The 72,089-nt window shown below is 41.4% G+C and overlaps 1 protein-coding gene across 1 annotated transcript; it reads right to left on the bottom strand.

Moving 5' to 3' along the window:
* Window positions 1–13,712: 13,712 nt before the first annotated feature.
* TMEM47 (transmembrane protein 47) lies at window positions 13,713–65,235 on the bottom strand. The gene is made up of 3 exons (XM_048493554.1): window positions 64,443–65,235; window positions 28,215–28,355; window positions 13,713–18,514 (listed from the first exon to the last, which is right to left on the bottom strand). The coding sequence occupies exons 1-3, from the start codon at window positions 64,666–64,668 to the stop codon at window positions 18,336–18,338; spliced, it is 546 nt and encodes a 181-aa protein (XP_048349511.1). The 5' UTR covers window positions 64,669–65,235; the 3' UTR covers window positions 13,713–18,335.
* Between the last annotated feature and the right edge of the window lie 6,854 nt (window positions 65,236–72,089).

Here is a 72,089-nt window from a genome sequence, read left to right as displayed (position 1 = left end):
TCTAATCTCTGTAAACAACCTCTGCAAGTTTGGAAAGAAAATTGAGAACCTAGACAAAGTGAAAATAAACACAAAGTAGAATGAGAGAAATAATGCAAAATCTAGACTGGAGAATTGGGTAGTCTGTGAAACACTGTGTACATTAGGAGTATTTATTTAATATGGATAAAGGTTACTTATACATTTGTGGTCTCCTTTGCAATGAGTGCAAATTCCTTTCAGATAGGATTCTCTGAACGCACATTTTTCCTGTCTTTGGAACTCAGCATGCTTTCAGATCAGATTATCTCCACAGTTGCTGAAAACTCTCAAAGTGCAACTTTTTCTCTGCCATTGCAGGGAAAGTGTAGGGAATCAACTTGCATTTCACTTTCTTCAGGTTTTCTTGTTCCTCTCCACTTTCACCAATCCACAAAACAAAAAGCGGGGTCGGAGGACAGCGAGGGAGGGTCTTAGGAGGCCAGCAGGGTGACGATGGCGACGAGGTGAGTGGGAGAGGGACAGGGAAAACAGCGCATTCCCGGTGGTGCCGTTCGCACCGCACCACCAGGAATGCGCTGTTTTTCAAATAACCTCCCTCCTGGAGAGTGGTTTTTGGAGGTGGCCTGATGCCGCCCTGCGGGAGGGGGAGGGGAGCCAGATTAAAGGCCCGCTGCCTCGCGTTTTCGCAGCGCCGCCTGTCGCTTGAAATGGCTCCCTGGGGACTGCGTTTTTGCCATTTCCAGGGCACCGTTTATGGCCCGTGCAGAAAGGGCCTTAGTGTTGCTAGCTGCATGGGTCCAGCAGCTCTCCATGGCTGCCCCTGCCAACCAAGCACTGCTATTGCTGCCCTGTCAGACCACCTGACAGCCCACAGCCACTGCTGCTTCACTCATTCTCTGCTCCTCATATGCTCTGACCGACCCCCCCCCCCCCACGATCCAGTTCTTCTGCTACAGGGTCAGGCTGCTGCTGCTATCATCAAGAAAGAATGGTGAACTAGCCACCCTGCTCTGTGACCCTGGCCCATAAAATCAGCTTTTGTGTACTCAGGTGATGTTGCTTCTAACAAATCAATTTCAATAGGGTTTTTTTGGGTAGTGTTATTTGCTTACTTGACTGGATTTTTCCTGTGAAATATTATTAGTTTTAAAGTTATGTGTTCCTTAATAGACTAACATTATATATTATATACATATTCTGTGCATAAATGGTACAGAAAAATGCTGTTTATAGAAAAAGGTATAAACTTCATATTTAAATCATAAAATATCAAAAGAGTTACAAAATCCATCAAAAAGAATGAATAGTTATAGAAAAGAGTTACAGTGGCTCTATTCTGAAACAATTGCCCTACATTTGCCATTATTGAATAATCATGCCTTGCAAGTGTTAGACTTTACAATGTATCTCAAGAACTAGGGCTGCCATCTCCAGGTGGTAACTGGAGATCTCCTGAGGTTATAACTGATCTCTCGGTGACAGAGATCAGTTCACGTGGAAAAAATAGCTGCTTTGGAAGGTGGACTCTTTGGCATTATACCACTGCACCCTGCCACGCCCACGCCCATCCTGGAACACCCCACCACGCCCAGGAGCAACCCCACCACGCCCCCAAACCACACCACCCCCTTGGTTCTCCACCACTGGCTCCAGCTACTTCCCAAAAGTTCTGGCCATATAGTTCCTGGCAACAGTCCCACCACCACCAAACCCAGAAGTCCAGGCTGTGGTTGGGTTGCCCTGGCATCTTGATTGTATGCCAGTGGGGAGGGCAGGGAATTCTGTCCTGGAGTTTAGGACTGTTGCACAGCCTTCAGACTTACCATCCTTTGAGTAGCATATGTCCTTTAAATCCTTTGGGGCTTATTAAAGTTTCAGGACCTTTCCAAACTCCCTGTGCCACCAAAAAGCCCTATTGGAGGTGGCAGGGCAGTGAGGCCTCTGGGTTTGGATGGGGCTGTTGATCTTAGATAGTGGATTTCAGTATACAAAGTTTGATCCTTCATGTTACTGATTATGCAGGGAAGGAGATGAGACAAAAGAAGAGGGAAAAGAGGGATGGCACTGGCATGGGGACTATTGGGTCATAACTCTATTGATTACAGTTTCTTCCACTTTCAGCATGATATGGGCAAGGAACAACAGGTAATTCTGGTAGTCTGACTGCTGATAGTGAATCTTACAATTTGCCTACTCAGAGATAAGGAACAGCAGAGGGTGCGGTTCGCCCCACAACCCCATGCTGATTTTTGATACTTAAAAGAAATGCCCCCTTTCGATCATGGAGGAAATTCATCCATCCATAATTCAGTACTGTGCTCCCTTCCCAGTCCTTAATGTTTACCCAACATGTTTTGACACCACTTGTGAACATTTTAATAGTACAATCAAATATTTTGCTATCAGGACAGCAAAAATCCTAGTCCTTTAGAAAATCAGTTCTTTCTTGGCCTCATTAACAAGCAGTCACCTTCTGGGCCATACTTGAGGAGATTATAGACACCAGAAGCTGCATATGGGAATATGGGGAGAAAGGATAGATTAGAAGAAATCTTCCTTCAGTGCACTAGACTGATCCCATCTCCTGATGCAGATAGATTACTAAAGTGTGAAATAATAAGCAGTTCTGTTGCGTACACCTTGCCCTGGGCACAACTGAGCCTCACTGTTCTGTTTTTTGCTGCCAGGTTAGAGCATAGTATGCACCCCTGTTGATATGAACACTGAAATCCTCCAGTAGAAGAAAGCCTCCAACATCACCTACAAGAGTGCCTTGGTCAGCACAAACAGCACTGATCCTGTTGGGCAGTGGGGTAAATAATAAACCAACAGTACTCCACATTATGTCTCTGTGGCCCAAGACAAGGAATACATTCTCAACACCTGGAACAGCAACAGAGGGGTGTCTGGTGAAAGCAGTTGTCTGTCTATGGACTATGTCCACCTCCACCCCCCACCCCCTTTAAGTCTTTGCTGGTGCTATATGAGATACCCTGAGGAAAACAGCTAGGTGAGCACTGATCCACTCAGCTCACTTACCCAGGTCTCTGTGATGCATGCCAAATAGTTGACATCTTGCTCTGTTTATGGTTTACACTACAGCAAGCTGAGTTTGTAGAGTGGAAAGCCAGTGTATGTAGTGTCAGAGTAAGACTGGAAAGATCTAGGTTCAAATCCCCACTTTTCTATGAAGCTCACAGTGTACATTTGGACCTATGGCAGCCCAATCCAGATGGGGGACAGAATGGACCATAGGAATGGCATGTGTCCATGCTGATGTATTTGCCCACCCCACTCGCATGAGGGGCACCTACACAGATGAGGAGAACAAATGCGCTGGCAGGCAGGTATCACAAAGCTGTGCAACCCCCAAACCCAGATGGGCCCACTGCTTAGAGGCTGTGCTGACTGCCAGAGCATGCTAGGGCAATGGGGGTGGGGGGTGGGCTGGGGACATTCCCAGGGATGGAGCCTACATTAGTCAGCCTCTACTGGGCTTTCAATGCAGGAACACCCCAGCACAGCCCTCTGACTTATGCCACAGAAACATGTGGTGTTAAGTAATTTGTTCCAATGGAGCTTTTCCAAACAGTAGTGGGAGGTTTTCTCCCTGATGCGTGCTGCACCAGTCAGAGCTCCGTTGGAGGTAGCATGGTGCTGTCTCCCCCACTCCATTCCCAGCTGCAGCAGATTTCCCCCCTACCAATCTGGATTGGGCTATAAAACTCTCAGTCTACATTACCTCACAATATAGTTGTAGAAATAAAACAGAAGAGAGGAAAATCATGTATACTATGCTGAGCTTCTCAAAGAGAAGGTAAAAGGAAAATGTAATAGGTACAGACAGATGGATGAGCTATGAGGCAGGATTTCCAACATCACAATTTAACTGTAGGGCTATACTTGTTTGTGGGTTTTTTTTCCGTATGATGAAACCACTTTTATCATCCTGTACCTCATTTTTTTTCACAAATTTCATTATGATAAAAGCACAGAATGTGAGGCTAATCCTATACTAGACTTGCTCTCTTTCTTTCTCTGTCATGAAGACAAAAAAGGAGCAAGCAGCAACAGATTGCTTAGTCACCCAAAGATAAAGTACACTATACTCTTATGCATATTGACTTGAATGAAAATCCAATTTCTGTCATTGGCACTTCCAAATATATGTGTAGGCTCACAGCTTTTATCTCCTTAGGCAAATATAGGTCAACCCAATGGGACTTTAAAAAAGTAATAATTTATTATAATTGATTTAAAACAATGCTTTTGGTGGAGGGGATTAAACATCCTCAACTCACTGAGGGTCATCTTTACATAATTAAGTGCAAATTCACAAGAAAATATGGTAGTAAATTTTAAACAGCAAGTCGCGAGACTTGTTAAAAACTGGTCAAGGTTGACTGAGAGGCAACCATTTACAGAAACAAAGGCGCTTGTGACCTCTTTAATTAAAAAGAAATTGGTGGGGATAACTTTCTGTCATGTAGTGAAAGAAATCCTGTTCATTGACTATTAATACATGTTTGAACAGCTTCACTTAGGATTAAACGTCTTCACTGCCAAAGCTTTGTATATATGAGGCTCAAATGTATGGGTTTGGTAGAGATAAAAATCAATGGAGTGTGGCAGCATATTTGTGAAAACGTGTGCTAGTATTTCTCATCTGAACATTTAATGGACTAGGTAAAATTAGATAATATGTTCAAGTATTTAGGAGAAGAAGACTGGAAATCTCCTGCAACCATTCTTCAAGAGGCTCAGTTCTCTAGCTGATCTGTTAATAAAGGTAGCCCTTCAACCATGGAGGTAACAGCTGAGGCATAGCAAAGGCACTGGACAGTTTCAAGTATTGGTACTGATGGGAAACTTCTTCCCATTTTTCATACCTTGGTGGGAGCTGTGTGAATGAAAGATCAATAAAACAAAAGAGGACTTGACAGAGATTGGTCTTTCTCCCCAACCTTACCACTTTTCAATCATAAAAATTCTATTAGGATTCTATTTAAAAAAAAATGTAAAAAAAAGAATGGGAGATGTTTTGAATTTGAATTGTGTGTTTATATGCCAGGTTTAGTTAAGAATAGGATATTGGACTACATCAAAAGGGAACTGAATATATCCAAATAGAAGAATGCCATTTACACACACACTCACACATATATATGTATACTATCAAATTAAACACTCTGAAAATTTAGAACACAGATATGCCCACCTCTAACTCTGAAACTTTTCCACTTTGGCCTTCAGGCCAGAGCTATGATCCAGTCCTGGGATTTTTGGTTGGTGACTTCCATCTAAACATAGAAAAATGCTGTGCATCTTTGTTGCTCTAGTGGACTTATCTGCAGCCTATATTATAAAGTGAAATATTCCATCGTGCTAAGGACAGAAGTAGATATCAATGTATGTGCTCTGGGATGGTTCAAATTATTTCTCACAGACCAAACTCAAAGGGTTGTCATTGAAGACCAGTTGCCATCTGTATAGAACATGTACTGTGGGGTTCCACAGAGTACAGTCTTATCACCCATTCTATTTAACCTCTATGTACAGACTTTAGGACAAGTCATTCATAGTTTTGGATCCGTAAGTTGATGACATCCAGTATATTCTTATCCAAATTTCCTGTTGATGTTGTAGCAGTCCTGAATCACTTCCTGTCTGCTGTGGTTAAACAATCAAAATGAATAAATTGAAACTAAATCCTGAAAAGACAGAAGTAATCCTTGTTGGGAAGGCAGAGATCTTGAAGAACATTGTGATTCCCACCTTTGATCAGGGTTGGCTAACTGACTCTGTCAAGAGCTTAGGGATTATACTGGATATAGCATTACTGCTATAAAAAGCAAGCTAATTTAGCAGCTGCAAAACAAAAACTACTAGGCTAATATAGCCACGAAGATGGCCCCCTGCCTTGATATGGTTGATCTGGCCACCTGGATCCATGCCATAGTAATACTGAGACTAGGCTATTGTAATACACTCTACACTGCAACCCCCAGTCTATTCAGCAACACCAATAATGCAGAATGCTGCTGCTTAGTTATTATTAGAAGATATTACTGCACTATACTGCAGTAATGATTCTTCTCCATTGTAGTTCCATAAAGAACATGATCTCTATATTTTCTAGCACTAAAAACCTACAAGAATGTGGTTTTAAATAGATTGAGATAGTAAAGAATTACATTCATGTATTATATGTAAGTCAGCAAAGATGTTAGAGCTCTAAAAACCAAAGGCACATAAGAGTAAAAACAGCAGAACTATGTATTAATACACATTCACAAAACAATTACTGTGAAGAACATTGGGGTATTTGAATGAAGGATGTGTACGCTGTCAAATGGCTTCACATGCTTTGGTTGATTGCAAAACATAGACAGTTTTTTCCCCACTTGTAGCATTTATAAGTGAGTCCTAAGAGATCATCACTTCAGTAAAGGTTTGTATCATAGCAACTAAATAACATCTTATGAGGATGCAACTTTGGGAAAACTGTAATTCTAGGCAGAGTAACACACTTCTAACTTAAATGGAGTTTGAAGGTGTAATTTTGCTTAGGATGGCAGACACTTGCTGAAACACTTGCCCAAGACCCAAAATGCTGGCAAACACTCATTGCCCGATATGCTACTTGGCATGATGGATTTGATGATAATGATGAAATGTGTGACAAAGTGTTGCAATGCTAAGGCTTGATGTGAAGAAGAGTTTGGATTTATACACCACTTTTTTCAAGCACAAGGTGTCTCAAAGTGGCTTACAATCACCTTCCCTTCCCCTTCTCATTAAAGATACCTTGTGAAATAGGTGGGACTGAGAGAATTTTGTGAGAACTTAAACTAGCCCAAGATCACCCAGCAGGCTTCATGTATGGGAGTGGGGAACCAAATCCAGTTCTCCAAATCAGAATCCACCTACTTTTATCGGCTACACTATATTGCATCTATGTGTTTTTGATTATATGTATGCAACACATATATTTGTCTGTTTGACTGATTGGTTCTGTAGTTCATTGGGGATAGCTAATTCCTATTGTGTCACCCTAAGGTGATTTAATCAGGCCTCTGAGCAGACCGTTACTTATCCTATCTGCACCCACCAGCTATCAATTGGTATTTAAGAAAATAACCAAGGCATTCTCTTGAGTCCTGACAATGCATTAAGCCTATCCAGCTTTTTGTTGGATCCCCGATACAGCTAATCAATTCTTTGTCTCTGGCATTGCTGCCGACTTATCTCATACCACCTCAGAATGCATTTTAGGGTATAAATATCGGTCCTTTGGCCATTCATAGTGTTTGTGTATGTGTGTATCCTGGATCCATGTGCACACTCCCACTAGCTTGTGGCTTTTTTCTTTACTCCTGGAAATGCTGATAGTTTTCCTCTTTAGCACTGCTTTCCCTAAACGACCCTTTGAGACTGGTAAATATCACCCATTTCTGAAATGCTATCCAACCTCCTCCCTTTTCTCTTAGTTAGCACTTATATGCTTTGTGTATGTATGTTCATTGCTTAAAACATCTTCTTTTTACTTGTTTTACTTGTTTTATTCTTTAATAAAATCATATTTTAATTATACAACTGCCTACTCATTTGAGAGTTTTCACCAAGACTACCCTGGTATATTGACCCCCTTTTGCTCTCTTTTGCCAGCTAATTCCCCCAACTCAAGTGTAGACTTTCTATTTCGGGTAACAGTGGCCCGAGGTAGCACATGACCTTTAGCAGATCTGTTGTATGTCACTAGTAAACAATTGTCTTGGAAAGGTTTTTAGTTGAGCTTTTCTGTTATTGTACTAAAAGCACCTGGAGACAGTGCAGTAGCAATTAGAGTGCATGACAGAAAAGGAAAATAGATTTTATACTTTTGGGTTAAGAGCAGCATGGGGTTTCCAACCTCAATACTTTCTGCAGTCGCATAGCTGCAATAGGGCAGGGTGGGGGTGCCACGCCCTGAGCATGCACTATAGGGGTGAAAAATTGCCCCCACACCCCTCCCCCTTCACCCCTTCCCCCTGCCATCCCCTGCAGCCCCCCCTTACCATAATTCAGAGCAAAGAACAGCCAGCTGAAAACGTAGCCTGGTTGGAACTACATTTCCCAGGAGACCTCTGCAGGAGTTGGGATTCGCTAGGTCTCCTGAGAAGTGTAGTTCCCACCAAGCTGCTTTTTCAGCTGGCTGCTCTTTGCATGACATGAGCTTATCCCTTCCTACGGACATGAGCTTATCCCTTCCTTATTCTTGTTGTCAGGATACATGTGCTTGCTAGCTCTGGTTGATGACTTACTGCCTCCATTTCTTCTTTTTCTTACATATTTCAGTTCTATCCTAGGGGCATGTTCCTTGGAGAAAGTTCACTGAATACATCTGACTATGATTATGAGTAGAACTGCTTTGGATTTCTATCAAAGAGAATTATTTCTTTCTTGACTTCAGCTTTTTAGACCACTGAGCTAACATTTGACTGAATAGTGTTGGTAGTTTTTCCTTTGTTATCGTATTTCCTCTAGTTCTATGTTTCAGTTCGTATCTAAGAAGATGGACAGGTATTTGAAGAAGAGACATACTCTGCTTAACCTACCTTGACTCCTGTACTTCCATAATTATTTCAAAGATGACAGGAGATGTTTTGTTCCAAATGGTGGATCAGTGATAAAAATATGATAGCTCTTTTCTGATCTTTAATTTTCTTTCTAAATCTACCCCCTTAGATCTACAGTAAATCAGTCAGGTGTGAGTCTTGGTCTAAAGGACTGGGATGGATGTGTTTATTACATATTATGAACCATGAGAGATAACATTATAGTAAAGTGGGGTAACAACATCTGATCAAGAAATATGCATATAATTAACATTTGTAAAGGATTATAACCAGCAATGGGATTCAAATAATTTAACAACTGCTTCCGGTGGTGGGATTCAAAAAAACTTAATAACTGGTTGTTTACAAGCACCATTTTAACAACTGGTTCTGCCGAAGTGGTGTGAACCTGCTGAGTCCCACCACTGATTACAACATGATAATTACATGGTAAGATGAACCAACTGGTATGTCTAAACAGGCAACCTTGAGAGGAGCAACAGCACTGTAAGGCACGGTCATTCAGCAGTGGAGGATTCCTCTGCAGCTTTGATCTTGGCTTATTCTTGCTATGGTACACGTCTAGGTGCTTGGCTTGTACCTGCAATCAACAACTCATCCATAGTCCTTGCCATGACACCAGTCTCATATACTTATAATGCCATCTGTTTGCAGTGAAGTGGATCCCATTCTGCTTAGGGATTAAAGCTGAGTCATATGTCTGTAAAAGGTTGAATTTCACGGTTCTATAGTGTGTCTCCTCTGAGATCCTAGGACCATTTCAGCAATCAGTGTAACAGTTTATTTTTACAAATTATAGAGTCACAGCTAGCAAAAATATCTCTGGCTCTTTTACTTTAAAAAAGTGTTCTGTGTTTAGTGAAATTGGCAAACAGCCGTGAGCTTGCTATGTTTGTTGAACTTTAAGGTCAGCTGCAGTCCTACTTTGACAAAGAGCACCATTTTTCTCTGTATTGGTGTTAGTCTTGGCTTGAAGAAACCACACATTAGCTTTCAGCTGAACAGTTTAGCTTTTGTTTCCTAGCTTGGGCCATACAATTAATATGCTAGGCTGAGTGAAAAAATGTGTGAACCTTAAGAATTCCAGAAGAATGACTGTCACAGAAACTATGCTTTGAGAATTGTAGATAGGATTGGTTATGGATACAGCTTTGGTTAAGTGTTGTACTTCTGTTCTACTACCAAGAGCAATGCAGTCAGTAGAAGCAACAGTTTTATTCTCACTGATGTCAGTTGTCAGAATCCAAATGTAACCCAGTTAGCGTAATGAAAATCTTAGTGCTGGCTTGGCTGTATTATAATTAATTAGCTAAACATCATTAGCTTTCTAGGTGTGAAATTTTTTTTAAGTTTGCTAAAAAGATTCATTTAATTATCTTCAGGTACCTAATGTTCCAGAAAAAAACCCTCTAGTGTGTGTGTTTGTTTGCTGATTATTAATTGCAGAATATATGTATACTATACCTCAAATGCTTCATTTAAGGACACTAATGTATCTTAGTACTTTATGATGTTTAAACTCACTAAAGAATGTTGTTTACTTGGGGTACATAATCACCCTAAGGATCTCATCTCCTACTAAGATGGTTTCAGCCTGATCCTCAATATTTGGAACTGGCATTAGGTTCTAATGATACAGATGTCAGTGATTTTAAATTTAAGCAGAGCATTCAATTGATATCATTTCAATGCAGCAAAGAACCAGAAACGTGTGACAATAAAGGTTAAATTGAGGAGGTGAGGCTAGTGTACAAAATAGATGGAGGCAGGACTACCAAGTGCCACCACAGACTCCCAGAAAAATATGTCTCCTGGATTATGCTTGATTTATGCAAACCTCAGCATTCTATAAAAAACAGATAAATAACCTGGCCCAATTCTATGGCTCCCCAGGGTTTTTAGTATGCTGTCGTCCTAGTTCATGTCCCCACCCTTGGCAGCCCTGGATAGAAGAATGTGTTATTTCATGATTGCTTATCTGTTTCCTTTTGGACTTTTTTAACAGAATACCCAGAATATCTGTCTATTGGTCACAAATCACAGAAGTGTACAACTAGGTTTAATTGTCTAGACCATGTTGAATAGCTGTTGAAAACTGAGAGTTAATGCAGATGTTTGAATGAAAATTGTAAAACATCACACTGAACAAAGACAAATCTTTGCATAATGTGTTGATTGAGAAGGCACATGATTTCCTGTCTATAGTCTGATATTATTTTGGAGCAGTTGGGTTGAAAACCTAATGCTGTCCAGTGCATATATTGGGGGGAAAAAGCATGAGCTCTCCAGTCTGTAAAACCAGAGATAATTCCCAAAATAATAAGAAACCAAACAGCATGTAAGCCCAGGTGTTACAAATTAAATATTTCAGTTCTTTCTGTGAGAACTAAGCCCTATGCCAATTTTCAAACTTCAACTACTTGTGAAAGCTATTAAAATCTACATTATTTTTTCACTAAAATTGAAAGCATGGTTACTGATGTTTTATATAAGCATTTTACAAAATTGAAATACAGGAATCTGAATAAAACCAAGTCTGGAAACTATTACAATAACCAAAGAGAACAATTTTAAAACTGAACCATGAAAAAGATTACCTATCCTCTTTTACAGTCTAGAGTCTATTAGTAAAGTTTTCTCTATTTCATTATTGTTGTTGTTATTGTTAGTATTATTGTTGTCATCATCTACCTGGGCTCTTCTCCTTTTAGTTTAAAAGTTTTCTTTGGGTCACGATTCCATTAAAGCAGTGATAAACATTTATGTACCTTTTTCGAGCAGAGCCTCTCATCCCTGCCTAAATACATGGAATTTCTAAGTTCAGAGAAAATAATAAAGCATTCTCTGCTTGCCTGGAGCCCCTTTTGCACTGAAGAAGTTGCATGCATACACTTGAGCTACTGAATCAATGCAGTTGATGTTCTACCTTTAAGATAAAGACCTATTCTCTCTAAAATCAACGGGTTGCTTAAGTCATGGTCAGTAGCATTCTCAGGAATTACCTCAAGCTGATTAAAAGAAACATAGTGAAAAATTCTAGAAGGAATAATAATGCAGTTCAAACTATTTGTTATGATAAATCATTATGAACCCCATACTACAGTCTTTCTGGAGCTATGAACTTTAAGAATTTCTTATCCAATAAATCAATTCTTTTTCTAAAAATAATTCCACCTTCAGATCTTAATGCTTCTCTTCCTCCTCAGCTCTGTGAGGGTAGTTTGGTTTTCCTTCGTCCCTCACCTTGGCTTGTGGTCTCCTAGGATCTTCGGAAGGAACAAACAAAAGCTTTATTCACCAGAAGTATTGTCAAATTCATGGAGAATATTTCATGCCAGGTTTTGAACTTTTAACTGTAAATATTCAGAAGAGGTATGGCTTTTTCTTTAAAGTTTCCTTGTTGGTGTTTCGGCCAGTAAGCAGGTTTCTTTATGCACTAGCCCTTAGTCTATCAAAAACTAGTAAATTTATGCCTGTAACAAGGGGGATTATGGGGAGGGGGATTATAGATATATCAGCGGGCAGCTGGAAATTTGAACAGAGCAACCAGATCACCAAACACAGGCAATATCGTGTGTGTCTTCTTTTGCATATCAGAGAGGCTATATATGTGAATTGAAGTTACTGAATTAACAGTATTATAGTATAGTATTAATTAAATTGTAAGTATTAACAGAAATTTATGAGAAATAAATACCTTCAACTTTATGATTTTCTGACCAGAATGCTGTAAGTCAGAGTATAAATTTACTTCTTATGGAATGGTGTACTACACAATTGCTTGCTTTTCTTTTATCTGCCATCTAATTTTATACTGTTCTTGTATTTTGTTTGTTAATTTATTGATTTTAACTGGTTTTATAATGTATTGGGTTTTATCTGGATGTATGTATATGCTGTAAACCACCCAGAGTCCTTCGGGGGTGGGCAATATAACAAGTTTAAATAACAAATTAAATAAATAAATAAGGAAGGAAGTACATAAGTAAAAGTACACACTTAAAAAAATTAAAGGAGAACATTCAATCAAGGGGGTCAGAATAACCTTGAGAAGTCCAGACTCTTACAGGCTATCCCAGTGGCTCTGGCACTGGCTAAATTTGAAATTCGTTAGATAAATTTAAAATTTCTTTTGACATTTCCATATTGAAATATTCCATATTTCTTATGTTCTTAAACAGTCAGTCCAGTGGCTCCAATGAAATATGCACATCTTTTTGAGACCTATTTTTTAAATCTGTGGATTTTTTTCCCTTTTGTGGAGGCACCATATCAATATTTATTATCTGCAAAATAAGAAATAATATTGGTATTAGGCTTAAGATTTTGAGGCTGTAACATATTACTGTTTAAATCTATAATTTACTGAACTGTAAGCATATCCACAGTAGAAATCTCACCCGATAACGATTGCAATTATTAGCAGAAAATTCAAATCTCAAATTCATTATTATTAAGCCTTGTTAAATCTCAGATTGCTTGATGATGCTCCTAGAAATTACTAAACACCAGTAGATTTCCTTCGACCTGTATTGTATATGCTTTTTAATCTGTTTTTTATTACTGTTGTCTATGCCAATAAAGGCTTGCTTCTTCAAAGGCTTGCTACTTCAAAAGATTGCTTGATGTCCAGTGATTACTTTGTGAGCCACCTCTTTTTTCAGCAAACATAGGAACATATAAAATGCAAGACTATGTTATGTATGCCAAATGCCAGAATAATTCACATATCATAGTCTAGGAGTCTGGGCAGTCACTAATTTAATGATCAGTAAGTCAGATAAATAAGATGTGGCAGGAACTGCAGTTATAAAAGAATGGAAACTAATCATAGCTAGCTTCTGTTACTCTGTGCATGAATTAGCACTTTCTGCTGTTTGGCGGGCAGACTCCATTGGTGCCAGAATGGCAGCCTCTAAAAGCAGTTTATGCATGTTCAGCCTCAGTGGTGCAATAAATAGGAACACTGCCAAGAATGTCTACAGAATCAGATTCCAGCCTTATAGTGTTTAGCTTGATACCACTTTCCCTTTCGCACTCTTGTTTTTATTACAGGTGACTTATAAGACTGCTAGTCATATTGAGAATATATACATACATCAAAAAAGTGGATTACATTCATATAACAGCATTTTTTATTATTTGGATTACATTTTCCACATACAGCTTTATGTAAGCTACAAAAATTGTGAAATGGTAATAAAACTACAAACTGAAGGGGGAAAATCTGCTTGGTTTTGATTTTCTTTTCTTTTTAAAAAAGTACATTTATGCCTTTTTCCATGACTAAACTGAGCCACATTTTGATGGACAGTTTCATAAAACATGGCATACACTTAGAAAAAAAAATAAATTATAAAAACATTAAAGAAACTAATAGCATCTACAGCATGAAGAATCAGTTCTTCATGGTTCATTATCAAGAGACAAAAATGAAATCTCTAGGCACAGTTTTAGGCTTTATAGAGGACACAGAGGCAATAGGTTAGTGTGTGCACTGTTCTGTACAAAAATACAGTCTGAATAAATTACATTGCTAGCCATAAGATTAAACTTCACTTACCAGTCAGCTCATTGCATGTTTAATAATATACAGTTTACATGCTAGTCCATATATATATATATCACTTATATTTCAAACACATAGATCTCTCTATATTTATGTCTTTAAAATGTACATGTTGAGCTTACAAAAACTAAATGCAATTGTGCAAGAAATCCAAGAAGTGCTTGGTCAGACCAGGACAGGATACTTTCAAGCTTTAAAAATACAAACCACTAGCCCTGGTGTCAGATGGCTATCTATCTATCTATAAATATATATAACATTTGTGCATGGGCATGTGTGTTTATGTGTATTTGTGAGATAAACAATAGATATGTGATGTGAATTCATCCTGCTTGTGATATAAAGTCAAATACAACAGAAGTGATAATTATACAATACAGTTATAACATATTAAAAGGCATCCTTTACAGATGCAACCCAACACTGAAGTGTTTAATACTCTTAAATATTTCTGCTTTGATTTATATCTGATTTGTAATTCAGTGCTAAAATCCTATGCTTGCTGGAAAGATTTATACTTTTAGAAATATGGGAAAGGTAAGTAGAATAAATAATTGAGGAGCTGGAGAAGAATATTGTGGCAATATGGTTTTTGTCACGAAAAAACGTACCAGATTAATCTTTCATGGGACACCTTAAGGTTAATCACCAACTAAGTGAATGTTGGGATACTACAGGAGTTTCTTGAATTAGGGAATATAAAACTACTATAAGGCTGGTCCTATGAATACCAGTTTTGGCTGAATTTGGAACTATACTTTTTTTTCCAATGGAAGTGTCATTACTGGCAGTTCAGACATTGTTGTATGAAATGCCTCATAATTGTATAGCTAACGTCTCCTGATGAAAGAGAAGATAACTATTTGTAAAAATTGAAAAGTCCCAGGCAGGTCAATGAGCTTAGAACGGTGTACATTTGGGATAGCACTGTGCTGCTTCAATCTAATGGAGTTATACCTAAAAATAAGTCCTGTATGGGATTTATTTCCAGGAAAATGCCCCAAAGATTGTAACTTGTGTCACCTAGAAATGATAATGCGAAGAAAGTAACTAGTCATAATTGCTTTGGCCAAACTGATTGGTGATAGGTCCACATAGAGAAACACAAAGGCTACAATCCTAATCCTCTATCAGATCCTCTGAAGATCCCAGCCACAGATGCAGGCGAAACATCAGGAGAGAATGCTGCTAGAACACGGCCATACAGCCGGGAAACCACACAGCACCCCAATCCTAATCCTATTTACCAGGGAAAAGGATCAGGCTGAAAGCCTTCTTTCCTGAAAATTATGACTTGTGTCTCTAGTGGGCAGTTTCCACAGAAGTCAAGACTATGACCCAAAGAATTTGCCCCAAACTTGCAGAATAATTAAATTCTCTCTGAACTCAGCAGTTGTAGTTTGAATTTCCTTCAAACTGAAGTTGCAGTATTATAATTAACCAAAGAAAATCAGGTTTTTTTCCCACATACCTAAACCATGGGTGCCCATGGCATGGATGCAACAAATGAGAAAGGTTGCTGGAATTTGTGGTCTGCTAGGATAGAGGAATCAGGTCTATACTTCTGCTGGATTTCATTGCTTTTAGCTTCCTAGCTCAGTTAATGAGTGATAAAGCCACACTAAAGGAGTGGCATGGGGTGAAAGGTTATTATGTCTGCATAAAGCTGCTATGTATGAAGTCAAACCCATCCAACCCATCCAAGCACTGCTTTCTGGTATTTATTTATTGAGGTTTTGTAAGATGGAACATGGAACCTTCACTGCATGACACATAAGCTCAACCACTGCAATATGGGCCACTAAGCACTGGGCAAACAGTAGAATGATGCTATGTCACAAGTTCGGGTTGAAGTTGTGGCATAACCCAGTCCTAATTTATATGATCACATTTAAAAATATCTTTCTGTAAATATGAATACTGGCCTATCACTACTACTATGAGGGGGTGTCATTGTCTTTTTAATAAATTCCAGACTCCTTTTGACATCTAGATTCACTATGGCAAAATCACCATAGGCAGACACTCCTTATCCTGAATGTATGGGGTTGTTACATCCCTAGCACCTTTCTGTGTATGTGGGGTGGGGGGGAGGAAATGATCCTTGCCATATATATGGTTTTGCGCACGAATCAGATTTACTGTATCATTAAAAAAACCTATATTTCTTTGACAGCAATGACATGTTATAAATGTATTTATGGGTTTATGGTTTAGAGAATACCGTTTACTTTTCTCTGAATGTGATTTGTGGTAGTTAAACATCTATTATTTTGATGAGGTCATAAAATTAAGAAAGTCTGTAAAAGTATTACAGATAACAGTGCAGAGCAGCACATATAAGTTTTAAGGACTGTGCTGTCAAGGTAAGTCCATTCTAGGGTACATTTTAATTCCATATAACAAAAATAATTTCTAAATTTCGTCTATTAGAACTGCATATACTATATAAAAATATTTTAAGTAATTAAAAATACCCAAATAAGCTGATTGTAAACAAAAATAAATTATATACTGTAAATTGAATTTAAAATTTCTGCCCCAAATTAACTTTGGCCTTGAAGACTTTACACTGTCTCTTCAAGACCCAAATATGAAAAAAAACCCAAGCCTTGATATATGTAAATAACTGCCAGCCATTACATTTAATGGAGGAAAAGAATAGTATAAAATAATCCAAATATTGTAATGAGAACACTTCATAATTTTAAAAGGTAGCCTCTTGATAGTCCCCTATAGAAAAGGAGACATTCACTGAATTTTTTAAAATGTTTTACAAATACAGCTTCCAAGCTATGGCAAGCATACTTTATTTTTGTGGTTGTCATTACCAGTGAGAAACTCTAATGGCATTTTTCTTTGAAACTCACCTAGAATGAATGTGGGTTTGACCTCCTGTAGAACTTGTTGACAGAAACTGATTAATCACAAACCATCCTGTGACTCAAAAGTGCTATTTTGGAATTAGACCTATTCTTCTTCCATTCCATCTTGACATTGTATGATTACAGATGGCTCCATTAAAAAAAATAACAACGAAGATATTAACCATGCTGGTTTTTATGACTATCTGTATCACTGCCATAACACCTGTGTCCAACTGACATTATATCATGATTTCTAATTTTGCAATGGCGCAGCACTATTGGGTCACCTCATTCTGAAAATGTATTTGCTGACAGCAGGTTTTAAATCAAGCAACATGTAAAGAAACAAATTAAAATATTTCAATCCCACCCAGAACCTAGAGACTGTTCTTGAAAATCTAGATTCACTTAGACCTTCTGCTTCTTTGCCTCCCATTATCAGCATTAGTTTATCCTCTGTGCAGCAATTTAATACTATTAAATATTTTGTATAAAAATAGTTGGGTTTCTTGTGGATGGAAATTTTACTGCAGTATTCTGTAACCAAAAGATGCTCAGGACAAACATTGCTCATGCATGTATTCTTTTCTTCCTTAATTTTCTCAAAGGAGACAGCATATTCAGTATCTCTCTCCATGTTGTTTCCAGTTCTTGGTTACAGCTGAGATGTCATGTCCAAACACATAATTAGAAGAATGCATTAGATGTTTTGCTTCCTGATAGACCACAGCTGGGTGGAAAATGTAGACTGCCAGTGCATAAACTTATAGGGTCAGGAAACTGTTTAATATACATCTTAGGGGAGTCATTAATAATTTATAGTTACTGTTCTTCGTATCTGTCATGTGAAGGATTATTTTTATTTCAGCAACAATCTTGGAATTAAAATGGTATGAGCTGATTGCCCAGAAGAACTGTTGAAACTGTTGAAAGATACTTCTACATTGTTCTCATGCCAGCAATTCTCTTGTAGACTATAACAAATTCAGGCACTGAATTTTCACTCCAGCTTGTTTCTTCATGATGCTGTAGCCTACTGCCTTGTGCTGAAAAAAAGTAACAGTAACATAGCAGTAGCATACAGCTTTGCCTATGGATTAATCAGCAGGTGTAATCTTTGCAGTTCTTTTTAGGGGTTGTTAAAAAGCTACTTGCAGTAACTGTAGCCAAAAGGTAAGACGTTGATAATCAACAGAGTGAACTGCTTGATACTCTACAAAAGTACTAAAAACACTGAGTTACAAAAGACAGGACAATCCGTGTTTTATTCATCTTCTTATTTGTTTTAAGCAGCTGCTTTCAGTAGTAGTCTTCATAGTTCTTAGGGTTTAGGCAATAAAGTATGGCACCCCCAAATGAAAATATAGTTGCACCCCAAGCTAAGCCATAGCCCCAGTTGAACTCATGGTATATTCTTAAATTGACTGTTTCGATGAACTTGATTGGATAAAGGACAAGACTGCATACCTGAAGAACCACTGAAAGAAAAATGGGAGGAAAAACCATATGTCAAATTGGGTGTTTCATTCATATGCTTACAAGAAAACAAATACTAATTCAAATACTAATTGACAAAATAGAAAATAGGCACATTCCTATGGGAATTTCTCTGGAATATATCTTTGTACAATGGAAACAAATACCACATCAACATAGTTCCTTTAATTTCAGTTCAGGTTTCATTAATTTTAGTAAAGCTTGAACACAATTACTTGTGGAATGTGTGGTTTCTGTAAAGAAAATTTAATCTAAACATTATGTCATCCATGGAAAATATGAAATTCCAAATACATTGCATTTTGTATAAACACATATTACAGGAATGGGGTGATGACATGATAATATGTAAAGATTTTTAAAGTAATACTTTCCCCCTCTCTCCTATTTTTCTTTGTCTTTTTATACAATTCAGATTTTTTGACAAGACAATTTGGGTGACCAAGATAATGGCTTCTATAAACAGAACATAACAAGAAAAGAATAAGGAAGAAATAGAATCCATAGAAAGTTAATTTATCTTTTATGATTCATGATAATAAAGGATACTAATTAGCAGCTAATTACAAAAGTATTCAACTAGAATTGTGTATTCCATACCTATGACCTACAGCTAATCATGATTAATATTGTACATTCCAGCAAAATCCATATCCTAATCTCCCATGGTAAAGTATAGCAATCCTTGAATACAAATTAGTGAAATATTTGTTTTCTGTAATAAGTAATCCTTTAAAAAAATTCTCTAATTTGGATGATCTGTAAAGAAAACCTGAATTAATTTAGGAGATCAATAGTGGACTGGATTGGAAAAAAAACAAGACAGAATTAATAACAGTAGAAGACATAGGGAGAGCTCTGGGTAGCATCCTATGGTTTGTGGAGTGTCGCAGGGGGAGATCCTCTCCCCAATGCTGTTTAATATCTATATGCATCCCCTGGCTGAATTGGTTCAGAGTTTTGGACTGTGGTGCCTCCAATATGCGGATTACACCCAACTCATACTTACGATGGTGGGCAGGCTGGCCTAGGCCCCTGAGGCTCTCCAGCATTGTTTGGAGGCTGTAGCTGGTTGATTGAGAGTGAGCAGGTTGAAACTGAATCCAGTGAAGACGGAAGATCTGTTGGTGGATTAGGGGGAGAGGCCGGCATACTTCAGTCTGCCTGCACTGGATGGTGAGGCCCTCTACCTAGCCTCATCTGGCCATAAACTGGTGGAATAAGCTCAGGAATAATCCGCAGTGCTGCAAGACGGAGCTACTCTACCAGGCATTGCCATCAAACCAGCTGGGTTAGATTCCACCATAGTTGGCTGCCTGATGGCAAGAGTAAGAGTATTTGGTACCATCTTACTGGGTTGTTCTTTTAGTATATTGTATTTTATTGTGTTTATTGAATTTACTGTGACTTAAATGTATTTTTATATTTTTAGTGGTTGTTCGCCACCCTGAGCCCCATGGGAATGGGTAGAAATAGGAGAATAACTTTCTTGTCTTTGATCACTGTGAGGTTCAGTGTATTTTGTCCATTTGCACTTGAAAAACCCACAAAATCTTGACCTTCTCATTTTCGGTGACTTTTTCTGAACAATGTTCCCACCAGTTTTTAGCTGTCCTAATGTTGTAATTCTTGCATAAATTCCAGTGGATCATCTTGGCCACCCAGTTGTGCCTTTGTTTGTACTCAGTCTGGGCAATCTTTTTTATTATTATTATTATTATTATTATTAAAAGAATGGACTGTGTACTCATGCAATTGATAGCTACTTTACAGTGCACTCTTATACATGTTTACCCAGTCAGTAGGTCTTACTGTATCAAAAAGGGCTTACTCCCAGGAAAGTATGCATATAATTGTAGCAATACTTTCCCATGTATATGGCCAACTACAAGAACAGCTTTATGTAGTCAAACTGGCTAAGTCATCCTGTGTGTCCAATCCATTTAAGTAGACTTAGCTCATTTTTTCTGAAATACTATTAAGTCTCTAAGGCCCTTTCCGCACGGGCGGATTATGGCGCCCTGGGGATGGCAAAAACAGCGCGAAGCACGGCAGCGGCTTCCAGGCGCCTTCCCTCCCCCCACGACCGGGCGACTTACCTGTCCTGCGGCCCTCTGGAACGTCGCTGAGGCCTGGGGACACGCCCCCTTTGCCTTGCGACTCTTGAGCGGTCGTGCAGGGCAGGGGGGCATGTCCCCTGGCCTCGGCAACGTGCCGGAGGGTTGCAGGACCAGTAAGTCGATCTGACGACGGCGCAGAGTCTCGGCCGATTCTGGGACCGGTCATGCAAACGGTCCCAGAGGGGTCGGGTCGGCGTGGACTACGCCGACCCGACCCCTTCCGCCTCCGTGCGGAAACGGCCTCTGACATTTAATAAATACAACTGAAGCCAGCAACTGCTACTTTTACAAAAACAAAACAAAATAAGAGTGTAATAATGTTTTTACATAATTTAGAAGAAACAATCAACCCTTTTACTCTTCTTCAAAGATTCTTATGGTAGTATTCTTGTGCTGAGATAAAGACCAACAGAGTTATCACAGCATACACATTTGTGGGCTTAAGGCTACTTTATGAGATAAATGAATTGGACTCAATTCCATGATAACTTATACTTTACTATTGTTATAATTCCAGATGCCACAAGACCCCTTTTCTTTTTGGTGCAATAAATTATCATAGCTTTTTCTTTGGGGAAATCATACAAAAATGATGTGGCAAAATAGATCTTACTTCCTTTCTACTGCAGTTTCCACATACGAGGATATTTGTACACAGGTAACACATAGCTATGATTCCATACTTTGTTTACTTATTTGCTTTTCCATCCTATATATTTTTCTTGAAATAATTCTCACTGCTTTCAGTGGTGCTAGATTCCAACTAAGTGTGAATAGAGGTGTACATATAATAAATCTGAGATTTATAAAAATCTGAAAAATAACAAACTTTTTGGGGGGAGGGAGGGTAACCAAAGAGAATTTGACAGCTAGCAGCTATCCCAATACTGAAGAAAAAAAGGGGAAAAAAGCTTTATCTGGGAACTATTTGATAATGCTGAATAATTCTTCTATTTGCCTAATAGCTGCAGTTCTTTGCATAGTTACTGGGCTTCAAATATTGAGTCCAACAACATTGTTTCCCTCCCCAGTAGTTTTTCAGAGAACACACGGAGGGAAGAGGTGACAGTGATAAACTGTAGTGGCAACCTGTGGGAGTACAGGTTACAGAAAGCAGAGCTCTTTGGCTAATCACATTTGTTTCATAGCTGGTTTTCTTTCAAATTCTTATGGGCATAGGCAAAGAGTATAAAAGGAGGTCTTGGCTTCAGCTACATTCCATTTCAGAGAGAGCTTGAGAGTGTGCAGTGCAAAGCTAAGATTCTCTGGAGGTCTGCCACTGCTGCCTGTAAGTCTGCTGCCTATGATTGGAGCTGTATTGGATAATTCCTGCCAACCTTCCTGCTTGCAAAAGACCAGTTTGAAAAGACTACTTTGAAAAGCCTAGCTTGAAAAAAAGTTTATTTTTCAAAATAAAATTATTTTAAATGTTTTAAAAGTTTTTGTGGGTTGGGAAGGGAAGGCCAAAGGGCCTTGCAAGGCCTTCAGGGCCTTTAGTTTGCTTTCGCCTGGTTATTTGATTTTGCTGGTGTGTTGTTTGCATTGTGGTTAAAGTTGGGGTTTTGAACTTTTTTGGCCATGTGTGTGTATGGGGGGGGGGAAGGGCTCTATTTGTTTTGCTTTGCTTTTCTGATATTTTACTCTTTTTTAAAAAAAAGTATTTCCTTCACCATTCCTGTCCTTTGTTGGGTGTTCCTTTTCCTTTTTTGGTCTGGTGGTGGTGAGGTTGAGATTTATTTAGGACGTTGTGGGTTTTCCAGGTTGTATGGCCATGTTCCAGGAGCATTTTCTCTTGACCTTTTGCCTGCATCTGTGGCTGGCATCTTCAGAGGATCTTTATTTGAGCTTTATTTGGTTTTTTCCTTGTCTTTTTGGGGTCTGGGGAGAAGCTTTGCGCTTCTCTAGTTGATTCTTTTTTTCTCCCTTTGCCTTTGTTTTCTGGTTGTTGTTTTTTAAAAAAGACTTATGTTGTGCATTTCAGTTTGCATAGGAAACTTGAGGGGTCTTTTTTAGTTTTGCTTTCCCCCTGCCTGTAATTTTTAGAGGATTGGTGGGGGGGTTGTCCTTTGTTTGAAAGTTTAGTGTGGCTGCTTTGCAGTTGGTGGATTTATATTGTTTTGTGCTAATGCTGGTTTTAATTGAACCATTTTGATTGTTCCTTTATTTAAAGACTACTTTTAATAACAGTTGTTAGGAATTGGTTAAAAAAACTGTAATTAAATGTCAACATAGGACATACGTTTCTGCAGCTTTCTCCCCAGCTGCTGGAATGCCACATGCACCTGCCTTCAGTTCCTGGTATTGGGCAGAGAGTTCTGCTGCTCAGACTGTGTTGGCTCAGGTAAGGAATAGGACAGCCCAGTGAGGACCCCAGAGCTTTAAGAAGTTTTACTGGTTGAGTGAGAAAGAGTCCAGGAGTTGTAGTCCCAGCAGCCCCTTTGTACTTGAAAAATGGCATCCTCTGGACTACATCTTCCATATTCCTTTACCTTTTCTGGTTTATTATCAGGTATACGCTGCTCAATTATCTAGTAAGATGGGCTCACAGAGATAACTTGGAAGAAAAGATAATTTGGGAGATAATTTGGAAGAAAATGAATCATATATAATGTTGTACAAGAAGGAAGAAGTTGGGATTTAAAAACATACTTCTCAGTAGCATAGCTATGATAATTTATTGCACCAAAAAGAAAAAAAAGGGTCTTGTTGCATCTGGAATAATAACCATAGTAAAGTATAAGGTATCATGGAGTTGAGTCCAATTTATTCATCTCATAATGTAGCCTTAAGCCCTCAAATGTGTATGCTGTGATAACTCTGTTGGTCTTTATGTCATCATAACATTTTTTTAAATTTTGGTATAAGCTTCTATAATTTTTATAATAAACTATTTACAATCTTCTATACTGTCATATGCCATGTTCCACACATTCTTTTTGTCAGACTAATTAAAACCTTGAGAAGCCTAAAATGTCCAGACTCCCACTCTTAATCAGCCTTTGTTTTCCGCTCATGTGCAGACCTCTGAAAGGCCTACCTGCCTAGATCTTACGTGGGCTGTTTCCGCATGGCCACAGTAGGGGTTGGGTCGGGCGCATACGACGCCGAATTAACCCTCTGGGGACCGTTCTCCGCATGAACAGTGATCCTGGTAGGAACCTACCGGAGACGACATGGCGCTGCATCTCAGTTTCGCCGTCGTCTGGTCGACCTACCTGCTCTGCGGCCCTCCAGCACATTGCCGAGGCCAGGGGACATGCCCCCTGCCCTGCACAACCGCTCCAGAGTCGCAGGGCAGAGGAAGTGTGCCCCCAGGCCTCAGTGACGCGCCAGAGGGCTGCAGAGCAGGTAGGTTGACCGGACATGGGGGGAGGGAAGGTGCCTTTGAGCTGCTGCTGTTAGGCCCGTGTGGAAAGGGCCTAAGAGATATTACTAACAACAGAGATTGTGTCAGATAAACTCAGTAACCCAACCAAAATTGCTACTCTCACAATCTGCTGTTAAGTTCTATTATTCTCTACGATTAAGATACTCTGCATGTTTTATCATAAATATGACCCACTAATTCTAAGAGGACTTGATCCTGAATGACTCCAGATAGAACTGCAGTTTACACAGTAGTTTGCAGTTCTTATTTCTTTTTGGCCTTGATTAAGAGATTTTACTTTTTGTTGGCAACTCTAAATTAATTTTCAGTGTCATCAAAGTAGTGGTAACCAAAATTCATACAGATTAACACCTATTTCCTTCAGCCCAAAAGAAAAGGCTCAAAAAACAAGAGACAAACAACATTTCCCATTTTCTTCATAGATTTCTCAAACAGTGGTTGGTTCCCAGCTCAGTTCACTATTTGCCCTGGAGTTATTTAACAAGTGCTCCCAAATGTGTGCTTTGGGTGCAGTGGTGACCACTAACATCTTTCCTGGGGCTTGCTAAGTGTTTTCATGACAGTGGGCAGGGCATTGTGGAGCTTTTGCCCAGCAGAGCTTCTAAATGACCATTGCATATATTATTGGCTGTGCAGTTTTATTTAAAAGTTGCTTCGGCATCAGCTGCCACCACAGCACAAGATTCTTCACTGTGTGACTGAAGGTAAGCTGTGTTTATCCAAGACAATATTTTTAAATAATACACTAACTTTACAATGTATCCTGTTAAACAGAACTACTGCATGTCATATTGAAGAGTTATTATTAGAATTATGCACGACCTCACTCCCTGATATTTTGTGCCTGAAACAAAAAAGACTCTTTGTCCAAGCTCTTTTGTGTGTATGTATGCATGTATGTACAATATATATGTTTCCCTTGCCTTATTTACCTTCTATACAAGTCTCTCCAATTCCCATATCTTCTGTTCAATAAAACTTTTATTTTGTTTGTTTTTATAAGTATTATTGTGTCATCTTGTATATGCCAATAAAGGCCTTACTTTTTTAATTTAAATTTGCCTCCATAATATTATTTGGTGTGCCTTGTTAGGGGGTTTGCCAAGAAAGCAAAATAACAGACTTTTATTTTACTTTAGTCCCTGAAAAAAAAAAGGTGGGAAATCTGACAAGCCTGGTCAAAAAGTGATCATCCTGCTTCAGTGAGTTAGTAAGGTGAGGGGGGGTCTGTTGCACATGCCTATCCTCCTTTCTATACACCATAGAATGAGATGCAAAATCAACTCCCCCAAAAGCTGCTAAAGAAATGTATTAAGAGTTGGTAATACAAAATAATTGGGGTTTTTTTGGGGGGGGGGTAGGTTTGAATTATTTTTAAACAAACCAGATCAACATGATGGAATTCATTTAACAAATATTGAATCTCTTTTACAAATAGCTTTGAAAAAAAGTAAAACAATCAAATGCACAACTGGACTTTTTTCCTGCTAACCTGATGCAATTAAAATAATGAAAACAGCAGGGGGCAGTAGGCTACTTCACTTTATAATTGTTTTGATTCATCAAATACAAGGACCTTCAAACAGTGAGAACATGTCTTCCATATCCTTGTAAATGGATTTTTAAAATCCATCTAGCAGAATAGATGGTTCTGTCATTCTCCCTATTATTGACTATGAGATGGGCTTAGCATTTCAGTTCCAGCACAGATATGATTGACAGAATGAAGGGGAGATATGCTTCAAAAACATCAGGGGGAAAAAAGTTTTGTTATTGCCTAACCTGAAAGACCCTGGAAGTACCAAGTGATTATCTCAGTGTAGCCATTATGATTTGCATTAGAATGTTCTCTTTGCCCCGGTTTGCTGATATTTTCTTTACTTTTCTTAGAAGCATTCCTTTGTACCAACTGTTTTCTTTGATGCTTTGAAAAATGTAAGAAAGGCTTACAGTGTGACGGCTGTTAAATTAATAACAAAAAGTAAACCTGACACAATGAAATTTATTCTTCCCATGGAGCATGGGAAATATATAAACACCTTTCAGTTTAATCCTATTTATTTTCATACAGATGGTTTCAAGGGCTAATAATGAATTTGAAATTTGAAAGAAATAGCATTAAAAATTAGGAACAGTTCAGGAAAAAAAAAATAGTTTTTAAAACACCCAAAACAATACAAACCAAAATTGCTACGTGGCCAGTGCAATCCTGGCTGGGGTGGGGGGTAGTTGCACCACAGCCAGGATGGTACTGCCAAACTGCTATGGACTGCAAGCCAAAAGTGCTGCTGTCCCTTCCCCATGAAAGTGGCTTATGCAGCTCAATCTAGAGTGCCATTGATTTTTCTGGGGAAAGTCTGCACTGGCAAATAAGGGTGTTCCTGAGCCGAAAAGGCTCACAAAGCCAACAAAAGCTGTCCCTGTCCATGGAAACACTCCCTTAGACAACTGCATGGACTCCTGTGCCAGAGGAGCACTGGCACCATGACTGTGCTGGCACCCATACAACCTGCATGGCTCCCCATCCCTAGCATAAGTGCCTCTGCACCAGCATAAATGTACCTTATTCCTGAGAAAGTGGCATTTACATAGGCACCAGGGTCACACTACCTCCTGAATGGTTTGGAACCCTACACTCAGAATTGCACTGTTAAAGATGCATATGGAGGGTACAGCTGGAGCTTGATAGGTGCCCCCAAAACCATGGGACTGCACCCCAGATCTGTAGGTAAATGGCACTAGTTGGAGCCTCTAGCCAGGAAAACATAACATTGTCCTTAAAGATCTCCATTGGCTGCCAATTTGAGCACCAGGTCGTCTTCAAAGTCTTAATATTGACCTTTAAGACAATTAGCAGTTTTGGAGCTGCGTATCCGTGAGACCATTTCTCCCCTTATTGTCTCCCCTTATTGTCCTTAAAGGTCCCTCTGATCTGTGGGCGTTGCGGGGGGGGGGCAATCTGTTAGTGGTCCTGGACCCCAGGGATGTCCGGCTGCCATCAACACAGGTCAAGACCTTTACGGCCCTCACCCTGACTAGGTGGAATATATTCCTCAAGGACATCCAGGCCTTGTGGAATCTGTTTCAGTTCTGCAGGGTCTGTAAAACAGAGTTATTTTGCTGGGCCTTTTTTGTTGGGCCAGCCGGGCACCATTTTTGATACCATTCTTGATCCTCACCTGGTATATGGGATATGTCTCACATGCCTGTTCCCTTATATTGTTTAGAACTCTTTTTATGCCATCTAGAAATTAATTGTTTTAATCTGGTTTTAGCATTTATATCTTGTAATTTGTATTTTTGTACTGTTTTTATATCTTTTTTTAACCATATATTAATTGTAAAGCCACCTCAAATCCTTCAGGAGATATATGCACAGTATAAATAAATAATTAAATAAATAAAACTTTTGTGGTCTTTCCAAAGGTCTAAAATTCAGACAATAATAATGAAATGGTTTTTCAATGATAATGGCTCAACTATGAACATGAATTGATATGCGACAGGAATAATACACACTCAACATTAATACAATTTAGGGTTTGTTTCCTCATTTAGTTAGACTGTGGACTGACAGATTCCTGCATACAATCCTGTATGAGGAATTTTACTTTGTAGAGGAGGCCAGTGTAAATGTATAGTAACTATGAAGAACAAGCAACCATGACGATTGACACAGAAACCAGGAAAAATGCATTCTTCAACTTTTTCTGTCCACAATAATATAGAATATGTAAATAAAACTTGATTTTTTTTAAAAAAAATATTCAGTTTCTAATTAGCTTACAAATCAGATGATGAAACATTAAAACCCACTCCATGAATTAGCTGTTATATTTTTAGTTTTCATATAAGAAATAAGATATACCATAAACAAAGCATGATGATGCTTAAGAATGCAAAGATGGTTGAAATTAAGAATTCATTATAGCACATAGTGAACTAAGAATGACCTAACAGTGGATGCTGCTAAGAGACTGAACTATTCTGGGATTTCCTGTCAAGGTAAACAAAGTAAATGACTCTGTATAATTAACAACTTCTGAAACAAACTTGGGCAACAAACTAATTAGCTTTAGATTATATGCACAAGTCACATCTATTTTCCAAACAAATATGAAGCTGCTGTTACCAAAATATTAATACACTCTGGGGAAGCAATTATTTATTTACCTGCTGCAAACAGCATGACAGCAACTGGTCTGTAGAACCGCCTCCGTGACCCAACACAGATCGAAATTAATCCAATCAAGAAAGCTATGAGAATTATGGCAGCACCCCCCAACAGCATAGCAAGTGTAGCAATCTGCCAATCTAGAAAGAGAGAGGGGGGAAAAAAGGAGTTGAAGCTAGCAAGAAACTCACACCAAAGCATGTCTGTGGAGCATGCAGTGTTTAACTAGTACTCCAGTTAACATTTGAATTCTGCAATTTATTACTAAAAATACAAATTCTTTAAAAGTCATTTAAAGTGCTTTAAATAATTTAATTATTTCTATTAAATTTAGCACATTATCATGGTTCATTTTTAGTTTAGGCAACAAAAAAAAGACATGCCTTAATTTGCTTTTTAAGAGTCACTAAGAGAAAAACAAACATTGATAGCTTATTGGCTATTGGCAGGGCAATCCTAAGGGGGGCAGCTGTGGTGCAACTGCGCCATCTCCTAAGAGGCTTGCTGTGCTGTGGTCACCAAGCAAAAAGTGACTCTGACCCTTTCCCTGTGGAATTGGTTCATGCAGCTCAATGGACTGCACCACTGATTTTGCTGACATATGTTGGTACCAGCAAAAGGGAGCTTTTCTTGCCCAAAAAGGCTCAGGAAGCTGACTAAAGCTGGCTCTGCCCCCAGGAACACCCCCTTAGGTGCTGGGTCCTGCACAGGAAGACCACAGGCACCCTGGCTGCCTTTGTGCCCAAGCACCACTCTGTTGCACAGTTCCATCACCAGCAGAAGTGTCCCTGAGCTGCCATATGTGGCATTTGTGCCGGCACTGGGATCATGCTGCCTCTTAAGAAGTTTCAGTCCCCTCCTTCAGGACAGCACTGTCTACACATGATAGATCAATATTCACCTTTTCTCAACTAGTCATAGTTTGATTTAATAAGGAGCTAAATAAAATCTGGGCAGACTAAAGTTAGTAGGAAAAGCTGACAGCACAATCAATCAGAAGAGCAAATTAACACAAATTTTAACAGTTAACCACAGTTAGTAGTGCCCCCATAATACCTAGATAAGTCTGGATGATACCACACTGAATTACATTTGTAAATGAGAATGGAATTATTATTTTGGATGAGAAGCACTTATATTCTAACCCAACAGACTGCATGCAAATATATTCCTTGGCTATGGACTGGCAAGAAAGAGAGGGCACACAAGGAAAGCTTTCCAAAATATTAGCTTGCTAAGATTTTGACTTTTAATAAAGGTTACATCATTCATAAAGCTCCAGGTATTATATCAAGCTTGAGAACAACATATTCATCACCTGTTTTATGCATAATTTTCTACCCACATTTAAATTGGCATGGATTTAGTTGTTATGTGTGTTTTCAAACAGTTTAATTAATGAAAGAATTCTTATTTATCAAAACATTTAAATCAAAATTCTCTAGAAACCTCTAATTTCTGCAAAAACTTAGAAGTATTTGTTCTATTGTATTGTCGAAGGCTTTCACGACCGGAATCACTTGGGTGCTGTGTGGTTTCCGGGCTGTATGGCCGTGTTCTAGCAGCATTCTCTCCTGACGTTTCGCCTGCGTCTGTGGCTGGCATCCTCTGAAGATGCCAGCCACAGACGCAGGCTTAAACGTCAGGGAGAGAATGCTGCTAGAACACAGCCATACAGCCCGTAAAACCACACAGCACCCAAACTATATTGTTCGTATCAATTAGTTCTGAGAAGATGAACCATTAGAAGCCAGACTTTACCACCAATAATACTTAAGGTTGGGAAATATTTTTCCCAGATTTTACAGAACAGTGAACTAAGTTAAAATTCGCTTCTAGCTGCTTAGTAGTAGGTATTGTATTGATAGTAATGAAGTATTTTAATGACTACTTCTTACTCTTTGGAATGTAGAAAAAGAGTTTTTAAAACTGATGGATTTCTAATGTTCAAGTATATTTTACATGGAAATGCATGTTGCCCATTGAGGCACATATGCCCGTGAAGAGTCATTTTTAGAGATCAATAAATGCTTTAATAAATGTAGGATATGACTGCTCTTCTGCCTGTATGTTATATACATAATTGGTGTAAGTCTTTTAATCAGTCACAGTTTTAGGGAAACTATGTCAGTCTGGGAAGCTTATTGGATTTTTTTATAACTTTACAATAAGATTACTAAAGGGCACTGCAGCATTTATTCAAAATGCAAGAAGAGGGGTTTTTATCCCAGATATGGCATACAAAAAAAAAACAGGGAGGTCATTCTTACATTCAGCATACCAGTTAATTGTATCCAGTAATGTCTAGGTGTAACATATTTAGAAGATTGTGCTTATATTTGGAAGCCTTCTTCCTTTTGAATAAATACAAAAAATTATCACTGTTAAACTCCCCTTTTAAAAAATGTTATGTTGTTGTTGGCTTCTTGGAAACAATTTTATAAGAATTTTGTTGACAGTTTTAAAGAAGCTTCTGAAAATAAAAGTTTGCTAGCTTAAACTGCAAGAGAATACAACATTTTCTCAATGACCTGAATAAATATCTCACTTTTGGTTCTGCATTGGTATTTAGTGCCATCTTTTGTGGGTACTTCATCTTTATAAAAGTGATATGTGTAGTAAAATATAAATGAATATTGGAAAAAACCTTTAACAATTATTTACATAATAGAAATTATAGCAGATACTAGAAATTATAGCATATACCAAATGTATATGGCATCCCTTTTTCCTGTTCCCTTTTATCTTGCCCAATCATTTGTGGCAAGCATGTACCACAGTAGAAACTATGCTGCCAGGGAAAAAAAATAAAAACAAAACTCTTGTATTGTCAAGCCCTTGGTTCTCTAAACAGTCATTTCCTTTTAGAACTCTGACAAGTTCTCTTTTATCCCTTAAAGTGGTGCCAGTTAGAAGACTTGGAGGAAACTGCACAAGCAATTGGATGGTAAGTGGATGGCCTCAGAGTTGTTTTCTTTCTTGGTTGTTAATACATCTTGGTGAAACCAATCTTGAGAAGAATACCAAGTTGAAATGCTCAGCCTCACTAGAGTAGTTTCTTGAGGTTAACCTAGCTTGGGTAAAAATGGGTATTGAGAAGTTATTGTGAAGGATTATGAACCTTACTGGTTTGACCGGACAAGAAGAAAAATAAGGAGTTACATAGATGGGCTTATTGAAAAATAGGGAATGTACTGTCACCTCTGCTGTTTGTCACTATGAAGCTGGACCATAGGTGAAAGGGCATGTAGGGTCAGTTTCCTCTTCAACATACACTGTGAAACAGGTTTTTTTAAAGGTAAATCAGTAATCATTCTCCATGTGGAGACAGAAAAGAATACAAGCAAGGTATTTTCAACCTTGTTGCCCTGGGACTCATGGGGGTGCTGGAAGAAGCAAGGTGGCTCACATGCTTTTGTCCTAATTTAATTGTCATCTACTTGGCTTTTCTATATTTTTCCTTTTTTATTGTTAATTTCCTCTCCTCCTCCAGGTCAGCCATGAAAAGTGAAAGCAGTGGGGAGAAATTGTACAGAGGGAAATTTGTCTCAGAAGTATGTAGGTATAATAACCAGAATCACCTTATCCCTAAACACTGTTCAGGAGAATAAACAAACACTTTTAGTGCACAAAGGTGGAATTTAATAAAGTACAAGTGCAAACCCTCAGTCAGCATCTCCTATATAGTCTCACTGCTCAATAAGCTATAAACAGACAGCAGACACACAATATATAGAACATGACAATCCAGGTATAAAAAATAGGACCAATGTACTATATGAATTCTTGAAAATGTCCAAATATGGGTGCAGTATATTTGAATAGTGAAATGAAATAACATCCAAAAGTCCATGAAATAGTTCAAATCCAGATATTCTTGAAACAGCAGTCTCAATGTACCTATGCATGTATCCCATCTAATATGGCTGGTCAGGAGAATCTTTCAAAAATCCCAAGAGTGTACAAATTCCTGTGATAGCACTCCAAATGTTGTAAGACTCAAAGTGGCAGAGTATCATTAGCTCTTATATGCAATTTCAGGCTGCTTTATAGGACAGATATGTAACTACATTTAATTGTTTGAACAATTTATGTCTTTTGTACATGCATTTCATAGGTGCCACCACAAAATGCATGCATAGGAGTAACGATTAGGAGAATAAATGATTCTGATCCTTTTGTATTCTGCATGTAGCCTGGCTACAGTGTTACATAATTGCAGACTTTGCTGAGTAGGCCTTTCCAGCTTTTCCCACCTGTTGCAGCCTACTAGGAATGCCCTCAGTTGCCCTTAAGGCACATCATGGGTGAAAAAGTGGGATTCTGCAGTGAAGAAAACGATTGCTAGAAATTTATACCCCTCTTTGAAAAAAGTCAGGGGTCAAGCCATAGGGCTGGCCCCATCAGTCACAGACCAGGAAAGGGATTAGGGTGTCTTAGTTGATAGTTCCATGGGAATGTCAACTCAACGCATGGCAGCTGTGAAAAAGGCAAACTCTATGCCAGGAAAGGAATTGATAATAAAACTGTAAAGATTGTCATGCCCTTATATAAAGCAGTGGTGCGACCCCACTTGGAGTACTGTGTTCAGTTCTGGTCACCACATCTCAAAAAGGATATCGAAGAGATAGAAAAAGTGCAGAGAAGGGCAACAAGGAAGATTGAAAGACTGAAGCACCTTCCTTATGAGGAGAGGCTGCAGCGTTCGGGACTCTTTAGTTTGAAGAGGAGATGTCTAAGGGGGGATATGATTGAAGTCTATAAAATTATGCATGGGGTAGAAAATGTTGACAGAGAGATATTTTTCTCTCTTTCTCACAATACTAAAACCAGGGGGCATACATTGAAAATACTGGGGGGAAGAATTAGGACTAATAAAAGGAAACATTTCTTCACGCAATGCTTGATTGGTGTTTGGAATATGCTGCCACAGGAGGTGGTGATGGCCAGTAACCTGGATAGCTTTAAAAGGGGCTTGGACAGATTAATGGAGGAGAAGTCAATCTATGGCTACCAATCTTTGACCTGAGATTGCAAATGCCTTAGCAGACCAGGTTGCCTTCGGGGGGAGCAGCAGCAGAAGGCCACTGCTTTCTACATCCTGTAATGTGAGTTCCCAAAAGGCATCTTGGTGGGCCACTGTGAGTAGCAGAGTGCTGCTGGACTAAGATGGACTCATGGTCTGTTTCCCTTATGTCTCTTTAAAGCTGTGTTGTTGAATATATGCCGCTTTTGACAGTCAAGATAGTAAAAGATACCATTCTTATATTTTTGTAACTACAATAACCATTTGCAACATATGAGACCTGAAGGATGGTGACCTTCATGTTAGACAAAATATTATTACATCTTTTGTCATTTTGTTTTCATGATTTCCAATCATACAATTATATTAATTGTAAAAACAGGAATTTTCAGTTATAGAAATATGACATTCTATTGTAGAATTGGAGGGACAAAATCAATTAAACAGAATTCAACAAATAATTTTAGACCAATATTCTCAAAGCCCATTTAATGAGTGTGGGAAGTTAGAATTTCCAGCTAATTTAGTACATCTTAATGCAAGAGTTCTGAAGGCTCTTCACTGTAATTAAATTTTGCAATATCTTCTTACTATGATGTAGAAACTTCTAAAATGAACAGCAAATTATACCACAGATGAAAAAATAAAAATAATATCTAATTTATTTCAAGATGAAAACTAAAGACTGTTTTATGACAAAAGTTAAAAATGACAGCAAAGTTGAAGATTTTTGTAATAAACTGTTTATGAATCATAAAGTTGGAAGAGACCCCAAGGGCCATCAAGTCCAACCCCCTGCAATGCAGGAACACATAATCAAAGCACTCCTGACAGATGGCCATCCAGACTCTGTTTAAAAACCTCCAAAGAAGGAGACTCCACCACACTCTGAGGTAGGGCATTCCACTGTCAAACAGCTCTTACTGTCAGGAAGCTTTTCCCTGATATTTAAGGAATCTCTTTTCCTGTACCTTGAACCCACTACTCGTGGTCCTAGTCTCTGGAGCAACAGAAATAAGTCTGCTCCCTCATCAACATGACATCCCTTCAAATATCTAAACATGGCTATCATGTCATCCAAGGACGTAGGTAAGAGGGGGGTTTCTAACCCTAACCCTAACCCTAACCCCCCCCCATTCGTATGTCTCGAAGTCTACTCGTTTGGGAGTTTTTAAAACATTTTAGTGGTTTTTTAGTTTTTGCCCTGCAGGGGACGCATTGTTTAGGCTAGCAGCACCACACTTTCAGGGATTGTTTGGGGGACTCTTCAGATGATATTACCCAGGTTTGGTGAAAGCTCTGGTTCTAGGGTCCAGTTATGGACTCCCCAAAGGGAGTGACCCATCCCTTCATTGTTTCCAATGGGGAGGCTAATAGAAGATAGTTGCCACACCTTTGAGGGTTCATGGCAACTTTGATCACTTCCTTGAACTAAACTTTCTCACTAAACCTGGGAGGTAATTACCAGGAGAGTCTCTCACTGATACCTCACCCAGGAGTTCTTTGTGAAGTTTATCCAGGGGGGGTCCAAAAAGCCAAGGACTCCCATAAAAAAATCTATACCTACGTCCCTGATGTCACCTCTTAACCTTCTCTTCACCAAACTAAACATACCCAGCTCCCTAAGTCTCTTCTCGTTTAGGAAATGGATTCCAGACCTTTTGCCCTCCTCTGGACCCAGCTTGTCAATATTCTTCTTGAATTGGGGTGCCCAGAACTGTACAGTATTCCAGGTGAGGTCTAACCAATGCAGAATAGAGAGGTACAATTACATCCCTTGATCTAGACACTATACTCCTTTTGATACAGTCCAGAATCACATTGGCTTTTTTGGCTGCCGCAACACTGCTTTGGGAAAAGGCAAAGAAGGTGTTGTGTAGTTCTGCCTTTTCTCCATCTCCTGTTAGCATTTTGCCATCTTTCTTCCTTTTGCTACAGACATAACCAAAAAAAGCCTTTTTGTTGTTTTTAACCTCTCTGGCAAACCTCAGTTCATTATGAGCTTTAACTTTTCTGATTTTCTCCCTACACATCCTAGTTATTTGTTTCAATTCCTCTTTGGTGATTTCTACCCTTTTCCATTTTTTTTACATGTCCTTTTTAAATCTTAGGTCAGTTGAAAGTTCTTTAGACAGTCATCCTGGTTTCTTTGGACACCTCCCATTTTCCCTCCTCATTGGAAATGTTTGAAATTGTGCTCTCAAGATCTCACTTTTAAGAAACTCCCAGCCATCATGTACCCAGCTTTTCCTGTTGATGGAGGACTGGCCAGCCACCGCTCTGGATACTTTGGCCCAGTGTTTGGAGGGAATGGTGGGATGCCTACATCAGAGCATGCTGAAATTAAATCCATTAAAGGTAGAGGTCCTTTGGCTGGGACAAAGAGGGGCAGACTGGGAATTTCAACTGCCATCCTAAATGGCAAGGCTTTAACAGCTGCCTCATCCTTAAAGAGCCTGGGTGTGATCCTGAAGTCTTCTTTGTCTATGGATGTGGCTGGCATCCTCTGAAGATGCCAGCCACAGACGCAGGCGAAACGTCAGGAGAGAATGCTGCTAGAACACAGCCATACAGCCCGGAAACCACACAGCACCCAAACTATTTGTTCTATCAATTAGTTCTGAGAAGATGAACCATTAGAAGCCAGACTTTACCACCAATAATACTTAAGGTTGGGAAATATTTTTCCCAGATTTTACAGAACAGTGAACTAAGTTAAAATTCGCTTCTAGCTGCTTAGTAGTAGGTATTGTATTGATAGTAATGAAGTATTTTAATGACTACTTCTTACTCTTGAACAGAAAAGAGTTTTAAAAACTGATGGATTTCTAATGTTCAAAGTATATTTTACATGGAAAGTAAGCTGTCTATTGAGGCACATATGTCTAAAAGAGTCATTTTTGAGATCAATCTTTTAATAGTCAGATATGACTGCTCTTCCTGCCTGTATGTTATATATGTTAATTGGTAAGTCTTTTTTTAATCAGTCACAGTTTTAGGAAACTATGTCAGTCTGGGAAGCATGATTTTTTTATAACTTTACACAAGATTAAAGGGCACTGCAGTATTTATTCAAATGCAAGAAGAGGGGTTTTTTTATCCTAGATATGGCATACAAAAAAACAGGAGGCTGTCTTACATTCACATACCAGTTAATTGTATCCAGTAATGTTTGTGTGTAACATATTTAGAAGATTGTCTTATATTTGGAAGCCTTCTTCCTTTTGAATAAATACAAAAATTATCACTGTTCGCTTCCTTTTAAAAAATGTTATGTTGTTGGCTTCTTGAAACAATTTTATAAGAATTTTGCTACAGTTTTAAAGAAGCTTCTGAAAATAAAGTTTCTTAGCTTAAACTGCAAGAGAATGTTGAACATTTTCTGTGACTCAATAAATATCTCACTTTTGGTTCTGCATTGGTATTTAGTGCCATCTTTTGTGGGTACTTCATCTTTATAAAAGTGATATGTGTAGTAAAATATAAATGAATATTGGAAAAAACCTTTAACAATTATTTACATAATAGAAATTATAGCAGATACTAGAAATTATAGCATATACCAAATGTATATGGCATCCCTTTTCCTGTTCCCTTTTATCTTGCCCAATCATTTGTGGCAAGCATGTACCACAGTAGAAACTATGCTGCCAGGGTGTACAAAAAACAAAACTTGCATTGTCAAGCTCTGTTCCCAAACAGTCATTTTAGAACTCTGGGATGTTCTTTATCCCTTAAAGTGGTGCCAGTTAGAAGACTTGGAGGAAACTGCACAAGCAATTGGATGGTAAGTGGATGGCCTCAGAGTTGTTTTCTTTCTTGGTTGTTAATACATCTTGGTGAAACCAATCTTGAGAAGAATACCAAGTTGAAATGCTCAGCCTCACTAGAGTAGTTTCTTGAGGTTAACCTAGCTTGGGTAAAAATGGGCATTGAGAAGTTATTGTGAAGGATTATGAACCTTACTGGTTTGACCGGACAAGAAGAAAAATAAGGAGTTACATAGATGGGCTTATTGAAAAATAGGGAATGTACTGTCACCTCTGCTGTTTGTCACTATGAAGCTGGACCATAGGTGAAAGGGCATGTAGGGTCAGTTTCCTCTTCAACATACACTGTGAAACAGGTTTTTTTAAAGGTAAATCAGTAATCATTCTCCATGTGGAGACAGAAAAGAATACAAGCAAGGTATTTTCAACCTTGTTGCCCTGGGACTCATGGGGGTGCTGGAAGAAGCAAGGTGGCTCACATGCTTTTGTCCTAATTTAATTGTCATCTACTTGGCTTTTCTATATTTTTCCTTTTTTATTGTTAATTTCCTCTCCTCCTCCAGGTCAGCCATGAAAAGTGAAAGCAGTGGGGAGAAATTGTACAGAGGGAAATTTGTCTCAGAAGTATGTAGGTATAATAACCAGAATCACCTTATCCCTAAACACTGTTCAGGAGAATAAACAAACACTTTTAGTGCACAAAGGTGGAATTTAATAAAGTACAAGTGCAAACCCTCAGTCAGCATCTCCTATATAGTCTCACTGCGTTCAATAATGCTATGCAAAAACAGACACAGCAGACACACGCATAATATATAGAACATGACAATCCAGGTATAAAAAAATAGGACCAATGTACTATATGAATTCTTTTGAAAATGTCCAAATATGGGTGCAGTATATTTGAATAGTGAAATGAAATAACATCCAAAAGTCCATGAAATAGTTCAAATCCAGATATTCTTGAAACAGCAGTCTCAATGTACCTATGCATGTATCCCATCTAATATGGCTGGTCAGGAGAATCTTTCAAAAATCCCAAGAGTGTACAAATTCCTCTGATAGCACTCCAAATGTTGTAAGACTCAAAGTGGCAGAGTATCATTAGCTCTTATATGCAATTTCAGGCTGCTTTATAGGACAGATATGTAACTACATTTAATTGTTTGAACAATTTATGTCTTTTGTACATGCATTTCATAGGTGCCACCACAAAATGCATGCATAGGAGTAACGATTAGGAGAATAAATGATTCTGATCCTTTTGTATTCTGCATGTAGCCTGGCTACAGTGTTACATAATTGCAGACTTTGCTGAGTAGGCCTTTCCAGCTTTTCCCACCTGTTGCAGCCTACTAGGAATGCCCTCAGTTGCCCTTAAGGCACATCATGGGTGAAAAAGTGGGATTCTGCAGTGAAAGAAAACGATTGCTAGAAATTTATACCCTCTTCGAAAAAGTCAGGGGTCAGTTACAGGGGTCAGTTCTATCAGTCACAGACCAGGAAAGGGATTAGGGTGTCTTAGTTGATAGTTCCATGGGAATGTCAACTCAACGCATGGCAGCTGTGAAAAAGGCAAACTCTATGCCAGGAAAGGAATTGATAATAAAACTGTAAAGATTGTCATGCCCTTATATAGAAGCGGCAGTGGAGTGCTAATTCCCTTCACTTGGAGTGCACTTGTGTGTTCAGTTCTTGGTCCACCCACATCTCAAAAAAGGATATCAAGTAGGATAGAAAAAAGTGCAGAGAAAGGGGCAACAAGGGAAGATTGAAAGACTGAAGCACCTTTCCTTATGAGGAGAGGAGCTGCAGCTGCGTTCGGGACTCCTTTAGTTTGAAGAGGAGATGTCTAAGGGGGATATGATTGGAAGTCCTATAAAATTATGCATGGGGTAGAAAAATGTTGACAGAGAGATATTTTTCTCTCTTTCTCACAATACTAAAACCAGGGGGCATACATTGAAAATACTGGGGGGAAGAATTAGGACTAATAAAAGGAAACATTTCTTCACGCAATGCTTGATTGGTGTTTGGAATATGCTGCCACAGGAGGTGGTGATGGCCAGTAACCTGGATAGCTTTAAAAGGGGCTTGGACAGATTAATGGAGGAGAAGTCAATCTATGGCTACCAATCTTTGACCTGAGATTGCAAATGCCTTAGCAGACCAGGTGCTCGGGAGCAGCAGCAGAAGGCCACTGCTTTCACATCCTGCATGTGAGCTCCCAAAGGCATCTGGTGGGCCACTGTGAGTAGCAGAGTGCTGGACTAGATGGACTCTGGTCTGTTTCTTATGTCTTTAAAGCTGTGTTGTTGAATATATGCCGCTTTTGACAGTCAAGATAGTAAAAGATACCATTCTTATATTTTTGTAACTACAATAACCATTTGCAACATATGAGACCTGAAGGATGGTGACCTTCATGTTAGACAAAATATTATTACATCTTTTGTCATTTTGTTTTCATGATTTCCAATCATACAATTATATTAATTGTAAAAACAGGAATTTTCAGTTATAGAAATATGACATTCTATTGTAGAATTGGAGGGACAAAATCAATTAAACAGAATTCAACAAATAATTTTAGACCAATATTCTCAAAGCCCATTTAATGAGTGTGGGAAGTTAGAATTTCTAGCTAATTTAGTACATCTTAATGCAGGAGTTCTGAAGGCTCTTCACTGTAATTAAATTTTGCAATATCTTCTTACTATGATGTAGAAACTTCTAAAATGAACAGCAAATTATACCACAGATGAAAAAATAAAAATAATATCTAATTTATTTCAAGATGAAAACTAAAGACTGTTTTATGACAAAAGTTAAAAATGACAGCAAAGTTGAAGATTTTTGTAATAAACTGTTTATGAATCATAAAGTTGGAAGAGACCCCAAGGGCCATCAAGTCCAACCCCCTGCAATGCAGGAACACATAATCAAAGCACTCCTGACAGATGGCCATCCAGACTCTGTTTAAAAACCTCCAAAGAAGGAGACTCCACCACACTCTGAGGTAGGGCATTCCACTGTCAAACAGCTCTTACTGTCAGGAAGCTTTTCCCTGATATTTAAGGAATCTCTTTTCCTGTACCTTGAACCCACTACTCGTGGTCCTAGTCTCTGGAGCAACAGAAATAAGTCTGCTCCCTCATCAACATGACATCCCTTCAAATATCTAAACATGGCTATCATGTCATCCAAGGACGTAGGTAAGAGGGGGGTTTCTAACCCTAACCCTAACCCTAACCCCCCCATTCATGTCCGAAGCTCCGCCCCCTCGTTTGGGAGTTTTTAAAACATTTTAGTGGTTTTTTAGTTTTTGCCCTGCAGGGGACGCATTGTTTAGGCTAGCAGCACCACACTTTCAGGGATTGTTTGGGGGACTCTTCAGATGATATTACCCAGGTTTGGTGAGGTTTGGTTCAGGGGGTCCAAAGTTATGGACTCCCAAAGGGAGTGACCCATCCTTCATTGTTTCCAATGGGAGCTAATAGAAGATAGGGGCTACACCTTTGAGGGTCCATAACTTTGGACACCCTGAACCAAACTTCACCAAACCTGGGAGGTATCATCAGGAGAGTCTCTTACTGATACCACCCAGGTTTTGTGAAGTTTGGTCCAGGGGGTCCAAAGCTATGGACTCCCATAAAAAAATCTATACCTACGTCCCTGATGTCACCTCTTAACCTTCTCTTCACCAAACTAAACATACCCAGCTCCCTAAGTCTCTTCTCGTTTAGGAAATGGATTCCACACCTTTTGCCCTCCTCTGGACCCAGCTTGTCAATATTCTTCTTGAATTGGGGTGCCCAGAACTGTACAGTATTCCAGGTGAGGTCTAACCAATGCAGAATAGAGAGGTACAATTACATCCCTTGATCTAGACACTATACTCCTTTTGATACAGTCCAGAATCACATTGGCTTTTTTGGCTGCCGCAACACTGCTTTGGGAAAAGGCAAAGAAGGTGTTGTGTAGTTCTGCCTTTTCTCCATCTCCTGTTAGCATTTTGCCATCTTTCTTCCTTTTGCTACAGACATAACCAAAAAAAGCCTTTTTGTTGTTTTTAACCTCTCTGGCAAACCTCAGTTCATTATGAGCTTTAACTTTTCTGATTTTCTCCCTACACATCCTAGTTATTTGTTTCAATTCCTCTTTGGTGATTTCTACCCTTTTCCATTTTTTTTACATGTCCTTTTTAAATCTTAGGTCAGTTGAAAGTTCTTTAGACAGTCATCCTGGTTTCTTTGGACACCTCCCATTTTCCCTCCTCATTGGAAATGTTTGAAATTGTGCTCTCAAGATCTCACTTTTAAGAAACTCCCAGCCATCATGTACCCAGCTTTTCCCTGTTGATGGAGGGACTGGCTCCCAGGCCACCGCTTCTGGATATTACTTTTGGGCCCAGTGTTTGGAGGGAATGGTGGGATGCCTACATCAGAGCATGCTGAAATTAAATCCATTAAAGGTAGAGGTCCTTTGGCTGGGACAAAGAGGGGCAGACTGGGAATTTCAACTGCCATCCTAAATGGCAAGGCTTTAACAGCTGCCTCATCCTTAAAGAGCCTGGGTGTGATCCTGAAGTCTTCTTTGTCTATGGAGGCCCAGGTTGCACATATTGCCAGGATGGTCTTTTCCAATCTCCATCAGGCCAGGCAGTTGGCCCCCACCTGTCCCATACACACCTGGCCACAGTAATCCATGTGATAGTCAACTCCAGGCTGGATTACTGTAACTTGGGCTCATTCCACATGGGCCAAAAACAGCGGTGTGAAAACAGTGTGAAAAAGGTGTAAAAGGGTTTAAAACGATGTAAAAGGGTTTATACCATTTTCACACCATTTTCACACCACTGTTTTTGGCCCGTGCAGAATCAGCCTTGGTCTATGCTGGCCTACCCTTGAGACTGCTCCAGAAACTGCAGCTGGTTCATAATGCGGCCACAAGAGTGTTCACTGGGACACCACATTAGACCAGTGCTCCATCGGCTGCACTGATTACCAGTTGAATTCCAGATAATTTTCAAGGTTTTTAAGGCCTTGAGTGGGCTGTGACCATCATATCTTTGGGACCGCATCTCCCTGTACTGCCCTTGGAGGACTCTTCAATCCTATGATAGCAATTTTCTGGTAGTCCCCAACCCTGGGAATATTTGGCTGAGTTCCACTAGAGCCAGGGCCTTTTTGGTTCTGTCTCCTGTCTGATGGAACTCACTTCCGGCAGACATTAGGGCCCTGCAGTATATAAACCAATTCCACAGAGCCTGCAAGGCCAAAATGTTCCATCAGGCATACAATAAATGATGCCAATCCCAAGTAGTAATATCCTACCCCAAAATTTACACTTCCCCTACCCATAAAAGTTAGAATTGGGGTAAAAGTAAGACTAGTATATAGGTAAGTTGTTGCTTAATCACCATCTGTGGGACTGTCTATATTTTTATATATTGGAAAATTTTAATTATATTTCTCTGTATATTTATTAAGACTGCTTTCTAAACAAGTATAACTAGCCACCCTGAGCCCAGCCTTGGTCAAGGAGGGTGAGATATCAAATCAAATTTTAAAAATAGTTTATATAACTGTCTTTCTGCCAAGAGAGGGCACTCAAAATATTTTTTTAAAAAAAATTAAAAAAAATTAAAAATCTAAATCAATCAGCAAGCCTTAAATCACCATGCACCATAATTGAAAAGCTTTCTGGAATAAGCAATTATTTAATCTATCCTGAAAGGAATGAAGGGCCTCACCTCAGTGGTTGCATGAATACTTAAAATCCTACAATCTATTTATTACCATAATTAGCCAGACAAATTATTACACTTACTAATTACAGTATGTTCCACCACAGCATTGAGCAAGAACTATCAATCTGTCAGTCGTTTCAGTGTCCAAGGCTGATGAGGTTTCCCATGCTTTGAAGGGCATTCTATTATACATTAATTCACACATCTAGCAATCTGTTATAAGCCCCCAGAAGTGGGCTGCGTGATGGCACCATTACGGAATGAAGCCATAAGATGACAGCTATTCTGTAGGTTAACTTGTGTTACCTTGCACCAGGGGTGTCAAAGATGTGTCCAAGGGCTGGATGTGGCCCCTCAAGAAGGCTGATCAGGCCCACAAGCCAGCTGAAGCAAACCCTTTCCCCTCCCAATCTGGCCTGGCAAGCCTGCAGCAGGCTCATCAGTTTTGGCAGTCACCCATCCTGTTCCTGATCTGCACTGGCAAGGCACCCCCTCCCCCACTCAAGTGCTTTTCTGGGCTGGCGAGCCTGCTGCAGGTTCCAGGGTGAGGCAGCCACCTCCCCTCCAGTCCTGCCTACCTCCCCACTGTGGGCTTGACCGCAAAGGTAGTCCCTCCGGTGCCAATCTGGTCTGGCAAGCTGGGGGCTTATTAGCCAAAGCAGCTACCCTCCTTCCCACAGGTCCAGTCCAACCAACTCACTTTTATGACATATCCAGCTCTTGTAACAAATGAATTTGATACCCCTGCCTTACACAAAACTGGTGAGACATTTGTTTTCTACATTCATACACAGTTTTAGATCAATGGTGAAATGTCTTTTGAAATTCTATTAAAATAATGCGGTTGTCTACATTTTGTCCAAATTTCAAGCAGCTGTGTCACTTGCTGACCCTTCTTAGCTTGATCTAACTTCTGCACATGGTGAATATATGGAGATGTCTGTAGGCAGACTTTCTTCTCATGATCAGCAATATTCCAAAAGTTGCATTTCTGATCACAGGAAGAGGTAGGCATATGCCTGGGCACTTTCTTTGTGCATGAAGATCACTCAGTGATTATGTGGAAGAGTAGGCCTAGTAAGTACATGCCCAGTGTACCACATGCCCCACTGAATGGTGAGTGAACATGTGGATGGGTCATCTGCATAGGATTATAGTAAGACCATTAGCCTGGAAAAATATTATTTGATTCTGCAACTCAGATATTATTGTATTAATAATTTTATTTAAATACAGTTCCTAATCTTGGTTTTATCTATTTTAAAATGCAGTCACTTTGTGATACTATGTACCATTATCCATCTATATTTTCAACACATTTTCAGCCAAAGCAGTCATTATATCATATGTTTTTTCAGCACACTAGATCTGATACATCTCTACAGTTTAAAAGAATTTGGACCAATTTCCTAGAGAAATCTCCTTTACCATTATGGAGTTGTATCTAAGCTCCAAGAAATTATATCTGCCTATGAGCAGGAACAATACATTACACAAAACAAGTAAGCATGTTCCTTGGAAATACATTCTATGGTAATTTTGCATGCTGAGTAGTTATGCACTCACTGATTTTTCCTTGGATTATAGTAAATAAGAAATACAGAGGGGCTGTACAATGTTGCTGTTTAATAGGACCTTTCTATTATTAGAACAAAGTAAATGATCTTAACATCAATGTGACTACAATTATCACCTCATTAGCATCACTAAATAACTACACAAGAGGTTCATGTAGCTCAAAACTGAGCCCACACTTATTGGGTCAATAAAAGACTTCATCATTTGGAGTATTTAGCACTGAGAGATATGTTAATTAATCATACATCAGCCTCCATCCCCTTATTTCAGAAATTAAGCAACTGACTCACCTTTTAACCACTACTAGGAACCAAGGATAAAACAGCATACATGGTTCAACCAGGAATGCAAATAGGAAAACATGGCTCCTTAGGATGCAAGCTAATTTGAGAAGAAATTTTTAAGCTGGAAACCTTGCACTTGTTAGCAAAAGTGAGGTCAGAATATAACCAATTAAACAATATAAACTATTAAAGTAAAGAGTGCCTATATTGGAGCGCAATGGAAGGATGTAATCAATGCAATGGTCACCAAACATGAAAAAAGATTTTTAGATGATCGCAAGGGGTATGGGAAGTATTGAGTCAATGGACAATGCTGAAATCCCTATGGAGGAATGGCATCACCACTTTTCAAAGCTATTCGAGGGTGGTAAGAATGATATCCGTATAATAATTGGGGACACCAAGCTAGGTAGTTCTTCTACTCTTCCAAAATGGGAACCCGTTTCCATACAAGAATGTGAATATTTTATAAGCTCTCTAACTCCTGGCAAGGCCCCTGGTGAAGATCAGATTCCACCGGAAGATTTAAAATTAAACAAATGTTAGTGGACGCCACTGCTTGCAAAAGTCTTTGCAGATATAAATGAGTCATGCAAGATCCCCAGCAATTGGAAATAGGGCATCACTGTCCAATCTTCAAGAAAGGTGACAAGAGTTTACCATCAAATTATAGACCTATCAGCCTGCTACACATTTCCTACAAATTATACACCCACCACCTGCTTAAAAATTTTACCAAATGGGCTGAAGCAAACAAGATAATCAAGATAGAGCAGGCTGGTTTCAGGAAAAATTACAGTACCATCGATCACTGAATAGTTTTGTACCACCTGATTCAAAAATACACAGACCAACCAAAAGATAGACTCTATGTTGCCTTTGTTGATTTATCCGCTGCCTTCGACTTGATAGATTGGAATATATTGTGGGCTAAGTTAGAAGCAACAAATATTGATAGAAGACTACTGTTCATATTGAAAGAACTGCATGCAAACATTACAACGAGTATGAGAGTAGGTGTTAGTGGCACCTTGTCAGATTACATAGCGTTAAGGAAAGGGGTCAAACAAGGGTGTCTGCTTGCTCTCTTCTTATTTAATTTCTATGTAAATTATTGCATCCAGGCATTGAATAAATCAGAATTTTTCTCCCTATTCTAGGAGCATCCCCAGGCTCCTATATGCCGATGATATGGCAATAACGTCATATACAAGTGTGGGGCTTCGTAGGATGCTAAATGATTAGACCGTTTATTGTAAAGAAAATAAATTAATTATAAATAACAGTAAAACCAAAGTTGTTACCTAATAGGTATTTAAAGCACAAATGGGAAACTGTGGGTCAGCCCATAGAGCAAGGCACCTTATATTGGTATCTAGGCATTATCTTCTAGTCGAATATGAAGTGGCAAGCGCAAATAAAGGAAAAAATAACAAATGCAAATTGAACCATGGGTATATTAATTACATTTTTCTATTGTAAAAGCGGACAATTGCTTGCCCCCAAATTAAAGATCTTTCAGAGCAAGGTTCTTGCACAGTTACTATATGACGCTGAATTATGGGGCTGGTATGATAAGGTCATTGATCAAATTGAAATTATTTAAAACAAATTTCTTAGGAAAATCTTAGGTTTACCTCAAGCCAATCAGGCCCCTTTGTTATGTTTGGAAGTTGGTATTCTTGCTATTAAAACAAAAATCCACCTTAGGTTGCTACTATACCACAAAAGGATGGTAAGTTTAGATAGTAACAACTTAACTAGTCTATGTTGTGAGGCTAAAGAAAGATCAAATAAATGGGAAAAATTGTTGATCGCCGTTTTACAACAGTATGAAATAACATCTTCAGAGTTTATAAAGTCCTCAGGGTCAAAACAAATCCGTTGCAAAGAGCGCTGCAAATTCAAAATGCTCCCCTTGGTATTCAACAGTGAAGAAAAACAAAATCATAGCTCAATTTTTAACAAACCTTACAGATTCTAACCTCCAAAAGGCCTTCACCAGCCTAAGATTTTAATCTTTTCCAACTGAATTTATCTTGGAAATAATAAAATCCCAAAACAACTACAGTTATGTAAATGCGCGTTAGGTCAGATTGAGGACCTCCCACACTACATTTTGAGATGCCCCTTCTACAATTACATAAGTGCTAAATAGCTTAACAAAATCTTAAAGGAATTGAATGGTAGCGATGAAGAAAAGTCAGTTTTCTCATGGCTGACACATTCCTAGGGATTACAGGAAATGTCGCCATTTTTGTGTTCTTAGCTGCAAAAATAAAAAGGAAGGGGGCAGTAGGAGTAGCTTAGAGCCACACTTTAACAGGGATTGTAAGAAGTGCTGCTACTCTAGAGGCGGCACTTCATACTCAGTTCCTAATTTAATTTAACGTATTGTGAGGTTTTATGTTTTATGATTATTGTATTTGATGGCCTTTGGCTGACAAATAAATATAAAGGTATGAAGGACTTTATCATTAACAAAGGTGAAAGTGATACAGAATGCCTTTAGAACAAAACCTTGCTGAAACACAGGCCTGTTGATGCACTTCTATGCCATGATATATATTCAGCAACCCAGAGTCCAGGAAGAAAGGAATGATAACTGGGGTGTTGTGTGGTTTCCAGGCTGTATGGCCGTGTTCCAGTAGCATTTTGTCCTGACATTTTGCCTGCATCTGCTTCAAAGGATCAGCCACAGATGCAGGCGAAAGGTCAGGACAAAAGGCTACTAGAACACAGCCATACAGCCTAGAAAGCTCACAACATCCCAGTGATTCCAGCCATGAAAGCCTTTGACAATACATGGAATGATAACTCATTCACTGATGCCAAATTTTTGTGACAGACATCAGATTGTGCACTTTTACAGGAGTTACAGTTAAATGGGAGGGGGGAAGCATGTCATAGTGAATATTCAAAAAGAATGACATATTCTACTACTGACACAGCTGCTTTCCACTTGAAACTCATAGAGATAACATTTTCTACGGGAACCTTCTGACTAGGATCCTAAACCTACCATGAATCACTTTGGGTAGAGTAAATGAAAATACTTTCTAAATTAATTTGGTCTACTAGGGAACATTCAAAGACCAGGCATGTTATGCATGATTTATCAATGAGAATTAACCATACAACTCATGTGCCTATAACAGTGCATAGTTTACAAAAGGTAACATACTTTGTATTGTCAAGTGATAAATTAAGATCAAAGCAGGAATATGGACTCCTTTTATGATACTGTAACATAATGTAACCTTATCATTACTTTTTTTGTTCCTCAGGTAGAGTATGCCTCATTTTTGCCAAATTATCTTAATCTAATGGTGCCCAACTTTTTTGGTATGATCCACAAGTCCAAATGTACTTGGTATGGTGATCCTTTTTTAAAAAAAATAAAGCATGTACAGTCAATAAAACTGCAAGCCCTGGATCCAGTTTCACAGGCTTCACAACCCATAAGCTGGGAAATGCTGCCACAATCCGCTACAAAAAAAAAAGGCAGATTTCTTTTGAAAAGCAAACTTGAAAAATTCTTTGGGATATCCTCATGAGATATCCCTAACATGACTCTCTTTGTGGGAAAAGTATACTCTTATGGGTAAAGGTGTGCAAACAGAATTGAAGGAAGGCTTTAGTTTTTGTGAACTACATTTAAAATTAATTTTCTAACATTGTACAGGTTTGACACAAAAATCATTTGATAAGGTTTGATACAAAAGGTTTGATACAAAAATCATTTAAATGTTTCTTTATCCATTAGCATCCCACAGTAGGACATGTACTTGGATTCTATTTACCTACACATAATAAAGCCTTTTCTTTATTTAAAAGATTCATAGTTCACTTCATCTCCTTAGATTTAAGGCAACTAACAAAGCAATAATTGGAGGGGAATATGGATGGGATATGCATTCAGATGTTGAGCCAGTTGAATGTAATGCAATGCAGATGCATAACATCCAACTGTATTGCTTTTAATAAGATATGCATTTTGGATGTGCATCCAAATGAGAATCCTCATCTACATTCAGTCCAATTAACTAACAACACACAACTGGAGCAAGACAGGAACTCCAAGCTCACTAGCCACAGAAGAACATGTTCTTTCTACTCTCAATACCCTCTCTCTTTAAGAGTTCCTCATCCTTTTATAAAAGAGTCTGAAAATGACATAACATTAATGTTTATTTTGTGCCAGAGGTCAAAAGGTTAACAGAATCTCTTCGCTTTGTAACTATAATCTGCTCCCATGCTTAGAGAGTCCTGTTCTTTTAGTCAAAGCTTTTCAGTAGTGAAACTAAAAACTATCCATCTCTTCTTTACCTTCCTGTTAAAGCAGGACCTTGAATGGAAGGTTACACAGGAAGTAGACAATACACCTGCCACTTGTAAGAAATGAACACAACAGTTGCATAATTGCTGCATAACTGCAAATAAATAAAATAAATAAATAATTCATAAATCTCATTGCTATGATTTCTTTGGGAGAGGCCTTAAGTGTCGAAATACCATAGATTATGCAAACAGCGAGCTTTTTTGCATGCTCAGTGTAATTATTAGTACAGTGGGCTCAAAAACCTTACTATATCCATCCAGGTATAGATTATACCCTTACTAGCAGTGTGAAAAAATATAAGGTGCTCTAGCAAGTGAGGACCTGCCAGAAAACTGTGGAGAGAGAACACTATCCCCACCATTTTTTTTTCTGTTCTCCCACTTCTTCTCTGCCTCTCACTTGCCATCCTGCCATCCCTTATTTTACTTTTCTCTTTCTGCTATCCCAGCTCTCTTTTTCTCACTTTTTTGCCCTGCTACCCCACACCAGTTCATCTCCCACAGTGCTTGCATGAGAGCGCGATCAGTGCGGTTTTTTTAAAAAGAACCACCAACTTTATCTGGTTGTTGTGGGTTTTCTGGGCTGTGCAGCCGTGGTCTGGTAGATCTTGTTCCTAACGTTTTGCCTGCATCTGTGGGTGGCATCTTCAGAGGTATATCACAAAGAGAAGTTTGTTATGTGTGTAGCAGACTTCTCTCTGTGATACAGTTCTGAAGATGCCAGCCACAAATGCAGGCGAAACATTAGGAACAAGATCTACCAGACCATGGCCTCACAGCCCAGAAAACCCACAACAACCAGTTGAATCTGGCCATGAAAGCCTTCGTTGAATCTGTTGAATCTCCTTAGCAACAACCTGCTTCATGAGATCATGAGATCATTCAAGAAATAAGGATTAACCTTTATAGGTGAATGGCTACCAGTATTAATATCATGAGCAATCAAATGAGTTCTCCCAAGCGTATTACAAAAATGGGTCTGAAACAAAGCAAAACATATCTCAATTGAGCCTGCTGCTCAGCTGTTAAATCATCAGACATCTGAACTTTGCTAACTCCAGCACTCCCTTCAAACAACTTTGACAACTCATATTCTTCCTCTGACCTAGCACTAAGCAGAAAAATCATACCAACTTGCTGTCTATACAGTTTCAATCTGTTTGCATGCTCAATCACAGGGTTACAACTGGAATTCAATTCTTTAATGAGGTAGTTGTCACATGGCAAAATTTTCAGAATCTCATATGGGTCTTGCTGAGCCACCAATAACTTAGTTAAATGATCCATAGACAAAACCAGAACCTTGTCAGCAAAACAAAAATTTCTAGGTCTAACACAAGCATCATGGTAAGCCTTTTGCTCTTCCTGAGCCTCTCTGAAATTGACTCCTGCAGCTTCTCTTACTTCCTTTGAAGGCTGCAACAATTCAGTCAAAGAAACACCCACACTCTTAGGACAACTCATGTTCAAAACACCTTCCCAATTTGCTCTAATCAAATCTGAAGGACCTCTGACACACTTTCCAAAAATCAGCTCATTGGGACTGAAACCCAAGTTCTCTTGTAACATGTCACAAAAGGCAAACATAAGGTGAGGCGGAGCATTGTCCCAGTTCTTAGGGTGTTCCAATGCATATGCCTTCAGCATCTTTCCCAAAGTTTGTACAGATGTCTCCACAAGGTCACTAGCAAACTGATGATAAGCTACAACAGGTGTGTGCTGAATTTCTGCAAACTCACACAACTTTTCTAAGAACTTAGAGGTGAAATTTGAACCCTGGTCTGTAATTAAAGTCTCCCTAGCAGAACAGGCTCCCTAGGGAGATCAGGGCCCTAGGGAGATCAGGCTCCCTAGGGAGATCAGGGCCCTGAGGAATTTGAATAGTTTCCACAGGGCCTGTAGAACACAGCTGTTCTGCCAGGCTTTTACATCTGGGTAGCCAGATCTGAACTGAATCAATTTGACATTTGTGGCCTCCCCGGGATGTATAATGTGGTTGGGTGTCACCATTTATCGTCAATCTTATATTTTAAAGCTTTATGCATTTTTATGCTGTTTATATTTTTATGATTGCTGTTGCTGCACTGTTTTATTGTTTGTTGTTCACCACCCTGAGCCATGTGGGGAAGGGCAGTTTATAAATCAAATAAAGAAATCAAATAAGTAAACAAACAAACAAAATAAACACCCCGAATAGTTACCATTCTATCTATCACAGGCTCAGTGCAGTGGCTGAGCCTGTGATATCACAGGCTCAAGAGCAGCCGTGGCTTAGGAGGTTAAGAGCTCGTGTATCTAATCTGGAGGAACCGGGTTTGATTCCCAGCTCTGCCGCCTGAGCTGTCGAGGTTTATCTGGGGAATTCAGATTAGCCTATACACTCCCACACACGCCAGCTGGGTGACCTTGGGCTAGTCACAGCTTCTCAGAGCTTCTCGGAGCTCTCTCAGCCCCACCTACCTCACAGGGTGTTTGTTGTGAGGGGGGAAGGGCAAGAAGATTGTAAGCCCCTTTGAGTCTCCTATAGGAGAGAAAGGGGGGATATAAATCCAAACTCCTACTCCTACTCCTCTTCCTCCTCCTCTTCCTCCTCCTCCTCTTCTTCTTCTTCTTCTTCTTCTCATGGCAGAGTTTGTTCTGTAGGGATTACATCTCTAATGTAAAGAAATTCACATTGCTGGTGAATTTCTGCTGCTGAGCTGATCCTGGCTGATCCCTCAGTCTGGCTGTCTTCATTGGCTTCCTCCTAGCTGCCAGCTTCCTCCTAGCTGCCACATGCACTGGATCTGGCCACTGCTGACTGGCAAATGTATGCACAATGACTTCAGTGAAACATCTGGAGAAGAACTCTCAGCTTCCCAATTCTCTGCCTTTCTGCTGTCTCCAGCGAAAAGCTGGATCTTGACAGCAGCTTTAGCTTGAAGCTTTTTACAGTCCTTAAGGTGTTCTGGTTCTTTAAAATAGAAGCAAGCTGGCACTAGGGTTGAGTTAAATGGAGGCAGTCCAGGGTGTGTGTGAAGTTTTCCTCCAACTCATAATCAGGTTCCAGATGTCTCTTTACAATCCATTTTACTACATCTCTCTACCTTTAGTTTTTTTCTTCTAAAGTAATTGCCTGGATGTAGTATTTCAAATAACCAGGAGGTTTCTTGCTCTCACTGGATAACGGTGTGCTTCCATTGCCTAATTACTCCAGGTCTGAAAAATTCAGTCTTTTCTTAATCTTTCCAAATTGGTGACCTGGAAGGGCACATCAAATTACAGTGGGTATCTGCCTCTGAAATACCACAGGGGCTTTGCGTTTCCAGGCATTCTTGTTCCTCTCCCACAATCACAGAGTCTTGCATATCAGTTCTGTGGATGTCAACAAACCAAGGCCAAGTGACTTCCTTCACACTGGAAACATCCCTCTAGGAGTGGGGTCATTTGCTTCTGGCTTTGTATTTTATTTAAGGGGTTCACCTGAATGTTCTCGTTATTTAGGTGGAAATCCTTAACATTTTTCATTGGGACCTCCATGGCTGTTACAAGTTTTGCAGTTGTGGTCCAAGTCAGGATTCCTTCCAACAATAACTGCCTTTGAATTTTCTCATTATGCACACAAATCTATCTCTTAACATATCCTCCAAAACATTTCCAAATGAGCAGTGTTCTGTAAGTTTTCAGAGCTTCACTATATAGTCTAATATAGATTGTCCTTTTCTTATTCTATTAAGAAATCTAAACTGTTCCACAATGATATCAGGTTTAGGAATATAATGTTCAGTCAAAATATTTTGCAGATCTGTTAGATTTTTGTCTCTTGGTTTCTCAGAATGTAACAGGCCTCACAAGAATGCATAGGTTTTGCTGACACAGACACTGAAAAATATTGTTTTCCCTTTAGCTGCATTTGTGACCTCACTAGCCAGGAAATAGCAACCCAGTCTTCAATACATTGCTGCCAATCCTTCTTTTCTAGATTTACAGTGCAATCTACTGGTACCGGGGGGGGGGTTAGTTTCACAGTGGCCAGGGATGGTGCTCAAGGATGTAGGTAAAGGGGGGTTTCTTGGGTTCAACCCCCCCCATTCATGTCCAGAGCTCCGCCAACCCGTTTGTGGGTTTTTAAAACATTTTAGTGTTTTTTTGTTTTTGGCCTGCAGGGGGCGCATTGTTAGCAGCACCAAACTTTCAGGGATTGTTTGGGGGAATCTCCTGATGATATTACCCAGGTTTGGTGATGTTTGGTCCATGGGATCCAAAGCTATGGACTCCCAAAGGGGGTGACCCATCCTCCATTGTTTCCAATGGGAGCTAATAGAAGATGGAAGCTACACCTTTGAGGGTCCATAATTTTGGACACCCTGAACCAAACTTCACCAAACCTGGAAGGTATCATCGGGAAGGTCTCTTATTGATACCACCCAGGTTTTGTGAAGTTTGGTGCAGGGGGTGCAAAGCTATGGACTCCCAAAGGGGGTGACCCATCCTCCATTGTTTCCAATGGAAGCTAATAGGAGATGGGGCTACACATTTGCGGGTCCATAACTTTGGACTCCCTAAACCAAACTTCACCAAACCTGGGTGGTATCATTAGGAGAGTCTTCTAAAGATACCCTAAATGTTTGGTGCTGCTAGCTTAACAATTGCACCCCTGACAGCAGGCACCCCCCCAAATTTCCCCAGATTCTCCTTTTAAATCCACCCCTTTCGGCATGGATTTAAAGGGAGAATATGAGTTCCTCAGTTTAGAAGAAGAAGAAGAGTTGGGATTTATATCCTCCCTTTCTTTCTTGTAGGAGACTCAAAGGGGCTGACAATCTCCTTGCCCTTCCCCCCTCACAATAAATACCCTGTGAGGTGGGTGAGGCTGAGAGAGCTCTGAAAAGCTGTGACTAGCTCAAGGTCACCCAACTGGCCCGTGTGGGAGTGCACAGGCTAATCTGAATTCCCCAGATAAGCCTCCACAGCTCAAGTGGCAGAGCAGGGAATCAAACCTGGTTCCTCCAGATTAGAATGCACCTGCTCTTAACCACTACGCCTCATTGAAAGTGATGCTGTTTCAGTGTGGGGGATAATCCACCCCCAAACAGCATCACTTTCAATGTTGTTTAACTGGGGAACCCAGATGCTCCCTTTAAGGTGGATTTAAGATTTAAGATTCTCCCTTTAAGGTGGATTCCAGCATCACAGCAGCTGCCGGGGGGGAGGGGCGCAAAACTCAGATTTTGCACCGGGCTCCATTTTCCCTCTATGCCTCTGCCCAGAGGGGAGGGCAGAAGGAACTGCCAGCTGCTGGCTGGGAGCCCAGCTGGTGGGGGGCAGGGAAGGGCGGGGCGGGGAAGTCTGCCATCCCTGGCCTTGGAGAGCTGCTTTTATAAGCACTAGGCTGGGGGCAGAGCTTGGGGAGGAATGACCATGCCCTAGGGATGGCCATGCCCCACCCCCGAACCCCCCCATAAAAATCTATACCTACGTCCCTGATGGTGCCACTGAAGTACAGCCATACCATCCACAAAGGGTTTTTGGATAGTGCAGCAACCAGAGAAAGCAAGGGAAATCTCAGGCCTCCTGAAAGACCCCATGCAGCCAAATGGGCTACGACACACTTTTTCATATCACAAGTTGGCTGCCAATGTAGGGGGCATTCCTGGGCTGAAAGTCCTTTGGAAGCTTACTCAAGTCAGTTCTGCCCCCAAGAACACCCTCGGACTTTCCCCCAGTGGTCCTGTGGTGAAGGAATATCGGTGAAGTGGCAACTTTGGCATTCAGATACCGCAGAATTGTGCAGCTCCTTGCTGCTGAAGTGAATGCCAACCCCGCTGGGATATTTGCCCCTTGCACGAGCATACAAGGCATTAGCCCTATACAGGACATTCACCTCCACAACAGTTTCACCTTCCCCCTTAAGACTGCACTGTAAATTCCTCAATTTTTCTATATGAGACCATGCTTTGTATCCTCTTTGCCAATGTCATGATCTCACTGTGGTAATGGAGTTAATCTCTGTATTCATGTAAGTTTTGGAATATAATGCAACTATTCAGACTAACACAGAAATTGAAAGCAAGAACAGTTCAGAGGGTGGAGTTCTCCTCCAATCTATAATCAGGTTCCAGTTCTGTCTTTGTATTTTACTATCCATTTTACTGCAAGCCAGATATTATTATACTCTACCCTCCCCAACTTCTATGTTTCAGGTGGGTAGCCATGTTACACTGTAGTGGAAGAGCAAGATTTGAGTCTGGTAGTACCATGGAGAACAACAAGATTATCAACATATGAGCTTTTGAGAGTCAAAGCATATCAGATACCCGACTACATGCTCATTTAAATGTTCGAATTCCCAATACCTTCAGCTATCCTTCCAATAAGAATAGAAAATGAGCCCTGTGAGATCAAAGGGTTATCTGACCCAGTATCCTGTTTCACATAGGGACAACCTGGTGCTTCTGGGAGTGCAGAAGCAAGAAACTAATGCACCAGCTTTCCACCGCTGCTGTAATATTTCATTTAGTCATCCAACCTAAAATTCCTGAAACGACCTGTCTTCCACATATTTGCATAATCTTCTTTTAAAGACGTTTATGCTATTGGATACAACATTCCTTGTGGCTAGAAGTTTCTTCTGAATCTACCACCAACCAGCTTCATTCTTGCATTATGGAAGATGGAGGAAAAGGGCCCCTATCATGCCCACTTTTTGTCATTTTCTTCTTAATTAAACCATTCACTATTTGTGCTTTCATGAACCAAACTGTTTATAACAACCTCTACAAGGATGCAGAGTAGATCTGGCAATGCTTCATTCATTCTGAACAATATAATCCTGTAATGTTTTGCAATCCAGAAGACCTTGCTGAAATTCTGGGAAATACTACCATTCTTGTAATGCAGTGGGACACAAGGTAATGAACTAGACAAGTACTAATGTGTGATAGAAAAGATGTGCACAAATTCACATCAGCTAACTGATTTCTGTTTGCAGGCACCTAGCAAATAAATTGATGGACATCATTTGAATTTCTCCACAGAATGAAGCAATGAGACTTTCTTCCTTAAATGTCCATGGAATTTCTGTTTTAGTTTGTCCAGCTTGGTTGTTCAATAGATATCAACCATTTACCAGTCTTAAAGTGATTCTATTTTTTATGCAGATTAGATGTCCCTTCTTTCTAAGTAACACAACGAAAGGCCCCTTCCGCACACGCAAAATAATGGGTTTTCAAACCATTTTCACAACTGTTTGCAAATGGATTTTGCCATTCCGCACAGCTTCAAAGAGCACTGAAAGCAGTTTGAAAGTGCATTATTCTGCATGTGCGGAATGAGCCTAAGATAGACTAAATGGGACTTTCTATAGGTGACAGTGGTAAGTGTGTTCTTTTGAAAAAGAAATGATTTGATATAAAATATTTAATGCCTGTTTAATGAAAAGGCTACCATTTCTCATGTTTCTTAAGTACTCAGCCAAGTACAAGACAAGCAAAGCATTATAGAAAAACATGAAGTCTATAATTCATCATATGGAGAATAAGTGCACTGTGCACTTAGGAAGTGCTGAGGATAAGAGCCTGTTCCAGAGTTCACAATTTTGCTGCCTACTGGGTTCTCATTCCAAAATTCTGAAAAGCATGTAAACCTTACGATTTCATGTAGAAAGGAGAATTAAAATGAGGTAGAGGTATAATTACATATGTTTAAAATTAGCTGCTGCCTTCCAGCTTCAGCTACAGATATATCATTCTCATTTCATATATATATCATATATCATTTCATATATCATATATCATTTCATTTATATCAAAAATCATTTCATATATATATCATATATCATATACAGATATATTCTCATTTCCTATCCCAGAACAAAAACACTTTAACAATTCTTTCTCTGGTCATCAGACTCCATAGAAAGTAAACTCCTCATCTTTCCCTGCCAACTTGTTACAACACAAACTGTTCTTTCGTTTAAGAAGTTGGAGAACAATTTAACCCAAGCCAAGAATTTAAATACCCCTAATTTTAATGAGAATGACAATCATAATATTTGGCATTCTGAGAGACTATGGCTGATCAGTTCTCTTTCTTTGACATGACAGCATCCAGTATCCCAGATGATCTAAATTCCTTATCATGTTCATCCTACTTTCTCATGTGCTGCTATAGCTGCCTACTTCAGACAGACCTATCAGCTGTGACACAAAGAGTTCCTTGACTGGAAGTTTCTTATCAGGCAATAATATTTATCTTCATGCCATATTTATCACATACCTATTCTTGCAGACAAGCTACAGCCACAAGAGAAGGCCAACCCATTTTTACTCTGGCCAGATGGACTATACAATACAAACCAACTTGTTCACAATGCTTGTTGTTTTTTCTCTTTTTCCTCTCTGAATTATTGGAATATTTTCTAAACAGTATAATCAAAACTGGACACTATTCTCTAGTGTGTTACTGAGACAGTTGTATTACTACAGTCCAACATGCTCTCTTCCTCTCCTTTGTTGCATTATTGTTACATGGTAAACATATATTTGTATTGTGTTATGATCTTATTGTATTATGCCAAATAAAGGCTTATATTAGTAGTAAACATATATGGACTGTGTTCTGCAATCTCTAGACTTTCTTGATTACAGTACAGAAGTATTTATTTTCTGATGATCCTTCATAAAGCACAAAAGGTTCTCTCCAGAAGTAAATATGGTCCGTCCTCAATCATGAGCGGAGATGTTTGTCACTTATGCCTACTGGTGTGACCTATCTACTGTGTCCAAATAAATGGTCTGTTTAGTGAATTCCATTCTCTGTAGTAATTTGCAGTTACTCCTAGTTTTGGAACATTGCAAATTTCAGTTTTGGTCAAGTAACTCTCCTAATTCTCACCTGTCTGAAGTAGATGAGAGCTAATCACATGGCTAACGCTAACTCTCCCACTGACAGCAGTAACATCTGAAAGCATTTAACTTGAACTGAACTATGCTTGTGATGAAATCCTCCTTTTTCTCCAGTGGAGTTGCTACTAAAATGTTGAGAACACTGACCCTATTGATTCCTGTGGATGCTGCTTATTACTCAATCTGATTCTTACAGAGTTCCAGTGACTACCATTTCTTATATTACTGAAGAAAGCAATATGGCTTAAAATAATATAACCTACAGGCCCTATCTCCTTCTGTTGCATTAACCCCTGCCGAATAATCTTTTACAATGGATCAACTGAGTGAGTCAAAGTTACAGTCCACTTTGTTCTAAATATAAGCCTCATAAAATATTTAGACTGCTTATATTATCACTAGCCATAAAAGTGTCCTTTAAACTTCAGGAGCCCAATTAAAAAATATTTAACCGAGTAGCAGGCATTAAAATTTTAAATACAGCAATACAAAAACAGTTACAGCAAGATAAATTAGTTTAGTATAGACTTTGCTAAAGATTCCTTCTATGCTAAAAAAAAACCCCACTACGAGGTGGTTTACTCATTTTTGTATCTCTAATTACAACACTGATACAATGTGGTCTAAAGTCAATCTTCCCATTAGCATTTGGAACCATTGCAAGAGGCATATGTCATCCAGAACCACCTACAGCAGTGTTTCAGAGAACCTGCAAATAACACTTGATGACCCACAGACTTTTTATAATGTAAGGTGGGTTCCTATATTTTAGTGCAAGCAAGCACAAGGAAAGCACTTCTTGACTCTCTCCTCCTTATTTGTCCCTTTTTAAAACACATTTCTTTGCACCAAATTGCAAGCATGGTGTCCCTTTCCCTGTTTATCAAAGGAACCTGGATAGAGCTAGTGGCCTTCTTTCATGCAGACTATTTCCTGAATGGGGAACCTCATTAAACCATGTTAGATAATCACTGCTACATCCATGATTCTCAATGTGCAAGTGAGTGAATGAAGTAAACAGCTGTTCTATTTCTCTTCTTGTATGTATGTATCTTCAATGGCAAGGTGATGATGCAACTTGTGCTAGCAGATTCTGCTAAGTGGCAATGGGCAATCTTTCCTGTCAGTTTCCAGTTTTTCTCATCTCTGATTCAACCTTACCTAACTCTTTGAATGGTGATAACCTTAGGGATTGGTGTGACTGATCCATAGACAGATGTTCTCTTCTTGTGCTTGTGAAAGTAATGCTCTGCGTGTAAAATAACTCCATCCGACAGCAACATACAGTGCCACTATTTTACTGGCAAGTTAACCTGACAGCAGATCTGGCACACCTTTGTTATGCACAGATTTTTCATAGCCAGAGTGGTGTAGTGGTTAAGGGTAAGTGGACTCTAATCTGGAAAACAGGTTTTGATTCCTCGCTCCTCCACTTGAGGAGGCAGTCTCTTATCTGGTGAACTGGATTTGTTTTCCTACTACACATGATGCTTGCTGGGTGACCTTGGGCTAGTCATAGTTCTCTCTGAACTCTCTCAGCCCCACCTACCTCACAAGGTGTCTGTTGTGGAGAGAGGAAGAGAAGGAGTTTGTAAGCAGCTTTGAGTCTCTTTATAGGAGAGCAAGGTGGGATATAAATCCAAACTCTTCTTCTAAAAAACTAGTAAGTGATAGTAATTCTGGAAATCCTCAGATTTTTACCCCTCAGTGCACCATTTTAAGAGTGAAAAAAAAAATTAGTCCATGCATGGATTGCTCTTGCTAGTCTGGGAAGCATCTACACTTTTTTTTTAAGTAGTAGAAATGTTTTCTACACACACACACCACTGAAAGCAAGATGTTCAATACAAGATGTTGTATTCATATCTATCAAAATTACTCCTTTGAAAAGACAGAGTATGCTCTAAACAGTTTTTTTTAAAAGGCCTTCCAAAAATCCATCTTTGGTTAATGTTCAAGAGTAGGATATGAACTACATCCAATTAGTTTAACACTGTGTCTGCAAAACTTTTTAAATGTTAATTATCAATTCTTTCACCCTGTTTGGCTACTATTTCTCAATGAGACATCATGTATGTTTTTTATGCCATCTGCAGTAAGCCAGGAAAGAACAGTATGTTGTGACTACCACAGTCTGGCTGTGCTATTTGCAAATATCTATCAGTATCAACTCAGTTAAAGTCATGATCTGCATATTCCTGAGAGGAAATTGCTTTTGAGCTGTCAGTTTTGCTTTGGAACAACTGCTCTCCAGCAAAATAAGCATGCATGTCAACTATGAGTCTTAACTCCAGACCAATTTAGTGACTGTCTTATAATTATTACTAATTCAATTCAGATATGATAGTTTAACTTTAAAGAATGACTGTGTTCAAATTCCTCATCTCCACCACAAAAATAAACCAGGAGCTGTCTCCATGTCTTTAAAACAATTAAAGTTGGATTTAGAATCTCTAACATCTAAAGAAATACATTATGTAAGAAGGCATTTTGCCTTGAAACGTTTGTGAAACTTAAAGCCAGACAAATTGTATTTTTGTATTTGATCCCATGGGTTTCTAAAAAATATAAAAGTCACTGTTTCTAGACGCTGGAATGCTAGATAAACATGGTTCACTAGGAAAAAATAATAATGTCCTATAAAGTTTTATATTGTTAATTCATATTACTATTTACATCACTCAGAAATTCCCATAAGGGTCTTGTGTATAAATACAGGGTTAAGCTAAAACACATATTTCTTTAAGAATACCAAACTGTCATTTAATTTTACTTGTTCCGCAAAGTTCATCTGATGGATCTGATTTGTAATACACACATAGCTGTCATAATTCTACATATAATGATTCTGCAGTATAAACCTTGGGAACATCAAGACTTTATGTTATACATGTAGCATGCATTTTTCCATGTATATGCCATGAAACAATACACATAATTCTGTGCATACTTCTACTGTAAAAATCAACCACTGTGCCTTTTTTCAAAGAAAATGGTAATCCACATCAAAAATTTTAAAAAATGGATAGAGTTCCAAAGTCTGTTCCTTCACTGTTTTACTCAGTGTAGTCCCACAATGGCCAATGGGATTTCTCTGGAGTAAAAAGTTCTGAAATCCTAATTGAAATATTCTAATTTTTAAAAAATCTGTAATTTTAAATCTGTATCTTTGCTCACCAGATGACTTGTACAGTTAAAGAAAACTGCATATCAAGCTTGCTTTTGGGCTAATTGAATATAGCTGGTTTCTCCTGAAATATTTAAAGCCTGTATACAATCACCACTCCTGCTTCAGCATTAACACGGCTAATAGAAGCATGCTGATGCTCTGTTAGTATTACATTAAAGACAAACATATTACATAGCTAAAAGGGGATATGCTAGCTGTTAGCACAAATGGACAGAGACTGTGTTCTTCTGCAATTGACCTAATCATTCAGAGTACATTCCTTGCTTGTAACACCAATGAATTTGACCTCTCTGAGAGCAGTCAAGGCCTAAAGTCTAATTAAGACAAAGGTTTTTAATTAAACTTTGGATATGCTTTAGCAGCCTCCAATGTGTGCCTGTCCTTGATAGTGCCACTTGAGGTACTCTCCTTCAAGAAACAATGAAGCAAATGTTTTAAGACAGTGGGAGAAAATGTCTTGCATTTATGGTTCCTTCTGTTTCTCCAATTACAATGCTCCTTGCTCTAGTGCCAAAATTTAAAAAAAGCCTTCCCACATAAACTTTTGCTATTTCCTATGTATCATAACTGCTGCATACTTTATGTAGTTGTGAGATGCAGTTCAGGGAAGGGAATAAAAGATTCCAAGTTTTATGAATTAGAAATAGTGTGAGTCTTAACAACAATAGGCTACTACCAATGAAGATCAAACCCCATTTAAAGATCATGGGACCAATCCAATCCTTACCAAAATCAATAGGAGCTTTGTACCAGTTAATTCAGAGGATTTGCTTATATCAAAGAATGAGTGTATGTGTGCATGTGTGTATAAACAGTGCAGATTCTTACATTTCAAGACAGCTTTCAGACAGCTTTCACTGCATGACTCAGCCAAAATACAATGAAAGGAAAGGTCTTATTCAAATAGTCTTGGCATTCATTTTGTGCAGCTTGTAAAAATATTTTTAACAATAATGAGCAAACCTAATTCTAGGAATGTACATAGAAATTTCTTGAAGGTGTGAAAAGACATTCAAGGAGACACAGCAACAAATATGTATCCCCCTCTGAAAATGCGGTGACCAACTTATATGCTACATGATTTTTCTCCTCCCACACCCACTTCTTATTTTAAAAAAACCAAAAAAACAGGAAGATGACTGCCAAAGGCAAATGGAAAGTAATAATCTCAAGAGTTGCTCTATGCACTATTTAGGCTGTCTTATTTCCTACATACTTTAGAGGGTGAAAAAAATAGTAAAACAAAGAAAAGGGGTAGGATTGAAACTCAGTCACCCCAGACCCCTCCCATTCAACTGTTAGGTCATTATGCAACCAAGGGGATATTATTTCAGGAGACAGAGAAAGGGGGCAAAGAATTCCTGTTGCTAAGGAGCCATGTCAAAGCTGACATTCCTACATGAATAGGGGGTGGGGGAAGAAAAATAAAGCACTTCTGCAAAGTTTCCTGGGACTTCTTGATAACTCCACAAGGAAGGTTTATATATTATAAAGAAAGACAAAGAAAGATGCATTTTTAATCAGACAATTGAAATCAGATTTTGATTATAAAGAAGTCTGACAGAGTGGTAATTTGACAGAGTGGTAACAAGTACAAAAGAAAATAAGGCCTTTGTTGTGCTTTTGAAAGCAAACATCTCCCAGAACAATGGAGATACTTTTCTGAGAAATAGAGGCAAGAAGCAAGACCCACACTCAGAATCTACAGTAAACAGCTCTACAAGCAGAAAACTAAGTATTTCTTGTGCAACTGCACAAACCCCAAGGGCACTACTTGATCCAAAAGCTGATGTACGTCTTTTTAGCTTAACTTGAATGTTTCCTGGGTAGGTTTTATAAGCTGTTGTAATACAGTGGGAAATAAAAACTGCTCACCAAAAAGTGGTTTTTTTCATGGGGGTAGGATAATAATCTTGCATTTCAAGGCTCAGATTTCAAGGAAGGGCAGTTACTGGTCATAACTGATACAAAATGGTGGTGGTCAAATACCAAGACAACCATCAAGGTATGTGACAACAGGGAAGCCATTCATGGACAGTGGAAATGCATGCTGAATAACATCTTTGGGAGAGAGGGAGCAATGTAGAAATAATATTTAAAGGTGCTGGAATACATCATGACACAATTCCTATGATGGTTAGGTTTCAGTATCCTGATAGCAATAACTTTCTAGTCAGATGTTGCTTAAAAACTGTGAAGGGGTACAAGGTATGAATACCAGTCTGAGCTGAAACCAGCCACCAGATATTCCGTGAACATCTGGACAGGCAGGGCTCTTTGGGAGTTAAATAAGCCCATTTAGAAAATCAAGGAGTCACATAGTTCAATTCCTTAGCAAAACCTAATCTTGTTTCCGATATCTCTACCCTGGTTTCCCAGACAAGGAAAAGTATGCATGATGTGTATATATGCATATGTGTGTTAACAAGCTTGCTTCAATGAAGCATAATTTAAACAAATGTCTTCTTTTTCTATAGTGGACTAAAAAATTGTGAAGGAGTGCGGGGGGGGGGGGGGCTAAGTAAGCAGAGATACAAAATTAATCCAGTATGAGCAGGCAAAAAAGGTCGAGGACTAGAATGCAGAACTGCGATTCGCTGCTGGGAAAGATAGATGATGGGTCGCAGTAGTTAACAAGAGAGAAGTGCATATAGGATGGATCAGTGATTATAGGAGAATATAGATTCAAAGAGGTGGTGTAAAAGAATATTGTTTAGGATCCAAGATAAGGAGCGAAGGATGATGGGATGGAATTACTGACTTACATGGAAAAGATTCAAATCAGGATGTAAAGATGAACATGCTATGATGGGAAGTCAAGTGGGATATAAGACTAAGAATAGGAAGGACTGTTATTTTGGATCCAGCTGGGCAGGAGGTGCTGTGCAGGTAATTTCTAATGCCCTGATGCGCAGGGGGGAGTGCTGGGTCCTGGATAATTAGACAAACCGGCTGTGTATTGTCGGGTGTGTGTGTGTGTGTGTGTGTGTGTGTGTGTGTGTGTGTGTGTGTGTGTGTGTGTGTGTGTGTGTGTGTGTACAGAATCACTATCGAAGCAGATGTGTTGGGCTTAAGAAAAAGAGGCTTTGGAGTTGATGGCAGTGGTAGATAAGAGCAAAGAGAGCAGGAGCAACAGAGACAAGGAGAGGCATCTCCTTGCAGGGCAAAAGAAGGAGGAGGAATTGGGAGCAGATAAGGTGTTCAAGGTGTAAATCCCCAGATACTGTTCCAGGAATGGGGTCGGGAAGGGAGGAGGGGTCTCCTAGAGATGTCCGGGGGCGCTGCTGCAATGGGTGGGGTCAGGGAGGAGAGCCGAGGTGAGCAATGCTGCTCAAGCGAGAGGTGCTGCGGGGGGGGGGGGGGGGGCTCGCAAGCATGGGGCAGAGGGTAGTTTTTCTTACCGCTGTTCAAGGTGGAGGCGCAGTCCCAGGAGTCCAAGGTGCTGGACTTGGTGCAGGTCTCCCAGAGAGACAGGTAAGACTGGCGGTCGGCCGTCACCCAGGCCGGGCTCAGCACAGCTCCCAGATCCAGACACAGTGCCAGGAAGATGCAGACCAGCCCCACCAGCTTCAGCGGGGTCAGCACTGAAACGCGCACCTCCTCCATGCCACTACTGGACGAAGCCATGGGTAAGCAAGGCGGCAGCGTTGCAGCGACGAGCCGCCTTTGGAAAGCAGGCGCCCCTGGCCTGCAGGTCCAGTCGGAGTGACCGTCCCTGTCGTCCCAGTCAGCCGATCAGGTGCAGCAGCGGCCGCAGCAGCCCCCTCCGGTTGCCACTTCTCGGCTCCCACAGCCCCGCTCGACTCGCCTCACTCCTCCCATCTTCCCGCCTCCTAGCCAAGGAAGGGGCGGGGGAGTTGCACCGGGGCCAGCGCAGAGCCGCGCGCGTCACTTGCGGGGCTTCCTCCAGGAAAAGAGGATGGGAAAGCATTGGATGCAGCTTCCCCGGTGGCAAGAGACAGCCCCCAAGGATCCCACCCCCACCAGCCTGGTCCAGCAGTTGGCGTTCACATGTTTGATTCGTCAGTGCCCCTCCAGGGAACCAGGATTTCTTCCTCATCCCTAGCCTTTTCAGGCGCCCTCTCGTCCTCCCTACATTTCCTCCATCGACTGGGGGCGAGCGGCTGGTGTTCCTTTAGGTAAAGAAGGACTGTGAGTGTCCTCCTCCTCCCCTCCAAAAAAGTTTTCGCAACTTCAAGTCTCTAAGGTTACTCCTCTTCTGTCTGGCCTTTTCTTTCTGCAAGCATCTCTTTTCATTCCGCACTTGGTGCCCCTTGGTTTCTGTTTTGCAGCAGCCCCTGGAGGCGGCTGGAGAATTCCTTGCTCCTGAAAGCACTCAGTAGGAACAAAGAAAGGCAACTCAACCAGAACAAAATTACTAGCAGCAGCATGAATTTGTCCCATGGTTGAAGAATGATTGATGCTGTTATTTCCCACTTCTTCCACTTCTCTCTTCAAAATAATCCCCAACCGTTTGATCTAAATCCTGTTGGCATGTCACAATAAGTACATGTATGACCTGCACATGCATGCTTAACCTCTTTGTAAGAAAGACACTTGTGAATCACCAGAAGGCGCGATTGCTGCTGGGGATGGGGAGGAGCGAGGCCAGTGATGCCCCCCCATTAAAGGAGGGGCGGAAGGGAGAAGGAGCCATGCTAAAGAAGGGCTAGGTCACCTGAGGGAAGGAGGGGCGAGCGAGACTTTACTTGCCGTGGAATAAAGCTTGTGGGGACTGGGGCGTGCGGGAAGCGCTGTTTTGTCCTCTCATTTCTGCCCCTGTTGGTCAGCTGGCGAGCAGGCCTCCTGCGCACAGAGCATCCCCCCTCCTTCCCAGGAGAGGCTCTTTGCTTTCCTTACTGGGGGGGTACCCATAGCCTCTCTGGCCCACCCTGCTCCCCGCTGGGTGGGCGCTTTCACCTGGGGGTGCGCCTTTGGCACATTCGCCGTACCCAGCGTGGCCGGCACATGACTTCCCCCACCCACCCCGCTTGCCGGGGGCGAGTCCACCTCGCCGGCGACTGGTGCACCGGCCGCAGGCCTCTTTCTTGGCCCACCCTGCTGCCTGCAGGGTGGGCGCCATTGTTGCGGTCGGCTTGGCCAGCGCACGGCTTCCCCCACCCTCCCCGCTTGCTGGGGCAGGCCCAGCTCACCCGCAACCAGTGCGGCCGGCTGCAGGCTGGCTTACTTGCCCACCCTGCTGCATGTAGGGTGGGTGCCGCCACCGCGGCCAGCTCGGCCAGCGCGCGGCTTCCCCACCCACCCACGCTTGTTGGGGGTGGGCCAGCTCCCCCGCGACCGGCACTTCGGCTGCAGGCCTTTTCCTCGACCCACCCTGCTGCCTGCGGGGTGGGCTCCTTCGCCGCAGCCCTCCTAGGCTCCGCCTCATAGCAAGGGCTGGGGCCGATGTCGTGTGCTTCCCAGTAATGGGGGAAGCGCTGCTTCTGCCTCCTGGCCAGCGCCGGGAGGCTTTCCCAGGCCCCACCCCATAGCAGGGGCCGGGGGCGATGTCACGCGCTTCCCTGCAATGGAGGAGGCGCCGCTTATGCCTCCTGGCCGGCGCCGGAAAGCCCTCACAGGCCCTGCCCCATAGCAGGGGCAGAGGCCGATGTTGCGTGCTTCCCCACAATGGGGGAAGCGCCGCTTCTGCCTTCTGGCCGCCGCCAATAGGCCCTCCTAGGCCCCACCCCATAGCGGGGGCGGGGGGCCAAAGGTCACGCGCTTCCCCACAATGGGGGAAGCGCCTGTCTGGTTTCTGGGCCGGCGACGGGATGCACCCCGAAGCCCTGTGGTTGGCAGGGTGGGTGTCCTGCCGCAGCCGGTGCACGGCTTCCCCCGCTTGCCGCAGACCCCTTTCTCAGCCCATGCTGCTGCCAGGAGGTGGGCGCCTTTGCGCAGCTGGCGCCCGGCCTCCCCCCTACTGACTCGACAGGGGGCACAGACAGAGGTCCCCTCCCTCCCCTCACTTGCATGCAACTTGGACGGGCCACAATGTGGAGGCAAGCAAGGGCAAACCACCTGCGAACATCTTTTGCCTTGAACGCCCTTCAGGGCCGCCATCAGTCGGCAGTGACTTGATGGCAAATGACAAGTTGTTTGCATGATTTGGGTCTTGTAAAAGACAGACTCCTATTCGGCTACGAAATGGTTTCCTGTTTGCCCGCGGTTTCAAAGAATGGAGAAGTGTCAGGCTTTGCAAGAATTTGTATGATTCCCCCAATGCTCTGTTGGTGATTAGGCCTCTCCCGAAGCCTGTAAGCTCCAAACTCCTGGAGGAACCGGGTTTGACTCCCTGCTTCCGCCTGAGCTGTGGAGGCTTATCTGGAGAATTCAGATTAGCCTGTACTCTCCCACACACGCCAGCAGGGTAACCTTGGGCTAGTCACAGCTTTTCGGAGCTCTCTCAGCCCCACCTACCTCACAGGGTGTTTGTTGTGAGGGGGGAAAGGCAAGGAGATTGTAAACCCCCTTTGAGTCTCCTACAGGAGAGAAAGCGGGGATATAAATCCAAACTCTTCTTCTTCCAATAGCAGGTTCTTGCCAGATGATATTATTCTCCCTAAAGGCCCTGCTCATTAGCCATTAATTATCCTCCGTGAGGCCGGACCTGGGTATTTATTTGCCTCTGCAGCCCAGTTCAATTCACAGAGACATTTGAACAGGCGTCCGTGGCAGAAAGACAGAGCCGTCAGAACCTGCCAAGAGCGAAAGACAAGAGATTTGCCTCTCCTTCAGGGCCCAAAGACGGAGTCATAGAGTTGGAAGGTCCCATAGAGGCCATTGAGTCCGGGCCTCTGCTCAATGCAGTTTCAGCCTCTAGAGCATCCCTGACAATTGTTTCTCCAGGCTCTGCTTGAAGATGAGATCGGTCAAGGAGAATGGGTTTCTTCCGAGGGCTGCACCAATCCAGCACCAAATACAGCTCATAGAGTTATAGAGTTGGAAGAGGCCACAGGGGTCTTCAAGTCCAACCCCCTGCCATGCAGGAACACAGTTTCATCCAAAGGAGGTGCAGGAAGTACAAAGCCCATTTACGGTTGAAAAAGGCTCTGGGAGCTATCTGTACATCTTCCCCTGAGTCTGGTTGTTGGTCTTTGTAGCCCGCATTCTTTGATTGGCATCAGTGCCTCGGGATCTCAAACCAGGATCCTTCTTACCCCTGATCCCAGTGGTAGCTGGCGAAGCCAGGGGATCGCACTTATGACCTTCCGTATGACAGACACACATCTGTTTATCTCTGAACCACAGCCCCATGCTGCCGCTGCCCCGTTCGTCCCCGGGCTTTCCTTACCCTCTCCGCTGCAGCCAGAGAAGGCCCAACTGTTTGCTCTGCCCCCCGCTGGCCTCGCTGGCAGCAGGGCAGGTGCCCTCGGCCCGCTCTGCGGCAGCGGCGAGAGGCATGAATGGCTTGCCACGGTCTTCTCTCCCGCAGTGGCGCTCTCTCATTGGTGTGGGAGAAGGGCTGATGGCTTGCCCCTCCCCCCCACCAACAGCAGGGGACACTCTCTTGGCCCTCTCTGCCATGGTGGGAGGGGGCCCAACAGCTCGCCCTGTTCCCCGTCCTCCCCGCACAGGCAGCGGGGAAAGCGCTTTCCTGGCCGAGGTTGCTTCCCTGTCCTCTGCCTGTCTCGCCAACGGGGGCGTGGGGGGCTTGCCCAGTCTTCTCCATTGTGATCGGTGAGGGCCCACATCGCATGCCCCACCCGCCCCATCAACTGGGCAAGCGAGGGACGTGAGCGCGAGCGAGCAAGAGATGGGTATAGTCAGGGCGGCCATTTTACAGCTCTTCTCGCTGGCCTCTATTACCACATTGTGTGCACTCCCGGGTACAGCTGGCCGACCAGGGCACGGGTTTTGTGACGGTGGTGGAGGAGAACCACTGCCTGCCGGTGTGGTTCAAACCTTGCCTTTCGGCATGGCCTTGCCCTGACCTGGAGGGTTGGAGTGCTCACAAATGGGCACATGCGCAATCCACTTCAATGGGCTCTCCTTGTGGCAGGTGAGTGCGCGGGGCATGCTCAGATCACTGCACTCTTGCTCCAGAGTGCATCAGTGGTTCTCAGCCTTCCTAATGCTGCGACCCTTTAATACAGTTCCTAAGGTTGTGGTGACCCCAACCACTCAATTGATATATAAAATATTAAAAGACCATTTTCCGATGGTCTTAGGCGACTCCTGTGAAAGGGTCGTTCGACCCCCAGGTTGAGTACCACTGCTTTATGTGAAAGGTTTGGATTTATACCTGCCTTTCTATCCTGTAGGGAGTCTCAAGGCCTTTCCAGACTATAAGGCACACAACGGAGGGTTCCGTGCTTGCTGGCCACAGGGGCCACAGAAGACAGGTTTGGGTTTATACCTGCCTTCCCCTCCTATAGGGAGCCTGTCGGCCTTCCCAGCCTGCAGCACGCACATTGGAGAGGTCCACACCAGCTGGCCACAGGGGCAGTGGGGAAACAGCTGCCGCCGGGAAACAAGATGTTTCTCCTGGTCAGGACCGAGTTGACACTGGTCTGCCAGGTCATCGTCCTCACAGGGCAGGCACACATGACTGGGCAGGGTGGAGGCACACGTTGCAGAACCCCTCAGGCAGCCAGCTTCCCAGCTGCCTAGCGCCATGGGGCAGGTGTGGTCTCAGGCATTGGTCACGACCCCTGTGCCCCCCCCCCCTGGGTGGCACCTGGATAGTGGCTGAGGGCAGCAGGGTGAGTTTACTCTCGCTGGGCCATTTCCTCACAGGATGGCAGGCAGTATTGCTCCCCCCTCCAGGTTGAGGGAAGCGCCGGCCATCGGGCCTGGGGAGGGAGGATAGTGGACAGCACTGGGGGGGAGGGGTGCCATGTCAAGAGGTCCCCTTGACTTGCACCCCTCTTGGCTCCCAGAGTTCACAGGGACAAGCCAGCGAAAAACTTCACTGCTGAGGGGGCTGGTCACCCCTGGGGCCAGCCAAGGCTGGGCCTCTCGCTCTGTGCAGGTCATGCACCCTGTTGAGCGGTGTGTAACCTGTTGCAGGGTGGACTAACATCTCTTGTGCAGTGAGGTATCTTCCAGGCAGAGGAATCAGCATGGCTGACACATTGGCTCACAGTTGGTTGTGGGGTGCGTGGGCTAGCACCCAGGGGCCAGATTCGGGTTGGATCCATCCATGCAAGACCATCGGAACAGCGGCAGTAGTGGACAACTCGAAGGCAGTAGCAGACAACTCGGCTTGGAATCACGTAATTAGCAGCGGGGAACCCTAGGGACTGCCCAGACGCAGATGCAGGCACACATCGGAACTAGAGTCAGTTCACGAGCAGTATTCTCACCCCAGTAGGGGGTGCCACCCTGTTTAGGCCATATTCACATCAATATTCTGCAGGTTCGCAGGCCGGTGAGCTAGTCACGGCCCCACCCCATGTTGCCAGGACCTGGACCCTGGTAGCGGACAAGGTTCCAGCCTGGGTTGGCCACAGGCGCTAGGCCTTGGCAGGTGACATCCGGCCTGGGCTCCCAAGGCACCTTGCAGTGGCAGTCTTCCCCGCTTGGGTGCTGCTCAACATACTGTGCTTAACCCGGCGGCCCCCCCACTTCCCATTAACAGCACGGTGGGCTCTTCGGGGGCGGGGTGGGGTACCTACCCGCCCAGACGATGGGCAGCTCCCCACATCCCCATATCTCCTGGGTGGCTTCTGGGAGCCCACAGGGGGCATCTGCCAAAAGCAGGACGAAGCCCTCTTCTTCCAGGTGGCCTTCTCGCTGGCCTTTTGTGGAGCTTTTCTTTTGCAGCAGTGACTTGGTGAAAGCCTCACACAGAGAGTGGACTGGGGAGGCCCTGAGGGTGTGGAAAGTAGCTATTCAGGGTGATTACCTGCTCACCTGGCTGCGACAGTCCAAGACTGACCAAGGAGCACCCCCCAGTGAGGCTGCAGGCAGCAACAGCTGTGACAGTCCAAGACTGACCAAGGAGCACCCCCCCCCCCATGAGGCTGCAGGCAGCAACAGCAAACAGCTTGTGCCCTGCACCAGCCAGGGGAGGCCCCCCCTTCTAGTATATAGGGACTTGGCTTCTCGGGACTGATAGCGACTGCCTTGCATTACCCGCCTGACTTTGGCAGGATGGTGGATTCCAACCAGGCCGCGGGTTGCGCACCTTCGGGATCAGGGCCACTGCCATGGCTGCAGCCTTGGGTGCTCCCGTAGCCAGGGTACAGGCAACAGGCCGAAGGTAGTCCTCAACCTGCAGGGGCTCTGGGCGCCCCTTCCCTGCACATTAACTTGTCCGTTTCTTTTCTCAGTGCTACTAGGTGGTGTGGGGTGGCAGATGTGGATTGTGGGCCACTGCATTGTGCATTGGACATCTCGCTGCATAGCTACCTCCGCACGACAAGCTGCCCGGCTTGGGTGCGGTTTCCCTCCTCCTTCCCAGTGCTACCATCCTCTGGTCGCAGTTGCTGGAGAGACATGTCTAGCGCAGGGCCTGGGCCCCTAGTCGGGGTGGATGTGGCCAGGAGGAAGATCTACCGGGCTGTGTCCCGGTTTGTGCTGGCGGGTAGCAGCAGGAGCATCGCCCACTCATCCATCTCCTTCCGTGATCCAGCCTTCTACAGGGACGACGGCGTCCACCTCTCAGACCCTGGCATGGGCCGGTGGCTGCATAGCATCTGGGCAGCTTGGCGGGAGTGGTTGGGGTAGAGAGAAGTGTCTGGCAAGAGACGGGGGCAGGCCTCTGTGCTCTTGTGGCGGTTTGGCGCATGGGTATGGCTCTGGAAGGGAAGGGGAAGGGAGCTAGGGAGCTACACCTTCCCCTTGGGAATGGCAACAGCAGCAAGAGGCAACTGCCCCTGTCGAACCGGGCCGAAGGGGAATATCTCTGGCCAGGAGCGTCCACCCGGCAGAGCCCCGCAATAGAACGAAGCTCGGGATGAGGCATCCTCCCTGCTGAGCTGTTGCATGTCACCCGTATGACCAGACCCAGACCCATGCTTAGCCTCATGCTTCTGCTCAATAAAATGGCTATGGACAATTTATTACCCCAGCAATTGAGTAGTGTGTATTATTGGTAAAGGGAC

Source organism: Sphaerodactylus townsendi, linkage group LG04 (assembly GCF_021028975.2).
Source record: "Sphaerodactylus townsendi isolate TG3544 linkage group LG04, MPM_Stown_v2.3, whole genome shotgun sequence".
Classification (NCBI taxonomy): domain Eukaryota; kingdom Metazoa; phylum Chordata; class Lepidosauria; order Squamata; family Sphaerodactylidae; genus Sphaerodactylus; species Sphaerodactylus townsendi.
The sequence above is the reverse complement of the archived record's forward strand: the minus strand, read 5'-3'. Positions and strand labels throughout refer to the sequence as shown.

Coding starts and splice junctions, on each gene's coding strand:
- TMEM47 (XM_048493554.1), bottom strand. CDS start 64,668: ATGGCTTCGTCCAGTAGTGGCATGGAGGAGGTGCGCGTTTCAGTGCTG. Junction 28,356..64,442: donor CGCCTCCACCTTGAACAGCG/GTAAGAAAAACT, acceptor CTCTCTTTCTAG/ATTGGCAGATTGCTACACTT. Junction 18,515..28,214: donor TGTCATGCTGTTTGCAGCAG/GTAAATAAATAA, acceptor TTTTTCTTTCAG/TGGTTCTTCAGGTATGCAGT.